At 35.5% G+C, this 59,689-nt stretch overlaps 1 protein-coding gene across 1 annotated transcript; it reads left to right on the top strand.

Moving 5' to 3' along the window:
• The first annotated feature begins 24,414 nt into the window (after window positions 1–24,414).
• LOC110193924 (heparan sulfate glucosamine 3-O-sulfotransferase 3B1-like) lies at window positions 24,415–59,027 on the top strand. The gene is made up of 2 exons (XM_020965953.2): window positions 24,415–24,890; window positions 58,405–59,027. The coding sequence occupies exons 1-2, from the start codon at window positions 24,463–24,465 to the stop codon at window positions 59,021–59,023; spliced, it is 1,047 nt and encodes a 348-aa protein (XP_020821612.2). The 5' UTR covers window positions 24,415–24,462; the 3' UTR covers window positions 59,024–59,027.
• Window positions 59,028–59,689: the final 662 nt, after the last annotated feature.

The raw sequence follows: 59,689 nt of genomic DNA, 5'->3' as shown, positions 1-59,689 counted from the left end.
TAAGGGCAAACTGTTTATATACCCTGCATGGGAAGATGATATTTGTAATTCTTGAGAACTGTATCTTTATTACAACATAGAAGAGGTATACATACACAGAGGGCATGAGTATAAGTTGACTTTGATGTGATGATAAAAAAAAAATCTAATGAAGTGGTGAAAAGGGATTGTACTGGGAAAAGAGGAAAGGAGGAAGCAGAAAAGGGTAAATTATATCACATAAAGAGGTGCAAAGAACTGTTACAGTAAAGGGAAAGAAGGGAGGGAGATGAACATTATTTGAACCTTAGTCTCATTGGATTTGACTCAAAGAGAGAGTAACATACTCAGGTATAGAAATTGAACTTACCCTACAGGAAGAAAGAGAGGAAAGGGGAAATAAAAGGAAGGGAGCTGATAGAGGGGAGGGAAGAAGTAGTAGGGGAAAAGGGAAAGAAAATTGAGGGGGCTGATAGAAGGGAGGGCAGATTGAGGGAGATGGTGGTCAAAAGCAAAACTCTAGTGAGGAGGGAAAGGGAGAAAGGAGGGAGAAAAGCATAAACAAGGAGGAAATAGGATGGAGAGAAAGACACAGATAGTAATCATAACCATGAATGTAAATGGGATGAATTCTCCCATAAAACAGAAGCAGACAGCAGAGTGGATTAAAAACCATACTCCTACAATATGAAGCACATTTGAAGCCAAGGGATACACAGAGAGTAAAGGTAAAAGGCTGGAGTAGAATATATTATGCTTCAGCTGAAGTGAAGAAAGTAGGCATAACAATCCTGATCTTAGACAAAGAAAAAGCAAAAATGGATCTAACTAAAAGAGAGAAGGAAAGAAACTACATCTAGCTAAAAGGTACCATAGACAATGAAGTAATATAATTACTGAACATATATGCACCAAGTGGTATAGCATCCAATTTCTTAGAGAAGTTAAGGAAGTTACAGGAAGTTACAGGATCTCAACCTCCTCGTCTCAGAACTAGATAAATCTAACCACAAAATAGAAACAAGAAAGTTAAGAAGGTGAATAGAATTTTAGAAAAGTTAGATATAGTAGACCTCTGGAGAAAATTGAATGAAGATAGAAAAGCATATACCTTTTTTTCTCAGCAGTACATGGCACCTACACAAAAATTGACCATGTATTAGGGCATAAAAAACTCACAATCCAATGCAGAAAGGCAGAAATATTAAATTTATCCTCTTCTGATTATGATGTAATAAAAATTACATGTAATAAAGGGACCTGGAAAGACAGAGCAAAAATTAATTGGAAACTAAATAATCTAATCCTAAAAAATGAGTGGGTCAAACAACAAATTGTAGAAACAAAAATTTTATCCAAAAGAATGACAATAATGAGACAACATACCAAAACTTATGGGATGCAGCAAAAGCAGTTCTTAGGGGAAATTTATAGCTCTAAATGCTTACATGAATAAAACTGAGCAAGAGGAGATCAATGAATTGAGAATAAAACTAAAAAAGCTAGAAAAAGAACAAATTTTAAATCTCCAATTAAATGCCAAATTAGAAATACAGAAAACCAAAGGAGAGATTAATTAAACGGAAATTAAGAAAGCTATTGAACTAATAAATACAACTAAGAGGTAGTTTTATGGGGGAAAAAATAGATGAACTTTGTTAATAAAAAAATAAAGAAGAAAATCAAATTACCATTATCAAAAATGAAAAGGGTGAAGTCACCACCAGTGAAGAGGAAATAAAACAAAAAAATTAGGAGCTATTTTGCTCAACTACATGACAGTAAATTTGACTATCTAAGTGAAATGGTGCAATAGTTATGAAAATATAAATCTTGCAAATTAACGGAAGAGGAAGTAAAAGACTTAAATAACCCAATTTCAGAAAAAGAAATTGAAAAAGTCATCAATGAAATCCCTAAGAAAAAATCTCCAGAGCCAGATGGATTCATAAGTGAATTTTATCAAACATTTAAAGAACAATTAATTACAATACTATATGAACTATTTGGGGAAATAGGCAAAGAAGGAGGCCTACCAAATTCTTTTTATGATATAATATGATGCTGATACCTAAACTGGGAAGAACCAAAACAGAGAAAGAAAATTGTATACAATTTCCCTAATGAATATACATGCAAAAATTTTTAATAAAATATTAGCAAAGATATTACAGCAACTTATCACAAGGATAATGCATTATAACCAGGTAGGATTTATATCAGGAATGTAGGGCTGGTTCAATATTAGGGAAACTATCAGCATAATTTACCACATCGACAATAAAACTAACAAATCATATGATTATCTCAATAAATGCAGAAAAAGCTTTTGACAGCCTACAACACTTATTCCTATTAAAAGCACTAGAGAGCATAGGAATAAATGAAGTCTTCCTTAAAATGATAAGAAGCATCTACCTAAAACCATCAGCAAGCATTATGTATAATGGGGATAAGCTATAAGCATCTCCAGTAAGATCTAGGGCAAAACAAGGATGTCCATTATCATCACTGTTATTTAATATGGTACTAGAAACATTAGTTTTAGCAATAAGAGAAGAAAAAGAAATTGGAGGAATTAGAATAGGCAAAGAAAAAACAAAGCTATCACTCTTTGCAGATGATATGATGATATACTTAGAGAATCCTAGAGAATCAAGTGAAAAACTACTTGAAATAATAAGCAACTTTAGCAAAGTTGCAGGATATAAAATAAACTGACAAACATCATTGACATTTCCATGTATTACTAACAAAGTCCAACAGCAAGAGATAGAAATAGAAATTCCACTTGAAGTTGTTGTAGACAATACAAAATATTTGGGAGACTACCTACCAAGACAAACCCAGGAACTATATGAACACAATTACAAAATATTTTTCACACAAATAAAGTCAGATCTAAATAATTGAAAAAATATCGGTTGCTTATGGGTAGGCTGAGCTAATAAAATAAAAATGACAATTCTACCTAAATTAATTTACTTATTCAGTGCTATACCAATCAAACTACCAAAAATTATTTCATAGAGCTAGAAAAAATAATAACAAAATTCATCTGGAAGAACAAAAGGTCCAGAATATCAAAGGAACTAATGAAAAGAAATGCAGGTGGCCTAGTCATAACAGATCTTAAATTGTATTATAAAGCAGTAATCATCAAAACTACTTGGTTCTGGCTAAGAAATAGAGTGGTAGATCAGTGGAATAGGTTAGGTACACAAGACACAGTAGTCAATGACTTTGGTAATCTACTATTACATAAACCCACAGACTCCAGTTTCTGGGATAAGAACTTACTATTTTACAAAAACTGCTGGGAAAACTGGAAAACAGTATGGCAGAAACTGAGCATAGACTAATATCTTACACCCTATACCAAGGCAAAGTCAAAATGGGTGCATGATCTAGATATAAAGGTTGCTACTATACGCAAACTAGAAGAACAAGGAATAGTTTACCTGTGGAGAATGGAAGAATTTATGACCAAACAAGAGATAGAGAACATTATGAAATGCATAATGGATCATTTTGATTACATTAAATCGAAAAGTTTTTGCACAAACAAAGCCAATGCAACCAAGATTAGGAGGGAAGCAGAAAACTGGGAAAGAATTTTTACAACCACTGTCTGTGATAAAGGCCTCATTTCTAAAATATATAGAAAATGGAGTCAAATTTATAAGAATACAAGTCATTCCCCAATTGATAAATGGTCAAAGGATATGAACAGGCAATTTTCAGAGGAAGAAATTAAAGCTATTTTCAGTCATATGAAAAAATGTTCTAAAGCACTATTGACTGGAGAAATCCAAATCAAAACAACCACATCACACCTATCAGATTGGCTAACATGACAAAACAGGAAAATGATAAATGTTGGAGAAAATGTTGGAAAATTGGAACAGTAATGCATTGCTGGTAGAGTTGTGAACCGATCCAACCATTCTAGAGAACAATTTGGAACGATGCCCAGTGGGCTATAAAACTGTGCATGTCCTTTCACCCAACAATAGCACTTCTAGGACTGTATCCCAAAGATATTATACAAATGGGAGAAGCACCCACATGTACAAAAATATTTATAGCAGCTCTTTTTGTGGTCACCAAGAATTGGAAATTGAGGGGATGCCTATTAATTGGGGAATGGCTGAACAAATTGTGGTATATGAATGTAATGGAATACTATTGTTCCATAAGAAATAATGAGCTGGCAGACTTTAGAAAAACCTGGAAAGACTCATATGAACTGGTGAAGAATGAAATGAACAGAACCAGAAGAACAGTGTACACAGTAACAGCAACATTGTGCAATGACTAACTTTGATAGTCTCAGCAACGTAATACAAAGGATTATATTCTCAGCAATGCAAGGATCTAGGACAACTCCTATGGAGTCTGAATGCAGATTGAAGCATACTATTTGTGTGCTCTCTCTCTCTCTCTCTTTGTTTCTCCTTTCTAGTGGTTCCTCCCATTGGTTCTAATTCTTCTTTACAACACAACTAATGTGAAAATGTCTAATATGAATATATATGTATTTGTAGAGCCTATTACACACTGTCTTGAGGAGGGGGAGGGGATGGAGGGGGGAGGGGATGGAGGGGGATAAAATGTAGAACTCAAAATCTTATAGTCTCAAACCAGACATTGACACTTACTAGCTGTGTGACTCTGGGCAAGTCACTTAACTCCACTGCCTAGCAAAAACAAAAACAAAAACAAAACTTATAGAAGTGAATGTTTAAAACTGAAAATTATTTATTCATTTAATTAATTAATTAAAGATGTATTTGCAGGAAAAAAATTGTTATTATCTTCTTTTACAGAAACATGTGTCTGATTGCAGCAAATAAAGACAAAAGCCCTTTAATAATATTTCTCCACCATTACTGCTGTGTATATATATAAGTGTAATCATCAGTTTTTAAAATTAAGCACAAACAAATGTAATTTCATGCACTAAAGCTAATATTTATTTGAAAATTATTAGCAGTATTTATTTATATTTTAGGACAGAAATATTTTTTGGTTATTGATAAATGCTAAATTTAGAAAGAAGTGGTAAAAATACTGATGACAACACGGCAGAGTCTTTGCTGCCAGGTTGTAGTACATCTAAATTGACAAGAAAAAGAAAATAAATCGAATCATTTTTGCAAAATGGATTTACTTTTAATAATAATGATGGTGTTGTAAAACCTCTTTGCTTAATTTATAATGAAGTTTTGACTGCAAAGAGCATGAAACCAGCCAAACTAAAATGACATCTCTCACCTCAATTTATTTTATTTCATCCCAACATAAATTGACTTATACCTATGCCCTCTTGTCTGTGTAGATTTTTCCTAACTGTCCTAATAACGATTTAGTCTTGTGTCTGAATGTCAAATTTTCTATTCAGCTCTGGCCTTTTCATTAGGAATGCTTGAAAGTCTTCTAATTCATTAAAATCTATTATTTCTGTGGAAAGATTGAATCAATTTTGCTAAATAGGTTAACTTGGTTGTAATTTTAGCTCGCTTTGTATTCCAGAATATAATATTTCAAGTCCTCCACTCCTTTAATGTGGAAACAGCTAAATTTTGTGTGATTCTGACTGGAGCTCCACAATATATGAATGGTTTCTTTCTGGTTGCTTGCAGCGACCTGGAAGCTCAGGAATTTGGTTATAATAATCCTAGAGTTTTCATTTTTGGTTCTTTTTTAGGAACAATGGATTTTTTAGATTTCTATTTTAATTTCTCCATCTATGTCAAGGTAGTTTTCTTTTAAAATTTCTTGAAATACGGGGCAGCTAGGTGGCACAGTGGATAGAGCTCCAACCTTAGAGTCAGGAGGACCTGAGTTCAGATCCAGCCTCAGACATTTGATACTTACTAGGTGTGTGACCCTAGGCAAGTCATTAACCACAACTGACTCACCAAAAAGAGAAAAAAGAAAGAAAGAAAATTTCTTGAAATATGATACATAAGTTATTTTTTTCATCATAGATTTCAGGTAGTCCAATAATTCTCAAGTTGTCTGTCCTTGATCTGTTTTTCCAGATCAATTGTTTTACTAATTAGATACTTCACATTTTTTCAATTTTTTTCATTCTTTTTACTTTGTTTTGTTGTTATTGGTATCTCATGGAGTAATTAGTTTTCATTTGCTTAATTCTAATTTTTAAAGAAGTATTTTCTTCAGTGAGATTTTGTACCTCCTTTTCTATTTGGCATACTCTGCTTTTGAAGGAGTTCTTGTCTTCAATGAATTTTGGTGCTTCTTTTACCATTAGGCCATTAGGCTTTTACCATTAGCTTTTTAAGATATTTAAAATCTTCAGTATTTTTTGTGGACCTCTTTTACCAAGCTGTTAATTTTCTTCTCTCTTTTTTCTTAACTTCCTTTTTAAATCATTATTATTTATTAAATTAATATATTATTGACATTAATACTATTATAACATTCTTTTCAAATTTTGAGTTCTGAAGTCTCTCCTTTCTTCTCACTCCCACCTCTATCCACTGAGAAGGCAAGCAATATGATATCAATTATACATGTGAAAATCATGTAAAACAAATTCCCATATTAGCCATGGACCCAGATAGCTCTGGAGGAGAAAGTGAGGCTGATGACTTTGCACAGTCCTCCCTCACTCAAATCAAAGTCAATTGTTAAGTCATGTCATCATCTCCATGATGCCATGGTCCTCTTCAAGAACAAAGGACAAAACCCCATGAGTAGTCAGAGCTGCCTGAATGGGAACCCAGCTGGCCAGCTCTAGTTGGGCAACTCAGCTCCTCCTCTTCCCCTCTCCTGCTCCCCTCTTCTCCCCTCCCTTCCCCTCCTCTCCCATTCCCTTACCTGAAGGTGTTCTGCACAAAGGAAGGTAAATTTTGGTGGTGGGAAGCTACTTAGTTAACTTGGCATTTACTGGCAATATTTTTTTCTCAAAGACCAAGCCTTAAATGCAATTCACTCTTGATGTCAAGGTTTGGACAACAATAGGTCTTTGCTCAAGCACCACTTAATGGCAATTTTGTTCAGAGTGAATATAAATAGTAACTGTTTTTCTTTTGGCTAGCAACCCTAAGGGTCTTCCCCTCCCAGTTTGATTTTTTTTTTTATTAAAGGGGCCATCCCTTGACTTACTTCTCAAAGAGGCCTATTCATGGAATGGGCCTTGCCTCACTTCAAAGTGAGAACCTGAAAAGACCTAAGCTTAAAAGGGCCAAGGTCTCCCACTGCATCCTGGATCATCTCCAGTCATCCTGATTGATATCTGGCCACTGGACCCAGAAGGCTCTGGAGGAGAAAGTGAGGCTAGTGACTTTGCACAGCCCTCCCTCCCTCAAATCAAAGTCAATTGCAAGTCCTGTCATCATCTCCCTGATGTCATGATCTTCTTTGAAAATGAAGGACAAAGCACAACCACAATTACAAAAAAAAAAAAGCAAAAGATCACTTCAATTTGCACTCAGAGTTCATCAGTTCTGTTTCTGGAGATGGATTGCAGTTTTTCATCTTTAGTCCTTCAGAATTGTCTGGGATCATTGTATTAATCAGAATAGCCAAGTCTTTCACATTTGATCATTATTACAACATTGCTGTTGTAATGCACAATGATCTTCCAGTTCTTCTCAATTCATTTTGCATCAGTTCATAAAAGTCTTACCATGTTTTTCTGAAACCACCTTGTTCAGTCATTTTCAGTCATGTCCCACTCTTCATGACCCCTTGTGGGGTTTTCTTGGCAAAGATACTACAGTAGTTTTCTATTTCTTTCTCCAGCTCATTTTGCAAATGGGGTTAAGTGACTTGCCCAGAATCACACAGTAAGTGCCTGAGGCCAGATTTGAACTCAAGAGGATGAGTCTTCCTGACTGCAGACCCCAGAACTTAATCCACAATGCTGTATAGTTGCCCATAGCACAACAGTCCATCACAACCATATGCTACAACTTGTTCAGTTGTTCCCCAATCAATGATCATCTCCTCCATTTCCAATTCTTTGCTGCCACAAAAAGAGCTGCTATAAATATCTTTGTATGTAAAGGTCCTTTTCCTTTGATCTCTTTGGGATACAGACCTAATAATGGTATTGCTGGGTCAAGGGGTATGCATGGTTTTATAGCCCTTTGGCTATAGAGGTTTAGGAGTTCTGGGACTCTGAAATCATGACACATCTGTCCTGCCCAAATGAATTTGACGCAAGCCTTCTTTCAGCTTGAGACAAAGTTTATTAAAGATCTGCCATATTGGCCAGAGTCTTAAGGAATCTGAATATTTGTGAGCTATTGGCTAGGTTCTTAAGGAATCTGAGTATCTTGATGGAGATAAGATGGACCTTATAAACAGAAAGACTGTTGGAAGGATCTAGGAAGGATCTTGTTGGGAGTGACTGGGAGGTTGAGAATGGGTTCTAGATAAGGTCAAGGGTGGGAGGTAGCCAGGGGCCATAGAAAGGTAAGACAATGGAAGGCTAGACTAGGTTAAGAGTAACAGAGAATTGGGAGATTGGGGGTAGGTGATAATGAAAGGACAGTTAATAGGATTATAGCCTCAGAGGAATACCAGACACCTCCTTGATGAAGTGGGAGAATTCAAGGAGAGTCCCTTAGACAAATGGGACCCAAATTCTTTTTGGGGTAAGAGGCAAAGGTCTCAGCTTGGGCCCATACCCCATCAGTTCCAAATTGTTTTCCAGAATGATTGGCCCAGTTCACTACTCCATCAACAATTTATTAGTGTACCTATTTTCCCTCAACCCCTCCAGCATTTGTCATTTCTGATAGGTGTGATGTGGCACCTCAGAGTTGTTTCAATTTGCATGTCTCTAATCAATAGTGATTTAGAGCATTTTTTCATAAGATTATAGATAATTTTGACTTCTCAAAACTGCATGTTCATGTACTTTGAGCACTTATCAATTGAGAAATTACTCTTATTTTTATAAATTTGACTCAATTCTCATTTATTTGAGAAATATGGCCATTATCAGAGAGACTCTCTGTAAACCATTTTTATATTACTTCATTGTCTATGGTAATTGTTAGCAAAATGTAGTTTCCCTGATTATCACCTTTATTTAGGTCTATTTCTGCTTTTGCTTTGTTTGAGATAATTATTACTACCCCTGCCTTTTTTACTTCTGCTGAAGCATATTAGATTCTGTTCCAGACCTTTATTTTAACTCAGGAGGTGTGTCTTCTTGTTTCAAGTACATCTCTTGTAAACAACATATTTTTGGATTCTGGTTTCTAATCCATTCTGCTATCTGCTTCTATTTTTTGGGTGACCTCATCCTATTCACATTCACAGTTATGATTACTATGTATTTCCCTCTATCCCATTTTCTTCTGTTTATACTTTTTTTTCCCCTTTTTATCCTGTCCCTCCTGGAAAAGTTTATTTTGCTTCTAACTACTGCCTCCCTTAATTCACTCTTCCTTTTATCATCTCCTTTCTCTTAACTCTTTTCCTTCTTATTTCCCTATTGGGTAAGTTAGATTTCTATACCCAACTGAGTGTGCATATATACATACATATATATATATATATATATATAATATATATATATATATATATATATATATATATATATATATATATATACACATATATATATATATTGTTCCCTCTATAAACCAGTTTGGATGAGAGTGACATTCAAGCTTTAACCACCACCATCACCCTGTTTTACCTTCTACTATAAAAGCTATCACTTGCATACCTCTTTTATTTGAGAAAATTTCCCCTATTTTACTTCTCCTTCCTTCTTCTCCCAGTGCATCCCTTTTTCTCACTCTTTCATTTTTTTTTAAATAATCAACTCATACCCAGCCCTTCTATCTTGGTAAACTCCTTTTAACTGCCCCAATAATGATAAAGTTCTTAGGAGTATCATGAATCATCTTCCCATATAGGAATGTAAACAGTTTAACTTTGTTGTATCTCTTATGATTTCTCTTTCATGTTTGCCGTTTCATGCTTACCGTTTCATGTTTCTCTTGATTCTTGTATTTGAATGTAAGACTTTCTATTCAGCTCTGGTCTTTTCATCAGGAATGCTCAAAAATCCTCTATTAAATATCTGTTTCACTTTTGCTGGGTAGATAATTCTTGGTTGTAATCCTATCTCCTTTGCCATCTGGAAGATCGTATTCCAAGCCCTCTGCTCCTTTAATGTGGAAACTGCTAAATCTTGTGTGATCCTGACTGTAGTTCCTTGATATTTGAGAGGTTTCTTTCTGGCTGCTTGTGATATTTTCTGTTTGACCTAAGAGCTCTGGAGTTTGGCTATAATATTTGTGGGAATTTTCATTTTGGAATCTCTTTCAAGAGGTGATCAGTTGATTCTTTCAATTTCTATTTTACCCTTTGATTCTGGAATATCAGGGCAATTTTTCTTGAAAATTTGAAATTGAAATACAATGTCTCAGCTCTTTCTTTTTTTAAAAAAATATGCCTTTCAGGTAGCCCAGTAAATCTTAAGTTATCTCTCCTCAATCTATTTTCCAGGTCAGTTTTCTTAAATGAGATATTTCACATTTTCTTCCATTTTTCATTCTTTTGACTTTGTTGTATTGTTTCATGATGTCTCAAGGGGTCATTAAGTCATTAGCTTCCAGCTGTCCAATTCTAATTTTTAAGGAGTGAGTTTTCAGACCTCTTTTTCCATTTGGCTAATTCTGCTTTTTAAAGAGTTCTTTTCTACAGCAAATTTTTGTGCCTCTTTTACCATTAGGTCAATTCTATTTTGTAAGGTATTGTTTTCTTAAATGTTTTTGTGCATCTTTTATCAAGCTGTTAATTTTCTTTTCATAATTTTCTTGCATCACTCTCATTTATTTTCCCAATTTTTTCTACTTTTCTTATTGCTTTCTTTTAATTCTTCCAGGAATTTTTGTTGGGCTTGTGTCCAATTTTCATTTTTCTTTGAGGCTTCACTTATAACTGTTTTCACATTGTCTTCTTCTGAGTTTGTGTCTTTGTCTTCCTTGCCAGCATGGTAGTTTTTTGTGGTCATGTTCTTTTCTGTTTGGTTAGTTTTTGCTCACTTCTAGCCTATTTCTTAACTTGAACTTTATGTTAAATCTGGGCTCTGCTTACCTGGTGATGGGGAGGCACTGTCCCAGGCTTTAGACTTTTTCCACACTGCCACAAGCACCTGCGTCCATGGCTATGTTTCTGGTCGAGTATGAGAGAGGTAAAGAAATACTTGGGCCACGTGGGAGATAAGTAAAGGACCAGCTCCATTTATTAATCTGAGGGCTAGGGTTTTTATACCTCATTTGTGGGAACAAAACCCAGATTATCAAAGGCAAAGTATCAACAATTATTTTTCTCATGGGAACAGTAACCAGGGGGATTCCCCCCTTGAATCGTTTCCTTGCCTCCTGTAATCTTCAAGGTCCTTCTGTTCTCAAGAGAGACAGAGCAAGGAGGGGTTGGAGAGCCCACATATGTGACTTAGGCAGCCATGTGCTAAAGGACAGGCTACAGGTGAAACCCAGCATGGCCTGAACCTTCTGACTTGTCAGTGCTGGCCCTCATCAATCTCCCCCTTTCTTTTTTGTGCTAACTTGAGATGAGGAAGGGATGCTTGAATCTCTCCTAAGATGTGGTGAGCATATCTTTAAAAAATAGGGAAGGAGGAAACATAAAACTAATACAAAACAGCCAACGTAGACAATGCAATAGCAAACTTAATACATAATTAAAAGGATTAAGTTGATCTATCCAATTTAACAATTTGTTTGCAATATCTTGAGGGTCAATACCATCAATATAAAAATCAGCGATCTCATGTTGTATTTTGGATAATTGGCTAATTTTCCAGGTAATATTTTTTAGAGTGCCATGCACCTTGGAGCTTCTTTAATATTTGTTCAATGGTTACCTTAACATTAGTGAAATTTGAATACACATATGGAGTTACACAGATAAATGAATAGAGATAATCACATTTCAAATTGAAGTGCACTGCCAATTGTTCTATAATCAAAACTATAGGTCCTGAAGTAGGGTTTATGCATCTAGATAGAGTACAATTAACACAAGATATATTAAAAACTTGGTATAATACCTTTGGACTGACAAATTACCAGGTGAAAACATTTGAGGGTAATATTAGAATCATGGCAGGCCCCCAATAGGTGGGTACGTATCTTGTTTTAGGAGATATTAAGATCTAAAGCATCATAGGGTAGCAGGGTAATGTAAATATATGAATATCTATAATCACATTGTAATAGCAATCTTATTTCCAATGTTTCTAACTCATCTCCTAAATACAATACTGATTGCTCTAATAAATTGACTTTATACAATATATCAATAGCTTCTTGTGCTTTAAGTACTAAACATATATTTTTTGCTAAGTCATTTACAAATTATGCAGTTTAAATTTCAGATTGTAGCACAATAGAAGAAACAGTGATAGGTACAATAAGAGAAGCAACAATGATTGAACCAGTAATAAGGAAACCAATAAATTGTTTTGCTTGACTTAAGGAGGAAGTAATAATTTGAGGAACACATTCACCTAACAGATTTAATAGTGTTATGAACAAAATTTTGGCACATGGTGGGAAACATTCCTTCTTAAAGGAACATAATAGGGAAAACTTCAAATACTGATTTAATGGAGGCAACTATACCCAAATTCAAACTCTAAACAAAATTGATTATAATCCTAAGAATCTTTTACATCAAACAGCAATTTTTACTAATCATGGCTTAAAGCCAGATGCAGTTAATTTTATTCTCATAGAGTTGTAATAAGTAATAAACATTTAGTAGGACTCACATATATGAGATTTCACTTAACATCCTTTCTTTCTCAAATTTAAACTTGTCCTATTCAAAAGCCAATTATTAGAAATCATTTCTCTCTATTGTATAGAAAATTGCAATTTCTCAGTAAGCTAAGTTCATTGTTTAGAAACTGTATAACACAAACAATTCTTTTCTCAGGGCAGATGACCTTGCCCACAACAGATGGTTTCTAGGAGCCTTAGCAAGTTTACAAAGTAAAGGGAATTTCCTTGTGCCCCTCCTTTTCACTCATAAGTAATTAACAATTCTAGGCTTTAACATTAAAACAGTAACTTCAAATAACTTAATTAACAATCTGGTAATTTTCATAAGTGATAGTGAAATTGTTTTAACTATAAGCTGTTCTTTAATTACAGGTAAAGATGGAAATACCTGATTTTCCAATTTACATTTACAAAACATTATAAAACAAGATTAACAGGGCTTGATAAAATAATTTAACTGGCTTTACACAATTTTCTCACTGTTCTTCACTTTCTTTTAGTTCACATTTTAATGACATCCAAATTATTAAAAATTGCTTGACATAACAATACAAAAGTTTACTAATTTGAAACAATACTAGATTTTTAAAATTTGAAACAAACACATTACCAATTTGAATGAACTAAATTATCTTTTGGTTGTGTTCAATACATAAATACATAATCAAAAACTTTTCTTTTTGATCTGAGGAGAAAAAATTCACCCTCCTTTCCTTTTTCTCGTTCTCTCTCCCGCACCCCAACTTGGCCAAGGAAGAGAATATTTTCCAACAACTTATCTTTTGTAATCTCTCAATTTTACATCCAAAACTTTGGCCAGAACTTAGATTGTAAAAAGTAAGAGAATTTCTTCCTATCAATTCTCCGAAAGTTTCCAAATCTTTTATTCTCAAACCCTCTGTTCACACTGTTCATGCAAACAGATTATGCTATTCTTTCTACCCATACTTTTCTCATTCCTGCATGCTTAAACTTTCTTGCCTTTTACCAATCATATAACCTAAATAATGAAATATTTTTTCTTTTCTTCTCTCCCCCACCCACCCACCCGCTCCTGGGAGGTGGCTGGTATTGGTATTAGGGAGGGAGAAGGGAAGAAAGCTAGCTAGCAAAAAGTTTCAGATTACACACGTTAAACACAGCCAGTCACTCATACTGACACAGACACACACAGAACAAATAACATGATGACAGGGAAAATCCAAAAGCTCAGAGGGGTTTGCTAGAAATTCCTTACACAAATCAAATAAGATTTATTTTTATTTTTATTTTTTCTTTTCATGGTTTTCCAGATGTTATGGAAACCAGGCAAAATTTTTTCTTAAGGTCTTGTTTTCTATAACAGGCAAAGCAATCTGTAGTTCTATAGGGACCTCTTGTCCTGCTGCTTGAGCCTGTCTTACAGCTCAGGGCATGGAGAGTGTGGAGAGGGTTTTGAAGCTTCAGCTACTTTATTACTTACTTCATTCTTAATTTCTGTTTTTGTTAACATTTCTGCAACTTCTTCCTCCTTTGTGCTGGAACAAGAGGCTGCTACCTTACTTACTTTTGTGGCTAAAGGCACCTCTTCTGGTTTTTGAAGACATATTTTAAGTATGTTCTAAATTGAGAAAGTGGATACTGGAAAAGCACCAGGTCTGCATTCTTGATAATATTCACTTAATTGTTTACCTACCATTTCCCATTTTTCTATATCTATCATCCCTTCTTTGGGAAACCAAGGACAACATTGTTCCACTGTATCTAAAAATTCAACCAGCTGTCCAAAAGTGATCAACAATCCCTTGTCTTTTACTAATGATTTTGACACTTTTAAATAATATTCTGTCTCTTTTTTCTGCTGATGAGGTTTCCCCCATTTCAACTGCTAAATTTTCTTTTATTCTCAACTGATATATTCTCACTCAGCCCATGTAACTTCACTTTCACTGTAAACTGAATATAACAAGGTACTTCAATTCAAAGTGAAAATAAAACACACACACACTGATCTGTTTTTCCTAATCCCGCTTAACCTGGTGAACTAAAATTACATAAGAAGAAATTATCACCCGTACCTTAGTCGTTGTCTTCAGTGCAACCACCGGAGTACTCCTTTTTAGGGCTGATGGCCAGACAGCCCACCTTGTTCCAGGGCTACTTGCCAGGGGAAACCACTCTTTCAGGCTCCCTGCCCCTGATAGGGTCCTGACTCCAGGTTCCAATTAGAGGGTCCCTGTTCAGCACCACCTGCCGTGAGCACCTGCATCCGCAGCTGTGTTTCTGTTTGAGTATGAGAGAGATGAAGAAATACTCGGGCCAGGTGGGAGATAAGTAAAGGACCAGCTCCATTTATTAATCTGAGGGCTAGGGTTTTTATACCTCATTTGTGGGAACAAAACCCAGAGTATCAAAGGCAAAGTATCAACAATTATTTTTCTCATGGGAAAGTAACCAGGGGGAGCTCCTCCTTGAACCGTTTCCTTGCCTCCTTTTGTTCTCAAGAGAGATAGAACAAGGAGGGGTTGGAAAGCCCACATATGTGACTTAGGCAGCCATTGGCTAAAGGACATACTATAGGTAAAACCTGGCATGGCCTGAACCCTCTGACTTGTCAGTGCTGGCCCTCGACACCACACTACTGTTTTCACACCTAGATCTAGGAGGTCTTTAAGTTTTTGGGGCTTCCAAGGTGGTGTGATCTGGGGAGAGGTGTGGTTATTTCCTCTCCTGGTCTATACTCTGGTCTTTCCCAGGAAGAGTCCCTCTTCCCCTGAAGCCACAAGAGCTAAAACCCCTTTGGACTCTGGGACTGTTACCAGGTTCCCTGCTCTCCTGCATCTACAAGTGTTACCACTCCTCTCTGCCTTGAAACTGTGGCCAAGGCCCCTGCCCCCTTGTGACTGACCACAAGCACTTCTCTCTGCCCTGGAACTATGACCCAGAAATGCACATGGGCAATACAGTTACCAAACAGTTCCAGGCCTTACACCCAGTGCCAACAAAGGGTCCTCTGCAATCTCTTTCTGACTAATTATCTCACCCCCTTACTGTCTCTGGGCTGAGAGGTCCCAAAGCTGCTATTGCTATTGACCCACCTCCAGGGCCCACCACTGGTCACTTAATGACTTTTAAGTGCCTTCTTTTGTGCCAACATTGAACTAAAAGAGGGCTGACATTAGTCATATCTCAGATAGAGGGTAGACTGAATTCTAAACCTGAAAACATAGAAAAGTCTTAAATTATCCAGCTAGAAGGCTCAATCTAACTGGAAGGAATTAAAGACTGTTTATCACAGTTTTCCTTAAGGTACAACTTTCAAGGAAACAGTATATTCAAATCAATCTGAGTGGTTTATTCTCTAATCTTCTGGTAGTATGAGTCATAATGGATTGGGGGAATGGGCAGAATAGGTGCTTCACAATAAACAACCATTATCTCTAGAAAAGTACTACCAAAATCATGAAGGCCAGTCCAGGCTCATCTTTCTCTACACTATCCATTCACAACTTCAACAAGCTCATTACGTCCTGAAAGACAATGCCAAAATTATTCTGGAATAGACCTGATCCACATTCTAATGCTTTGTGTTTGATACTGAAACAAAATGACATATGCTATATGTCCTTTAACAGTTGATAAAAATGTTTACTTAGTGTTATGTAGTGAAATAATATGTAGAGAAAGATAGGCACTGGGATGCATTTACTCATAAAACAGAAACAAATAACAGAACGAATTTTTAAAAAATCAGAATCCAACACTGTCATTTACCAGAAACACAATTAAAATGATAGATACACACAGAGTTAAAATAAAGGGCTGTAATAGAATGTATTATGCTTTAGCTGATATAAAAAAAAAAGCAGGAGTAGCAATCATCATCTCAGAAAAAGTTAAAGCTAAATAGAGTTAATTAAAAGATATGAAAAGGGAAACTACACTATGTATCACCAATACTGTTCAATATTATTTTAGATATGCTATTAATAGCAATAAAAAAATGAAAGGAATGAGAATGGAAAATGAGGCAATAAACTATCTCTTTTTGCAGATGATATGATGTTACATTGGGGAAATCCTAAAGATTCAACTAAAAAAATTTAGTTGTAACTATTGATAATTTTAGCAAAGTAGTAGTATGTAAAATAAACCCACATAATCATCAACATTTGTATGTTACCAACAAAACCCTGCAAGAAGGAATAGCAAAAGATACCCTATTTAAAATAACTATAGCCAGTATAAAATACTTGAGAGTCCCAGGAACTACATGAACATAATTACAAAACATTCTTTATTCAAATAAAGTCAGATTTGAAGAAATATTAATTGTTCACGGATAGTCAAAGCCAATATAATAAAAACAGCAATTTTACCTAACTAATCTATTTATTCAATGACATCCTAATTAAACTACTAAAAAAAAACCCAACTTTTACTGAATTAGAAAATTAGTAATAAAATTCATTTAGACAAACAAAATTTCAAGAATTTCAAAGAAGCTAATGAAAAAAATGGAAAGGAAGGAGGTTCAGTATTACTAGTCCTCAAACTATATTATAAGGCAGTAAATATCAAAACTATCTAGTACTGGCTAAGAAATAGAAAGGTAGATCAATGGAACAGAGTAGACATAAAATATAGTAAAGGATTATAATAACCTTGTGTCTGACAAATGTAAAGATTTAAGCTTTTGGGATAAGAATACAGTATTTGGTAAAAATTGTTGGGAAAACTGGAAAGCAATCTGGAAGAAATTGGGCATAGACCAATATCTTAAAACATGTACCAGGATAAGGTCAAAATGGATACATGACCTATATATAAAGGAAGATACCATAAGAAAATTGGAACAACATGGAATACATTACCTATCAGACTTACGGAGAGAAGAAGAGTTTGTGAGTAAATAAAAGATCAAGTATTGTAAGATATAAAATGGATAATTTTGATTATACTAAATTAAGAAGTTCTTATGCAAATAAAACCAATTTAGCCAAGATTAGAAGGAAAGCAGAAAATTGGGGGAAAATTTTTTTATAGACAGTCTCTTAGATCTCAAATATATAAAGAATTTTGTCATTCCCCAATTGATAAATGGTCAAAGGATATGAACAGGCAGTTTTTGATGAAGAAATCAAAATTATATATAGTCATATGAAAAAGTGCTCTAAGTCATTATTGATGAGAGATGAGAATTAATACAGCATTGAGATATCATTTTACATCTATCAAATTGGTTAAAATGATAGATGTCTTTCAGTTGGGGAATGGCTAAAAAAGTTGCAGTACATGATTGCAAGGGAATCCTACTGTGCTATAAGAAATGATGAGCTGGTTGATTTTAGAAAAAACATAGAAAGACTTGAACCTATGAAGGAAGAAGCTATCTACCTCCAGAGAAAGAATTCACAAATAGAAGTATGTACAGTATGACTTTACATATATGTGTGTATAGATATATATGTATGTACATAGGTACATATGTATATATAGGTTTGTGTGTGTGTATATATGTATATGTATATATTCATGTTTAATTGTAGCTTTTTGTAAGGTGGGATGGGCAGGGAGGGAGAAAAAAGTACATGGAAAAGAACAAAAGAAAACTTAGAAGAAAGCACAGAAAAGTTGAGTAGCTTTGAAAACAACATGTAGTATTTATAACATAGTTTTTCCCAAAAAAGTAAACAGTCTGAAATGAAAAGAAAAAAAAAAGATAGGCACTGAGGACAATAAAGTTGATTAAATTGAGGGAAGGTTTGGCTTAAGTAGGATAGAGTAAGAAATATAGCATGCCAGGGTTAGCCTTAAAATGTAATATTTTCTTTGAAATATTTGATATTCTTTGAAAACCCAACCAGAGAATAGGATTAGAATTTGGGAGGAGAAGGTAAGATGAGGTGTTACACTAAAAAGAAATTGTACAGGCTCTCTTTCACTCTTTTTCCAGCTCTAGTGTGTGCTGAGGGGAAAATGTTTCCCACTCCTTTAAGAATTTTGGTTCTTGGCCTCTTCCCCCTTGCCCCTCTCCTTTACCTCAGAATATTGAATTAGGAAGCATCTAGGCCCTATGGCATATGACCATTAAATTTTATAACAATCATTTAAATAGCATAAACACTGGAAATAAACAATTTGAAAATAATTCACTGAGAGGCAAAAGGACAGAGTAGGCTTTTCCCCTTCTACTCCTTCTCTTTCAAATGAGAAGAGGAAAAACAGGAATGGAAGGACTGACAAGTAAATAGGAAAATGACTCTCTCAGTGGAGGGAGGGATGGGGAAAGATGGGAAAGAAAGCTATCATCAATCATACTAGTTTTCCTCAATGACCTCAGTAATGTTAATCATTGCTTGGACCTGGTCCTCACCTTGCCTTACTTATCTTCCCATTTCATATGATAAACACTTTCCTTATTCTGCTCTCTTCCCTGCCTCAGACTACACAATCTCTGCTTGAGGCCATCAAATGGGGAATGACCAAGACTATCACACATCCTACTTGGAAAATCCAAGATGCAAAGCTCTAATTCTAGAATCATAGATTTCTAAGGAACTTGAGAGGCCATCAAGTTTATCATCCTCTCATTTTACAGATGACAAAACTAAGGTACAAGTTAAATGAGACTATGACTTTCAAGTGTCACACAGTAAGTATTTATCTGAGGCAAGACATGAGGCCAGGTTGTCCTGAGTCCTGAAAGTCCAGTATCCTGTCCATTTACTCCATGTTTCATCTTCTTCCAGAGGCTATCTCCAAAATCCTAATTTCTCTCTCCCCATCCTCTTCTCCAGCAAGACGGATACTGCTCTTTGGCATGGCCACATCTGTGAAATCTTTTTGGAAATCTGTTCAGGTTCACGAGCATTTTGCTCAGAAACCTAAGTGCTCTGGGTAGTCTGTTTGGTTTACAGGTAGACATTTGGCCCACCAAGTTTCTATGGTAATGCCTCAATTTGGGATGGGACAAGTCTGGGCTATACTGTCATTTGTATCTCTACTATAATTATATCCAGGACTATGCTATTAAAGGACACGTTTGGTGACTCCACTTTTACTCATGGTAAAAAAAGTTTGTTACAAAAATCTTTGCAGCCTTTTCCCATTTTTTTGTCCTTCATCTTCATCACAATGGTATTTAACTTGTTTCCTTCCTTCCTTCCTTCTATCACTATTTCATTTTTATCCTTAAAAATGCATTTAAATAGGTCTTTTTGGAGTTGTTTTGACTGTATGGCATATCTTTTTCTCATTTTCATTCTTCCATATTTGTTCTAATTTTTATCTTTACTCTAAAAACTCTAAAAGCTTTTAAGCTGGGAGTCTAATTATGCATAGATGACTAATTCAGGATTCCCATATAAGTGAAGAGTTGTTTCTTCTGTTAAAATAAAATCAGGGGGTTTTTTGTTTGTTTTTAAGTGTCCAACTGTCTTCTATTTCTTTTTTTAATATGAAGTATTCATGGTATACATGAGCCTTCTGTATAACATTCAGGTCTTAAGCTTCTTTCATCATTCCTGATTCATTTTTTCTAACATTTTTCAGCATCCTCATCTTTGCATTGAAACCACTATGTGGATTTAATTTGTAGGGCCTTATCAAATTCTTTCTAAAGTTTCTCTACTTATTCATTCTCTGCAATAGCTATGGAACCATTAAGCTATCATAATTTTCATTTAATACTTTGCAAAAACACAGTTTGAAATGATAATATCCAGTGAGATGATCTTGCCTTTAGATGCACAGTAAAACTGATTCTTCCAACTCCTTTACTTTCTCTTCAGGGATAACCTGTGAGCCATTCTTCCATTTTAACTGCAGCTTGTACTTTTAAAATCAACTTTTTTTTTAAAGGCCCAGTTTAAGACTGAATTCACCAAATTTGTCAATACCTTAGAAGGGTCAAGCTCATGAATGGAACTGCTGTCATGAATGAGAGGGTCTCCATTGTTTCAATAAGCTGTCCTATGGGACTATACCCTAAATTTTCTTATGAGCAGACTATGTCAAATAGAAGGGGGAGAAGAGTCTCATCTCCATCAAAAATAAGATTCAAGATCACCTGGCTCTTTTGTCTTTCAGCTTCTGTAGCTGCCTTTTGTAACTTCACAATGAAGATCCCATGGTGAAGAGGGGGAGGGCAGGAGGAGGGCAGGGAAGGATTCTTTCTGTGGCTGATCTCTCTATTTCTAGGCCCTCTCCGTCCTCTTTCCAAACTCTTAAGAAGCCCCTGTTGCTTTGCTCCTAAGTAGGTGGGGACTTCACAAGGCAATGCAAGCAAAAGATTAGAACTTGTGGGCCTCATATGTTCAGAGAAAGTATTAAGATTCTCTACCTTCCACTCCTCACCTCTACCCCCACCCACCAATCTTTAGATACCTCTCTCCCATCTCTCCATAAAATTATAGAAAAAAAAAACCCCAGGGTTGTTTTTTCTTTTTTCAGGAAGGGAAATCTAAGTCAGTCTGCCAGTTACACACACTGCAAGGGACAAGTTAATAACAGACCCTAAAGCATTCTAGATCAATAACAGATTGGGAGCAATTCAGACTTCCTTATCACTCAGCAAGTTGTGGATAATTGCATGGGAGCCTTTTGTTAACTTTCTTCTCTTAGTGAGACGAATCTAGGAAGGAAGAAGATTGTTTTCAGGTCACCTCAGCTGGAAAAAAACCAAGGTATATTCCTACTCCTGCTGGGTATTTCCTCTAGACAGGGAGGGAGGGAGAGAGAGACAGGCGAGAGAACGAGAGACTGATCCCATCTCATCGAAATTGCAGGACAGAATGATCTGAAATCCTTGTCCTTTTAACTGCCATTTATGAGCCTCGGAAAAGGAAACAATTTTAATTATAAATGGACAACCAACTAACAATGTAATCATTTTTAAGTCTTGTTGGACTGAGGTTCACCATAAAAGATCTGTCTTGTTAAAAATATCTTTTCCTTTTTGGGGACTTAGTTGTTTGGTTTTTTTTCTTTCCTTCATACTTAGCATAGTGCATTTAAGTAAAAAATTTCCTCTGTACTACCTAAAGGCAAATTTAAACCACAGTTCGGAAGCTTCAACTTTTCCCCCTTACGATCTAAAGAGAAATGCCCAGAAACATTTTGCTCCAAAACGTTTTGAAGGTAAAACATTGCCCTCTTCTGAATAATCTATTTCCACCGAAGCTCTCCTGGAGGAAAAAGTGACTAGGAAACAATTCTTCCTGTCAACTTTAAAAAACAAAGTGTGTGTGAAGGAGAAATCCTCTACCTATATTATTCTCCACCCACCTCAATCTCACTTAATTTGTAGTGAAAAGTGCTTGAGCCTGGGAGTGGTTAGGAAAGCACGAGGCAGATCTATTGGTGGGCACATCGATTTTATTAATAGGTTGTTTTTCCTCTCCCCTACTCGAACCTCCTCCTCGCCCCCAGGATCAACAATTTATTGTGGTACTTTTAGGCTGCATAAGGGAAGTTTTAAGGGATAAAGAGTTAAGTAAAGACTGGATTTTCATTACTATTGATTACATAGATGATAATAACTTAGGATAAAAATATAGGGCAATCCATCTCTGAAGGAGGAGGGGGCGCGGAGACTCCTGTTATTAATATATGCCAAAGACTGCATTGATTTTTTTTTGTTTTGATTTATTTGCTGTTACTCGGGTGAGTCTACTTAATGAATCACTGGCCACTCCCATCTATTTCAGAGTCCAGGATAATTCCCCTGATAAGCGGAGGGATGGATAAATACAAAGTTATTGCTCTACTTTTGTTTTTGTTTTAATAGTAACAAAATAAAAAATTAAAAAAAAACCCCACAAATAAATTTTAGATAGAGCTCTTCTCAGTACGACTGAAAAGGTGACTTTTTGCAATATCTGATGTCAAGGAGAACCAGGAAACGGCTTGAAAATTTTAAACTTAAATCCTCCGCTCCCCAAGCAAAGAAAAGAAATGCGCACCCTGAGACATCTCTCCCTCTCTGTCTTTTGAAAAAGCCAGACAGGACATAAAACAACATAACACCAAATTACACCTCAATTGCTGAATGAATAGAATCACAGATTGATTTCCTCAAAACTCACTTTTGCCTTGCAATTTAAAAAAAAATCAGGTAAGGCTCCTCTCCACTACTATGAAAACAAGCACTTTCCACAAGTCTGGTACACTTTTCTCAAAGTGAAAAATATTTTTTTCTGACAAAAAAATAGACTTAAAAAAGTTTTGTTTAACCAAATTTAAAGCTCCCAATTAAATACATCATCGGATAAAAAAAAGTTCCCACATTTAGTGGAAACTTTTAAATCTCTCAAAAACTAGACTTTTTGTTTTCATTCACTTGATTCCTTTCCCAACCCCCAGCCTTCATCCCTCACAATTTCAGGGACTGAAACCATGGTTTTGCAAGGAGATTCACGCCCTCACAAAGAGTGGAAATAAAAAACATATACTTTCTTTTTAAGTTGACGGCGATTCTCCGTCGAATCTGTAGGATTTCCGTTGAATGCTCCCTAACCTAGCTGCTGGTTCCCAGCCTCGAAGCATTGATTTTCTAGTAGTTAGGTTCAGGTATAGGTTTCTTAGGCTTTTTTCATCCTATCCGAGATTCTTCTCTAGTTCGCAGTTTACCCTTTCCTTTTTTCCCTTTACCCCCTTCAGTTGCACCAGGACGTCGGAACTTAGTAAGTGCCTGGGAGAGAAGGCCAGCAGGGAGTAAGATCTATTTAGCCTTTCTTCTCGGATTTGCCTAAGGAACGACGGAGGGAGCTAGAGGGAATGGACTGATTGTGCCAGATTTCTTCCAAAACTCCAACCTCAGTCGCTCCTACTCTACACTCCCCGCCATCTCCGTCCGCCGCCTCCTACCCAACCCCTAAACACACTTCGTTCCTGTCACTGGTGTAGTCTTTCTCCCATAGCAGTCTCCCTGCCCTAGGCCAATGGCATTCTCATTTTTCTTAGTTGACCGCTAGCTCTCACCACACCCCCAATTCCAGAAAGCTGGTTGGTTGTTACTTCCTCTATAAACTATTTGTATTTGCTAGTCACACTGATTTCCTGGTGGGTTGATAGGCCTTTCAATCAGGGAAGGTGTGGCCCCGCCTACCTTTACTTCTACTACCTCCTCTCTTTCTGCGTTGCTCTCCCCTTTTACTTCATCTGCTGGCTACCCAAAGCATCAGACTGAATCAGTAAACTGCGAGGATTTTTCAAGTAAGCTTCTTGCTTGTGCAAGCTTGCCTGGTCAGCGGCGTGGGCAGTAGCTACAGCTTAAGAGTTCTGAAGTATTCTGGGAAGCCAGTTTTTAACAAAAACTACTTTTTGTAAGCAGTCCACTTGGCTCCTTAGCTCCAGCCACAATTTTCTTGGCTTCAACTTCGAAGGCGCCTTTTCTTTCTCACCAAAATGTCAAGAGAGTCTGAATCTGTGCCTTTTGCCACAAAGGGAAGAGCCGCATTAGGAGCTGCTGCAGCTCTGAAGCTTTAAAGTCTGTCAGTTAGTAGGTGTTTGCAAGTGATTAAGAAAGGAGCAGTAAAGGTAGCTAAGGGAGTGCGTCCCGCTGAGCCATGCTCCTCTCAGTGTGCATAAACAGCGTATGTGCCTAAGCTACAGCAGCTTGTGCCTCAATGACACCAGTCCTTTGCTGTCTTTGTTGCCTCAGGTGAGAAGGAAACTCGTACTGTTGTTAACCATGCTGTGCCTCTGGCTTTATATGTTCTACTCTTGTTCAGATTCCTGTGCTTCAGTGCGGGGCCTAGTGCTGCCGGGCACAGTGCCCCGCTTGCCAGCAGAGTCCCAAGCCTCTATCACATCTGTTTTGGCTCCAGACGCTATAAGCTCCAAGATACTCTTTGGGTTGCCACAGGCTTCTTCAACTGTAGCCAAGGTTGAGAGACAGGAGGAAACAGGCAGAGTACTTGCTGATTCCTCCAATCCTACCTCTAGCTTCTTCAGTGGTTCTGCCGACAAGAAACTGCCGCAGGCAATCATCATAGGGGTGAAGAAGGGTGGCACCAGGGCGCTGCTGGAGTTCCTACGGGTGCACCCTGACGTGCGTGCAGTGGGTGCCGAACCCCACTTCTTTGACCGCAGTTACCACAAGGGGCTCACCTGGTACAGGTAACTCAGACTTCCGAACTCAAAGGGGGAGGAGGGCAGTAAGTAGAGTAGTATCGGATTGGGGTGGGGAAAAGGAGATTGACTTCCTAAGGGTATTGCAGACCCTTCTTCGCCCCAAAAGGAATGAATAGACTCGAGAGGTGACCAGGGAGGCGCAGTTCTGGGTCTGAGCAGAACGCTGTTCATACTGCACTAACTGGAGATAGGCTGGTGGTGTGTTCTCCAGGCACACAGTCCTCCCCCTTCCCTTTCCTCCCTCCTTATGCCAGAAAGAAACCTTTCAGTGTAGCTGATAATTCTGCCACTGTATTTCAGTGTGGACAGCCGGTACCCTCTTTCAAGCAGCCAGAGAAAGGTATCTTGCTGGTAAATTGGTAGAATCAGAATTTCAAACTGGGACAACATTTAATAGAGCATTCTCTCCGCCTAGAGACACTTCAGCAGGAAAACTCTACAGAACGCTGCAAAGTTTGCTGCTTTTCACAATATTAATTTTACAGGTAAACACATTAAAAAACAAACCTCTAACTGAAGGACAGAGGGAAGGATACTTCTGCAGTCATAAAGTTGGAATGAACAGCAAGCTCGCGAACTTGGTGCCTCATAACATTTTATAGCTGGAGTAGTGGAGTAATTATTCCAACTATTCCGTTAAAATCGTTATTCATTCCTGACCTGGGAGTTTCGGAAGTCCCTCGAGTATAATGGGATGTACCTGCCCCAGACCAGATTTCGGGATTCTAAAGATCTCAACATCTGGCTCAACAGATGCCGCGGAACCTGCAGAGAGCGTATGCTTAATAATTTGGGTTTGGGTTTGTTTTAAGATAGTTCTTCTGACAGTCTCTGAACGGGTTTCGAAACCGCTTTTCTTCAGCCGGGAATCCCGGGTGTTGTTTGGCTCTGACTCACGGTGGGCTACGGGCAGCTGCCGCCTCTTCTTGCAGGCTAGAGCTGAGACTATTCGAAACAGCTCAGCACGTACCTGTGTGGAGCGGTGCTGGTCTCTGTTGGAGAAATCGGCTCACTGCAGCCGAGGGCTCTTCACACAAGGAGAACGAATTTAATCGTTCTGTGGGCTGCTTTGAATTAGTTCACAAAAGCACAATCTGAAGAACATAAACCCACTGGTAAGCAACGTATGAGCATTCTTTTCTAAACATTTTGTGGGAACTCGATAAACAACTTCTTGGTCGTTGCTGGATTAAGAAATATATTTGTCGGGTGGTGCACAACCATAAGCATAGTCCTCGACTTTCAGGCTCCTGGGGCAGAAGAAAACTGGCTGAACTTTGCATGATTTAGCCGACAGACAGCCTAGTTCACCTGAAGCGACTGCTGCCCTATTTCGTCTCCCCACTCCCGTCCTCCCCTGGCTTCGCTAACCTTTGTTTCAGGGCTCCTCAAGTAGGTTCTAGATTAGTGGAGAAGTCCTAGATAGGTTAAGGACCCCACCAACTGCACTCAGCCTTTTTGTGGAGGCTTGGTTTGCAAAACAGGATATATAGTGGGAGAAATGGAGCTGTCTGACTACACTCAGATTTCTTGGTCACTTGAATTTCACCCCCTTGTCCTACTGCCTCGCCTCCCTCCTTCCATTCATCCTGATTCTAGCAGAAGAGAGGGCCCTATTTCTAGAGACTGTGTTCTCTGCTTTTCTGGTTGTATACTGAACTGCATCCAAGTTCTCCCACTGTTACAACTTGTCCCCAGTTTTCACTGCTACACACTTCCAAAGACAAAAGAGAACGGAACAATTTAAACCCGTCGCCTCTCAGATCCTTTCCCCTACGACTCCTCTGCTCCATTTCCCTGAAGCTTTGGGGAAGGGGGGGGGGGAGGAGAGAAGATGAGAAAGATAGGAGCATAAATGTAAAGATTATGGGGCTGACCCTAAGGATTAAAATCCCATTCTCCCATTCTCCCCCTTTACTTCCCTTTCTTTGTTACTTTCATCTTAAAAAAAAAAAACAGCTATGGTCGAATGTCTCCAAAGTCCCAAGTTTCTTATGGAAATAAAAGAAAGGAGCCCTTCCGGCAAATTTCCCGGTAGCAATTGTCAGCCTCGTGTGGGGGTTAGCATTACAAGCCAGCCAAGGAGATTCTCTGAAATCTAAAGTTAAAATTTTGTGTGCAAGAATTAGCAGAACAGCGACCAAAAGCTTGGTATTTTAGAGGTTTTATAGACCACTGACGTAGGAATGGAATTACTTGGATAAACATTCACAAAATTTCTAAAAGTGTGGTTGCAAAATTTGCCAGTCTGAGTATTTCCTTTAAGTCAGGTCTGAAAAATAATAAATATTTAATGTAATCATAGAAAGAAAAAAAAAACAAACCCTCGAACCATCTGCAGTCCCAAGCAAAATCGAGTTCACAGTTGCAAAAAGATTTTTACCCAGAGCCACGGGTAATCATCTCATCTCTTTATTCATATTCTCTGAATATCAACCTTACTTTAATCTGTTGTCAAGACGCATATACACTGGTATATGCTCGTACAAGTATACACTTGTATGTTTGTAATTATTGGTTTCTTGCACCGGGTGGCTTTACTTTACAATCTATCTGTTGACCTACATCTATTTCTTTTACCTTCCTTCTCCAACCCTAGAATCTCACCTTTTTTCTATTTTCCCAGGCCGAACTTGCAGGTAAACTCTTTGCCTACAAAGGGGAGAAAATCCTTGCCCAAAAGGGGACCATTGGAAATATTTGAAGCCACGAGTGCCCTTTTATGGATTGTTAACTGTAATATACTGAAGTTCGAGTAAATAGTATACACAACCTGTTTGTATTAATGAAGATATGATTCAGGAAGCAAAACTTTAGAGGAAGTCTCCCTCTCAACGTTTAGGGTATAAATACGTACATATGAAATTCTGTGAACTTTGTGCAAAAGGGACGGGGGGGGGGTGATGCCAGTACTGCTTCTTTTCTCCCCATCGCATAACCCCAGCTTGGCAATTTTTATTTCTAGCCGCTCATGAGTTCATAAGTTCAGCAGACTTCATCTAACAATACTACACAAAACTAATGAGCAAAAATGCCAGTGATGAGGAACATGCACTTCGGGGTGATTTCTGCTGAATGAACAGTATTAGAAGGATATTGCCTTTCATGCTATAGAATTGTGCCCAAAATGTAAATGAAAATCAAACCTTTTCAGTTCCTGACCCTTAATACATCTTCACACAATTCTGGCGTTTAGCTGATTTTTAAGTTAAAAGTTACATCTAAGATAGTCTATTTTTGTTTGAGATCAATTGACATTTGAATACAAAAACGTTTTTGCTGACTACATTTCTTCATTTTGTTATCTTTGCCTAGATTGCAGTGGTGCAGTGGGAAGTTAACTGTGTGTGTGTGTGTGTGTGTGTGTGTGTGTGTGTGTGTGGTGTGTGTGTGTATGTGAGGCAGTTGGGGTTAAGTGACTTGCCCAGGGTCACACAGCTAGTAAGTGTCCTGTGTCTGAGGCCTTTTGTGAACTCAGGTCCTTCTGACTCCAAGGCCAGAGCTTATCCACTTAGTTGCCCCTAAGTTAACATCTTTTAAAGAAAAATAAATAGTGCTCAATCAGAATAGGAATTTTGCTTAAAGGCAAGCAATGATGCCCCAATTAGCTCTTACTTTAATAGTTGTAGTCTTAGGTTCTACCTTCTACCCTGATCCTTTCGCTTGAAGTTTTGCCGCAGTTCTGAATCATCTAATTATATTTATCAAAACCCATCAGATTAAAAGAAAGTTTTTTTTAAATTATGTACACGTGTGGGTTATCCAGTTCAGAAAAGTCACTATTTGAAAATTTTGTCATAAAAGGACATCATAGATTTAAAAAAAAAAAAGGAATATTCATGTGGTGAAAATGTGGAATAAACTGTGGAAGGGGCAGTCTTCTCGTGGCCAAAAAAAAAAAAGTTTTAGATTCTAATAAAAAAGCTCAGCCTTGATTTACATAACGTTTGTGACGGGTGTTAAGAGACAGTAAACGCCTGGAATAGATAGTTAAATAGACTTTATAAATAATTACAATGGTAGCATTAGAGTTTAATAATGATTCCACATGTCATAATACAGCACTATTAACTTAAACGTAGCTCATTAAGATGTGTGTTTGGAGGCTTTCCCCCTCCTATTTGGCTTGGATTTGTGACCTTCTCTGTTGGTTCAGGATGGTTTTAAAGGGCAGGTAGGCGGCGCAGTGGACAGAGCACTTGAAGTCAGGAGGATGTCAGTTCAAATTTCGCCTCAGACCAAACACTGGGCGCTTACTCGCTGTGTGACTCCGGGCAAGTCACTTAACCCCAATTGCCTAAAAAATGATGAAACAGGATCGTTTTAAAAAACAAACGATAGAGATAGTCCATCTGTCACAGAAGTAAAATTTCTATTTAGATTTTTTTGTACTTACCTACTAAGTTGATTATCTTCAACTACAAAAAGTAACTAATTATGATGTCTTTTTTGGGAAATGTATTTTAATTTTCAATCACAATAATATTCTGTGAGAAGTTTGGTGTTGTCTTTCAATAGTCTTTATAATGTGCATATGTGGAGAAAGGAAAAATTCTCACATTCACTGAATATTTTAATCATTAATTAGATGAATACATGTTGAATTGTTTTCAATTAACCACATAAAGTCCTCAGTACTTTTTCTTTCATCTTTCATCTAGCCTTGCATCAGTGAAGCATTTTGTTTCTGAATTTGACAATTAGAATTTATATGATGGTATGTTTCAAGATAACAGCTTTTAATGAATGTTAATGATTTTGAGTACTGTTTGAGAATCAAATTGTCCAAATATACTCTGATAATTTTTGATACCACCCAGGACCACGTTAGAATTCATAAGGTCAATCTCCCCTTCTTTCTCAATTTTTAGCAGTTAAAAAACCTATAATGAGACTGAAGTTCTATAACAGTATGGATGAAGTGACTGAAACCTGTTATTGCTTCTATATGAAAAAACCTGGTTTTATTTTTTAAATAGTTCTGAATTTTTGTGTAGTTGAAATAGTGGCTATTTTTAACATATTTATCTTTTCCTTTTATTCACTTTCTCTAATATCAATCTCTAGAATCTGTTTGCAACTAAACTGATAATTAAATCATTCTTTAGTTTCATTTCTCTTCATAAAATAATTAAAATCATCTAGTCATAAAATGACAAAATTTATTTCTCCAGCATAAAGACTATTAAAGTACAAAAAAATTACATATGAGCATATTTATATTTTCAGTTTACCCTTTTTAAGGTCAAGATGTGTATGTCAAGTTAAGATGAAGTGACCACTTTTTAAACTTCTTAGAATTAAATTAATCATCAGTTGATATCAATCCTGTCCTAAATTTAAAATCAGCATTCAATATGCTCAGCAGAAAAAAGACCTCTAATTCTATAAGTAATATTTTAACAAGTCTCCTTAAAATTAAAATTTTAAAAGTAATATGCAAAGAATTTCACCTGAAAAAGTAATAACTGAAAATTGCAAGCTATCTTCTGCATCTTAATTTCATTACACATTGATAAAACTGTATTTCCTTTTCTTCCTTGATGACTTCTAAAATCCTATTTGTGACTATCCTACTTCATGCATTAAGGGAAATGCAAGATTTAATTTGAAGTAATTAGCACTTTGCCAAGTTTGGAATTTCAACTAAGTAAGCAACTCACTTCCCAGCTTCTGAGAGAAGATAAAAAATCTACTTTTATTTATATGTAGCCATTTGAAATAAAAACCAATATGTGACAAAGCAGAAGAGCTGTCACAATTTATTAGAAAGATAGTGTAGTTTGTGTTGAACTTTGTTTTTAATAAAATGGTAGAATCTTTTGTAAGTTCAGGAGGAAATACTGCATAAATTAGCCAAATCATGTATTTTCCTACATATAATTCCTACATTCTTATTTTCTTACTTATTTTCATACATTTCCTACTTTGAATTAATGAAACAGGCAACATTTAATAGCAACTTATTTGTTTTAGGAGAGGAAAATCCTAAAGTGCGTGCCTTAAATGATACATAGTAACTGTGAAATAAGTACTTTAAAAATTGAATTTAAAGTCTTCATTTATTTGAATACATTTTTTAAAGACATCTGTTCATATTTTTTTTCTGGAGTTCTTTCTATATTTGAATGAGAAAACTCTCTTTGAAACTTTTTTTATCCTTAACAGTGGAGGTGGCATTTACTAAAATTTTGTAACTAAAATATCAGTATCTGTAGATAATTTTTCAGTATATTAATTTTTTGTAGACTAGTTGTCTCTGCTTTATGAAGGGGAAGCTTAAATTAACATTCCCATTAGAGGTAATATAATGCATTGTTCTTCCACTCTGAATAGACAGAATATGCTTAAAGCAGATAAAATTATAACAGAGGTAAAATATGGAGGAGGGGAGGTAGGCGAAATATTTGATGATCCTGCTAAAACAAATTTCACATGTACATAATGCATGAATTTTAAAAACTAAATTTATTTTTGGATAAAAATACAGTTCTTGCTGGTACTTAAATTGCTTTTGTTTTAAAAAAGATTATTTAGATTGGAGATAGTATGGGGGAGGCTTTCATATAATGTATATCTGCATATATTTTATTTTGGAGTAGGGTGGAAAAGTAGGGCTAAGCTGTGAGCATCAGCGAATATTGATTTTAAGTATTTTATCACTTTATTACATTTTAGGGAAAATTTCACCTTGTGAGAACCAGTCATAATAATAATACCAAGATGATAAAAATATAATTTATTGCATCCAAAACATGGGTAGTTGGATGTCACTCAATAGATGATCAATAAGTTCTATCATTTACTTTTCTTTACAGACTTTTATTTTGCACTTACCTCCTACTTAGAATAGCTATATTAATTTACTTTTGCTGATATCTTAAATCTCTCTTTTGAGGGTAATAATAAATATGATGAACTAATAAACTATAAAAAAGTTGCTTCAGTGTCTCTGAGTCAATAGTTTCAGCAGTGTCACTATATTATTCAGGCTTATAAAAACAGGTTTATTATCTGGGGATATATTTAGAGTTTGGTATCAATAAGTATTTTAAGAGGTACAATCTTACAAGGAAGAATTCTCCCTTCTCTCATGGTGACTTTAAGCTGATAAAAATCTGTTATTGCCACATTTTATCCTGATAAATTTATCTCATTATTTTAATATAGTTTTGTTAGATCAACAAACTTTTAGAAAGATTAAGCTTTATCCTAAAATTTGATGTATTTTAAAGTGAGAAAAGTCTTTCCTGGTAAGGAGACTTTTTCAGAGTTTTAAAAAAATCAGTTGACTACTATAGTTACAATTTGGTGGGTATGACCCATACTGAAACTATATTGCTTCCAAATGTTTTTTATATTATTATTTAGCATTATTAAACTTGCACAGAAACCTGATAATTATTAGTCTCTCTCTCTCTCTCTCTCTCTCTCTCTCTCTCTCTCTCTCTCTCTCTCTCTCTGTCTCTCTCTCTCTCTCTCTCTCTCTCTCTCTGTCTCTCTGTCTCTCTCTCTCTCCATGCGTGTATTTGTAAAACAACTAAGAAATGCATGATATAGGATAAGGACTTGGGGGAAAAAATCCATAGGAAAGAATGGACAAAAGAATAAATAGAGAGCCAGTTAGAAAATTTCTCACATGCAGAGAATATCACATGATTTCATATGTTGGAGAAAACACCTTTTTTATTTTCTTACTCATGAAGTTCTAGAGGCAAAAGTATCCAGCATGGTTCAAAACAAGGCTTATACTTGGATACATGTTCTTTTTTAGAACTTCTTGATTATATTCAGGTTTCAATAGACCTGAATTGTAATGCTGTGGAGTTATGAAGGAAATGGTTTCCCAAGCTAGACTGGGACCTTGTTATCAGTCAGCAAGGCCCTTATGTTTGAATGCAATCGTTTCATTCAATATGGGGAGAGTTGAGCAGTTCAGACAGATGGCTAAGATTATTTGTCTTTGGGGAACAGGAGACTGTCTTAGTTTTCAACTCTGTTTCAAGAATGTTATCTGATGTGACTGACACATGAACTCCACACTTTGCTTAAAGGAACTACATGATCAGATTTCACAGCCTCACCTGTTAAGCTGAGCTTTCCAAAGTTATCCCTACTTGGGACTGATTTACTTGAGTTCTGGTATTATTTAGAATGATATTTTCTTTTTGATACCAACAATTTGGTTGTCTCCTTATTTTTATTTTTTTAATCAGAGTAGCTGATTTTTCTACTAGTTTAAAAAGAAACTCACCTCCTAGTTGTAATTATCATTTTATTTTGTAAATTTTCATTTAATCAATAATTTATTTGATTTTTCAGAACTTCAAATTTGGTTTTAGTTAGAATTGTTATTTGCTGCTTTTTAAATTGCATGCCAAATTCATTATCTGTTCTTTCTCTCTTTTGTGAGTGAAGGAATGTAGACATATATAATTTCCCTTAAAGATTGCTTTGGCTGCATCTAAAAAAAATTGGTATATTGTCTCGTCATTTTCCTTAAAGAAATTAGATTTGTTTCTATGATTTGTTCTTTCACTCATAAATTGTTTAGAATCAAATTAGTTTCTAATTGATTTTTAATCCTAAAGGCCCCTTATTAAATATAATTTTTATTGCTTTGTTGTCAGTAAAGGATGTGTTTGGTAGTTCTTTTCTGCAGTTGTTGTAACTTTTTAAGCCCTGGTAAATGGTTATTTTTGTAAAGGTGCCATACTCAGCTGAGGAACTTTTATATCCTTTCTCTTTCTATTCAGTAATCATCAGAGATCTATTGGATTTAAGTTATGTAAGACTCCATTCAAATCCTTAACTTCATTCTTGTTTCTCTTTTTGTTAGATTTATCTAGGTCTAGAAGGGGGTATATTTGGGTCTCCTACTATTATACTTTTAATCTCAATTTCTCCTTGTAATTTGTTTAACTTTTTCTTTTCTTTTTCTTTAAGTATTTAGATGTTATATCATTTAGGGCAGCTAGGTGGTATAGGATAGAGTACCAGGCCTGAAGTCAAGAAGACTCATCTTCATGAGTTCAAATCTGGCCTAAGACACTTACTAGCTGTGACCCTGGGCAAGTCACTTAACCTTGTTTGCCTCAGCTCCTCATCTGTAAAATTAGTTGGAGATGGAAATGGCAAACCACTCCAGTATTTCTGCCAGGAAAACCCCAAATAGGATCACGAAGAGTCAGACAAGACTGAAACAACTGAACAACAACATATATTTAATATTAGTATTGACTTATTATTGATGGTGCCTTTAAGCATTATGTGAATTCTCTCTAGCTTATTAATATCCCTTTCATGATTCACCATCATCAGATAGGGTTTGTTTTCCATATGACTTATCTCTCATTGATCCTTGCATTCACTTTAACCCCATCTCTCTCTTCCTGTTCCCACCTAGTTCTCTGTTGGGATGAAAACATTTAAAAATAGGTCCTTTTTTATTTTATATCACCATAAATTTCCTTGATGCCCTTCCTCCTACTCTTGCCAGAGCAATATCCCAAAAACAAATAATAGTTCTAAATATACAAAAAAGAAAATCAGCATAATTGATCAATAAGTGTGGACCTCACATGTTTGCAAAAGGTTGTCAGTCAGCATTTATTAAGCACTTATTTATTAAGCATTTATTATCATGTGTTGTGTACCAGGCATTTACTTTTCATATTTCTTCTGTGGAGACCTACTTATTCTTTATAATTTTGCAACATTTTTTTTTTTGATTTGTGGATGTGGACAGTTGTTTTTCCTATTTACATTGTTGTAATCATGTGTATTGTTTTCTTAGTTGTGCTCACTTACTCTGCATCAATTCATATAGACCTTTGCACCTCATTTCTTAAAGCACAGTAACATTTTATCACATTACTGTACAATAGTTTGTTTAGTTATTTGTTTATAGTCCAATTATTTGCTATCACAAAGAGTGCAACTACAAATATTTTGGTGTGTATATGAGGACTTTTTTTTCTTATCAATGTATAAATTGATGTATAAACCTAATAGTGAAACTACTGAGTCAAAGGGTATGAAAATGATAGTCACCCTATTTACATAAATCCAGATTGCTTTCTAAAATAGTCATATTGATTCACAATGCACTAGTGAGCCTAATTTCCTACAAGCTTTCCATCATTTATTATTTCCATTTTTTCATCTTTGCCAATTTATAGGATGTAAAGTGAAATCTCAGGATTGTTTTTTTTAATCTACATATCACTTTTTATTAATGATTTAGAGAAGAGATGTCAAACTCACTGCCCAGAGGCTGCATGCTGCCCACAAAATTCCCAAATGCAGCGCAAACCAGAATAAAATATACTTGGGAAATATTTGAGAAAATAAATAAAAATACAATACAACATAGATTATGCTAATTGTGGTTTTCTAAATCAATATGCAGCCTATAGGATCTGTTTCTACTTGAGTTTGACAACCCTCATTTAGCACATTTGTTAATATAAATACAAATGGTTTGCAATTCTTCTTTTGAAAACTGTTCAAATCCTTTAATGATTTACCCATTGGTAAATTGGCTTTTGTGGGTGTACACATACATGTATATATACAAATGTATGTATATTTGCACAAATGTGTACATGTATGTGTTGTAAATCTACACATACAGAAAATATATGCATACATGTATGTGTTATGTGCCTGCATTTGTACACATGGTTTATATGTGTGTGCACATATATATTTTAAAATTCTATCTACATAACTATCTATCTCTTGGATTTGAAACACTGATCAGAGAAATTTTATTTTTTTTAAATTTTTTTATTTTTTAGCTAGGCAATGGGATTAAGTGACTTGCCTAGGGTCACATAGCTAGTAAATGTTATGTGTCTGAGGCCGGATTTGAGCTTAGGGCCTTCTGAATCCAGGGCTGGTGCTCTATTCACTGCCCCACCTAGCTGCCCCAGAGACATTTTATATAGAGATTTTAAAAAATAAATCAATCATTTCCTTTCTTTCCTAGGTGCATTAATTTTGTTTGTTCAGGAGCTTTTCAGTTTTATGCAATCAAAATTATCTATTTTGTCTTTTATAATTGTTTTGTTTTGAATACATCTGTTACCCATAACTGTGGAAAGTATATGATCTGCTTTTCTTCCAATTTTTAAAAAGTGTGATCTTTAATATTAAGGTCACATATCGATTTAGAATATATTATAGAATGTGGTATAATGTATTGGACTATGCCTAATTTCTGCCAGACTGCATCACAGTTTTTCCATAGCCCCTTTAATATTTGTAATTTTCCATTTTTGAAAATCACCTTTGCAATCTGATTGGTCTTATGTGGTACCTTAGAGTTGTCTCTTTTTCTTATCTCAAATTACTGATTTAAAACATTTTTCATATGGCCACTGATAGTTTGACTTTCTTTCTCTGAAAACTACCTAGCCATGTATTTAGACAAATTATCAATTGTGGAATAGCTCTTGTTCTTATAAAGTTGAATCAGTTCTCTATTTATCTTACAAATGAGACCTTTATCAGAAAAACTTGCAAAATTTCCCCCTATTTTCCCACTTCTCTTCTAATTTTAGCTTCACTGGTTTTGTTTATGCAAAAACCTTTTTGTGTAATCAAAACTGTCCATTTTACCTCCTGTGCACCTCCTAATCTCTTGTTTGGATATGAACTTTTGCCCTATCTACAGATATGACAGGTAATTTTTTCCCATGCTACTGTACTTTGTTTATGAGGTTATGCTCTATGTGTAAATCATGTATCCATTTAGATCTTGTCTTAGTATACTTCATGAAATGTTGGTTTATACCTAGTTTCTTCCAGACTGCATTTCAGTTTTCTCCGCAGTTTTTAATCTAATAGTAAGTTCTTGCCTAGTAACTGGGATCTTTGGCTTTCTCAGACAATAGGCTACTGTTCTCCTTTGCTTCTGTATATTATGTGTTCAACTGATCAATCTTTCAATTTTTTACCCAGTAACAAATTGTTTTAATGATTATGGGTTTGTAATATAATTTGAGATCTGATACTGCCAGTCCCCCCCTCTTTTTTCATTAATTGCTTTGATTTTTTTTTATATTTTGCCTTTTTTCCATTCAATTTTATTTCATTTTCAATTCCAGATTCTCTCCCTCCCTCACTGCTCCACTATCCATTGAGAAAGCAGTTCACAACTCCACCAACAGTGCATGAGTGTCCCGATTTTTCCACATCCCCTCCAGCATTTATCATTTTCCTTATCTGTCATGTCTTAGCCAATCTGATAAGTGTAAGGTGGTACCTCAGAGTTGTTTTAATTTGCATTTCTCAAATCTATAGGGATTTACAGTATTTATTCATATGACTATAGAGAATTTTGATTTCTTCTTCTGAAAACTAACTGTTCATATGCTTTTTGCAAATTTAATTCAAATATATATATGTAAAATGAGGCTTTTATCAGAAAAACTTGCTGTAAAATTTTTGACCAGTTTCCTGATTTCCTTTTACTGTAAGCTGGATTGGTTTTCTTTATGCAAAAACTTTTTAATTTGACATAATAAAATTTATCCATTATACTTCCCATTATCCTCTCTATTTCTTGTTTGGTCACAAGCTCTTCTTTTTTTCTTTTTGCTTTTTTGGTGAGGAAATTGGGGTTAAGCAACTTGTCCAGGGTCACACAGCTAGTAATTGTCAAGTGTCTGAGGCTGGATTTGTAGTCAGGTCCTCCTGACTCCAAGGCCACAGCTCTATCTACTGTACCACCTAGCTGCCCCCACAAATTTTTCCCTTATCTAAGATCATAAAATTTTCTATGCTCCCCTATATTGCTTATCATATCATCCTTTATGTCAAAATCATGTATCAATTTTGACCTTATCTCAGTACAGGGTGTGAGACATTGGTGTGTGCCTAGGATCTTCCAAACTGCTTTCTAGTTTTTCCAACAATTTTTGTCAAATGGTGAGTTCTGGATTTTTGGGTTTATCTAACACTATATTACTATGGTAATTTACACCTAATCTGTTGTGCTGATTCACCACCCTATTTCTTAAGCAGCACCAGATTGTTTTGATGATGACTGCTTTGTAATATAGTTTTAAAACTGGTACTGCTAGGCCACCTTGCTTTACATTTTTTCTCATTGATTCCTCTTGATATTCTTGACATTTTGTTCTTCCAGATTAATTTTATTATTTTTTCTAGATTTAGAAAATAATTCTTTGGTAGTTTGGTATGGCACTGAATAAGTAAATTAATTTAGGTAGAATTATAATTTTTATTATATTGGCTCAACCTACTCATGAGCAACTAATATTTTTCTAATTGCTTAGGTCTATCTTTATATGGAAGAGTATTTTATAATTGTGTTTATAAATCCTATCAGGTCACATTGTATGGTCTTTGTCTTATAGTGTTATAATATCTTTTGCTAGTATTTTATTTAAAGATTTTCCATCAATATTCATTAGTGAAATTGGCCTATGATTTTCTTTTTCTGTTTTTTTTTCTCTCCTTCAGTGAGGTTTCAAAACCATATTCATGACATAAAAAGAATTCTATAGGGTTTCTTCTTTTTCTATTTTTTCCCCCAATAGTTTATACAGTATTGAGATTTGTTGTTCCTGAAATGTTTCTTACACTTATCTGGTCCTGGAATTATTTTTTTATTTTTTTATTTTTTAGGGAGATCATTTGTGGCTTGTTCAATTTCCTTTTCTAAGGTAAGGTTATTTAAGGATTATTCCATTTGGTCTTCTGTTAATCTGGGCAGTTTGGGTTTTTGTAATTAAATCACTTAGATTTACATGCCAGACACTGTGCTAAGTATTGGTTCTCCAGAGGTCTGTTATAGCTAACTTTTCTAAAATTCTATTCAATTTTTCACTTCCTTTTTGACTAATTTTTGGTTACTTTTATCTACATCTGTCAGGAATTAAATTGAGATCTCTCACTATTATAGTTTTACTGTATGTTTCTTCTCATAACACTTAAATTTTCCTGTAAGAATGCAGACACTTTGTTATCTGTGCATATATGTTTTGTATTGATATTGATTCATTGTCTATGGTATTTTTAAGAAAATTAAATCTCCTTGTTTATTTCTTTTAATTAAATCTATTTTTGCTGTTGCTTGTCTGAGATCAAGATTGCTACCTTAGTCTTTTCTATTTTGACTGAAGCATAATGGATACTCCATTGATTTTTAAAAACTCGCTCTCCTCTCTTCTTCTCTCCTGCCTGTTAAGAACCATGCACAATTCCATGGTGTTTCAGGAAGGTTCTAATGTCATCTTTTCCCCTCAGTTCCTTCTTCCTCATTGTATAGACTTCTACAAATGCACCTCACTTATGTTGGTTAATTTTCTCTCTTCTTCTTCTCCTTCCCTCTTTCAATGTATATATGATACAAGAAGATTTTTGATGATTCTTGTTTTATAATATAGCTCAAGGTCTGGAAGTGCTATTCCCTGTCTGTTTTTCATTATTTATCTTGGTATTAGATTTTTATCCAAATATATTTTGTTGTTTTACTGGGTTCTACAAATGTCTCTTTCATGGTTTTATTAGTAAGGAATTAAAAGTGTAAGTTACCTTTGGTAGTATGGTGATTTTTATTATATTGGCATGACACAACCATGATCAATCAATATTCCTTCAGCTTATTTTTAAATAAATTTTTTTTAAAAAAGCCTTATTCTTTTAAAAAAAATTTCCACTCAATAGTATTTTATTTTTTCCAATTACATGTAAAGATAGTTCTCATCATTCACTTTTATAAGATTTTGAGTTCCAAATTTTTGTCTTCCCTCCTTTCCTCCCCTTCCCAAGATGACAAGCAATCTGATATAGGCTACACATGTAAATAGTATCAAAAATATTTCCACATTAGTCATATTGTGAAAGAAGAATCAGAACAAAAAGCGAAAACCATGAGAAAGAAAAACAACCAAAAAGAGAAAATAACATACTTCAATCTGCATTCAGACTCCATAGTTCTTTTTCTGGATGAGGATAGCATTTTCCCTCAGGAGTCTTTTGGAATTGTCTTAGATCATTGTGTTTCTGAGAAGAACTAAGACTATCAAAGCTGGTCATTTCACAATGTTGCTGTTACTGTGTACAATGTTCTCCTGGTTCTGTTCACTTCACTCAATATCAGTTCATGTAAGATTTTCCAGGTTTTTCTGAAATCCACATGCTCATCATTTCTTATAGCACAATAGTATTCCACTACATTCATATATCACAACTTGTTCAGCCATTCCCCAATTTCCAATTCTTTGCCACCACAAAAAGAGTGCTATAAATATTTTTGCATATGTGGGTCCTTTCCCCTTTTTTTATAATCTCTTTGGGAAACAGACCTCTTAAGAGTATTGTGGACCAAAGTTTTATAGCCCTCTGGGCATAGTTCCAAATTGCTCTGCAGAATGGTTGGATCAGTTCACAATTCCATCAGCAGTGTTTTAGTGTCCCAACTTTTCCATATCCCTTCCAACATTTGTCATTTTTTTCCCTTTCATATTGGCCAATCTGATAGGGGTGAGATGGCACCTCAGCACAGGTTTATTTGCATCTTTTAAAAAATTTAATACATTATTTTTACTCAATTACATGTAAAAAACTTTTAACATATTTAAAAATTTCGAGTTCCAAATTCTTTCCTTCCATCCCTCATATGCCTCCCTGCATTGAGAAGGTAAGCAATTTTACATAGGCTATACATGTGCAGTCATGAAAAACGTATTTCCATGTTAGTTATGTTGTGAAAGAAAATACAGATTTAAAAACAAGAAAAACAAGGAAAATAAGAAAAATTATGCTTCAGTCACATTCAGACTCCACCATTTCTTTTTCTACAGATTGAAAATATTTTTCATCATGAGTCTCTCAGAACTGTTTTGGATCATTGTATTGCTGAGACTAGCCAAGTCGTTCACAGTTGATTTATACATTTACACAGTTGAATACAATATTGCTGTTACTGTGTATAATGTTCTCTCAGATCTGTTCATCTCACTTTGCATCAGTTCACTTAAGTCCATGTTTTTCTGAAAGCATCCTGCTCGTCATTTCTTATAGTACAATATTATTCCATCACAATCATATACAACAATTTGTTCAGCCATTCCCCAATTGATGGACATTCTCTCAATTTTCAATCGTTTACCAACATTAAAAGAGCTGCCATAAATATTTTTGTACATATAGTTCCTTTCCTTTTTTTTTTATTGCTTTGGGATACAGACTTAGTAGTGGTATTGATAATTCAAAGGGTATGCACAGTTTTATAGCCCTTTGGGCATAGTTCCAAATTGTTTACAGAATGGTTGAATTAGTATACAACTTCAACAACAGTGCATTGGTGTTTCAATTTTCCCATGCTCCCTCCAATATTTGTCATTTTCTTTTTCTGTCATATTAGCCGATCTAATAAGTGTGTGGTGGTAGCTCAGAATTATTTTAATTTCACTTCTCTGATCAATAGTTATTTAAAGAATTTTTAACATACCTAGAGATAGCTTTTATTTCTTTTTCTGAAAACTGCTTGTTCATATTCTTTGACCATTATCGATTAAGGAACGGCTCCCATTTTTTATGAATTTGACTCAGTTCTCTACATATTCGAGAATTGAGATCTTTATCAGAGAAACCTAATGTTATATTTTTTCACAGTTATGAGTAGTTACTCTGTGTTTCTCTTCATCTTATTTTCCCCCATTTATCCTGCTCTCTCCTTTCACCCTGTCCATCCTCAAAAGTGTTTTGCTTCTGAGTTTTACCTCCTCCAATCCACCCTTTCTTTTATCAGCCCCATCTCCTTTTTTCTTATCCACTTCCCCTGTTACTTTCCTGTAGGGTAAGATAGATACTCAACTGAATGTATACGTTATTCCCTCTTTGAGCCAATTCCAATGAGAGTAAGGGTCACATGCTCCCCCCACCTCTTTCATCTTCTACTCCACTGTAAAAGCTCTTTCACACCTCTTATATGTCAGATAATTTAGCCCACTCTACCTCTCCCTTTTTCCTTCTCCCAGTGCATTCTTCTTTCTCACCCCTTAATTACTTTTGTTTTGGTTTTGGTTTTTTAGGCAATTGGGGTTAAGTGACTTGCCCAGAGTCACGCAGCTAGTAAGTGTCAAGTGTTTGGTCTGAGACCAGATTTGCACTCAGGTTCTCCTGACTTCAGGGCCAGTGCTCTATCCACTGCACCACCTAGCTACCCTAATTACTTTTTTTTTTAAAAAGATAATCATTCCATCATATTTCAACTCAAACCCATGACCTCTGTCTATGTGTGCTCCTTCTAACTGCTCTCATAATTAGAAAATTTTTAGGAGTTGCAAGTATTATTTCCCATGTAGGAATGTGAACAGTTTAACCTTATTGAATCCCTTAAGATTTCTCTTTCCTGTTTGCTTTTTTATGCTTTTACCTTTTTATGCTTCTCTTGAATCTTGTATTTGAAAATCAGGATTGCTATTCAGCTCTGGTCTTTTCATCAGGAATGCTTGAAAGTCCTCTGTTTCATCAATTTCCATTTTTCTCCTGAAAGATTTCATTCAGTTTTGCTGAGTAGGCAATTCTTGGTTGTAACCCTAGCTCTTTTGCCCTCCAAAATATCCTATTCCGAGCCCTCCAATGATTCAATGTATAAACTGCTAAATCTTGCATTATCCTGACTGTGGTGCCATGATATTTGAATTGTTTCTTTCTGGCTGCTTGCAATATTTTCTCTTTGACATGGGAGCTCTAGAATTTGTCTATAATATCCTTGAAAGTTTTCATTTTTGGATCTCTTTCAGTTGGTGATCAATGGATCCTTTCAATTTCTATTTTACTATCTGATTCCAAGATATCAGGGCAGTTTTCCTTGATAATTTCTTGAAAGATAATGTACAAGCTTTTTGATTCTTTCAATTTCTATTTTACTCTCTCGTTCCAAGGTAGCAGGGCAGTTTTCCTTGATAATTTCTTGAAAGATAATGCATAAGGGTTTTCTTTTATGATTTTCAAGTAGTCCAATAATTCTCAAATTATCTGTCCTCAATCTATTTTCAAGGTCAGTTGTTTTTCCAATGAAATATTTCACATTTTCTTCTATTTTTTTCCTTCTTTTGATTTTGATTTAGTTTGATTGCTTCTTGATGTCTCATGGGGTCATTAGCTTCCACTCACCCAATTCTTATTCTACAAGTTGTTTTTTTTTTACCTCTTCCAATTGGCCAATTCTGCTTTTTAAGGAGTTCTTTTCTTCAGTGGATTTTTGTGCCTCTTTAATCATTTGGCCCATTTTGTTTTTTAAGGTGTTATTTTCTTCAGTATTTTTGCATCTTTTAGTACTCTTTTCCCCCATTATTTTCTTGCATCACTGTCACTTCTTTTCTCCATTTTTCCTCTACCTCTGTCATTTGACTTTTCAAATCCCTTTTGAGCTCTTTCAGGAATTCTTTTTTGGGCCTGAGACCAATTCACATTTTTCTTTGAGGCTTTGGATGTAGTAGCTTTGACTTTGTTGTCTTTGTTGAGTTTGTGTTTTGATCTTCCCTGTCACCATAGTAGCTTTGATGGCCAGGTTCTGTTGTTATTGAAACAACAGTTGTTATTATTTTTTACCTATTTTTCTAGCCTATTTCTTGACTTTTAACTTTATATGTTAGAATTGGGCTCTGCTCCCAGGGTGAAGTGGGAACTGTCCAAAGCTTCAGGTTTTTTGTGCTGTTGTTTTCAGAGCTAATTGTGGGGGTCTGTAAGTTTTTAGTTCTTTCAAGGTGGTATGATCTAAAGGGAGGTGTATTCACTATTCTCTTGGCCTGTACTCTGGTCTATAAGTGACCACAAGCACTCTTCTCTGCCCTGACCAGGGTCCCTTCTCCCTTGAAGCTGCAAGCTTCTCCTTGCCCTGGTATCAAGACCCAAGACTGCAATCCAGATCCACATGTGAGCAACTGAACAGAATCCTGCACTCAGTGGCAGCAAAGGGAGCGCTGTAATCTCCTTCTGACCTGTTTTCTGACCCCCTTACCATCTGTTGGCTGAGAGGTCCAGAAGTCTTTGCTGCCACACATTATTCAATCATCCTCAAGACCTACTGCTGGTTTTCTGGGACATGGTCTGTGCTGGTACAACTTGTACTAGACTGCACTCCACTTTCACCCTGGTGTGACAGACCTTTCCTGCTGTCCTTCTAAGTTGTCTCGGCCTGGAAAATTGTTTTGCCCCATTCTTTTGTGAGTTCTGCTGTAGAATTCATTTTGCAGTGTTATTTAAAGTCGTTTGGAGGGGAATTTGGAAGAGCTCCGGAAAGCCCCTGCCTTTTCTCTTCCAACTTAGCTCTCCTCTCTCAACTGCAGTTTTTTAAAGCAAATAAATCAGAATCAAATAAAGCAAATCCAAAAAAAGAACATATATGGACTAAAATTCTGTAAGTTTTAGGCAACAAAATTCAGGTTATAGAAAACCTAATGTTGATACTACCTTGTTAAAGTTAGTTAGAGCATATAATCTTCCATTAGTAAATGATAACTTATAAAAGAATTCTTTTGTCTTCCTTTACACTTTATGAAGAAATACTCCATAGTTGGAATACTTATGTTTATCAGTTGTGTTGAAGCAAATTTATCAGTTAAAAAAACAGACAAGTCAGTCCTTGCCTTTCTTTACATAAAAAAAAAATTAGGTTTGTCTCCTTTTCGAATAGATTTTCCATAATTTCCCTTTAGAGATGAAGCTAAGGGAATATTTTAAGAGGTGACTTAAAACCCTGACACATGCAAAAATGTACTTTTTTAGTTTGAAAACTAATGGCCTCCTATTCAGCCAGACTCCATAGTTTCCTAAGTTAATGTGTATATACAATCAGTACCAAGTAACATAAATGGGTACATTTTTTCAAATTTATCTGTGACTTTAAACATTATCTTTAAACTGAGTTACTCACTTTGCTTCTAGAAATAAAAGATATAACACAGTCAAAGTTCTATCCTGGGGTAGGCAAAGAATGAAACAAGCAGGACTTCAAGTAAAATATAACTTAATGTACATGCTAGCTAAAAGGTCCATACTCTTTGGGCCAAAGATTGTACTCCTAGGCTCAGACACCAAGTAAGCAAATGATGTAAAGAAAGGCCTGCACATACCCCAAAATCTTTATATTGACATTTTTCACAGTAGCAAAAAACTGGAAGCAGAGCAGATGCCCATCAGTTGGGGGATGTATAAACAAATTGGGATATATGAATATAATGTACTTACCATAAGAAATGATGAACATGAATACAAAGAAAAATATAAATACTTAAATGAATTGATGCAAAGTGAAATAAATAGAACCATAAAAACAATATACACCATGATTAAAATGATACAAATGCAAAGAACAATAACAAAACTATCAAGATTGAATGCTGGAAAATTATAATGTCCTCAAACGTATGATATGATTAGGCATCTCTCCCACCCTTTGTTCATAGGTGGGGGACCATGTGTATGTGACATTGCAAATAATATATTAATTTTTTAAAAATATTTTGGTTAGTCTTGCAGAATTTTTTATTTCTCCTTTTTAAAGTGTTTATTATAAAAGATAGCTCAGGGAAGGGCAGGGGGAGAATACAAAGTAAAATGTAGGTGACATAAAATATATCAATAAGAATAATTTTAGAGATAATAAAACTTGATGCTATAAAAGTATCACTATGAAGCTGCACCTACATTGCAAAAGCAAATACAATCCATAAGTCACCTTAGATATTTACTATTTAGATCTAGACATAGTAACACACCACAGTGTGGCTTGGATTGTAGCATACTCCTAGCAGTAGTAATTTTTTCCTCAAAGGAACTCTTGTGCTGAGCAACTGCCACCTGACCAAAGAAGTCCTTGCCTCTTAAACTTATGACATAGCCATCAAGGCTAGAAAAATTCATCTCAGAATGGCTTTTCAGTCACCCATACTCAGAGAAAGAAACATAAGGCAGAAAAGGCAGCTGAGAGCATGAGGTCCAACCTCAAGCTCACCTAAACAAGAACATATTCTCACTGAGGTAGCCATAAAGTCTAGAAATATCTAGCTCAGGATGGCTCCTCATTCACCTGTGCACAAAGAAAGAATCATAAAGCAGAAAAGGCAGCCTGGGATTTGAGGTCAAATCTCAAGCTCACCTTGGCAAATAAATGTTCTCATTACCATTGTGCTAGGGTTAGAAGAGATGGAAACCCTTTCTTTCCCCTGCTTTTGCTGGAAATTCAAGAGACAATCTATGTTCCAAATCAGGCAAGACTAAATGGAAACATATATAGAATACTTTATCCTTGTTCTTAAAAACTACTGAAGGGGCATCTCTTAATCTATCAAACCTCAATATTTTTGGCATAGCCCCCATTCACAGAAGTAGGGATCTCTAGTTACAAATGTCCTTTAGCTAAGGGCAAGAATTCATAGTCCACTCAAAGGGGTTAGTGTAAATTCTCTGTCCCACTATCCATGTTACACAAGCAATAAGGACACCCTTGATGAAGTTATGAGAAGTGAACAGACAAATGATATTTTATAGCCAAACATAACTTTAAAATCACACAGTTGACTAAAATGAGTATCACAGCATAGTACAGTGAAAAGAGTTGTTCTACACTTAGAGAACCTTAGTTCAAATCCTATCACTGGCATTTAAAACTTACATGGCCTTGGGGAAGTCACTTAACTTCTTTGGCCTCAGTTTCCTCATCTGTGAAATGAGGGATTTAGACTAAAGGACCTTTAAGCTCCCTTTGAACTCTGAATCTGTTATCCTGTGATATTCTTAGCGTCAGTTTTTTCTATATGAATTTTCATGAAATAACCTATCAGTATTTTGCAGCAAATTGCTGAGTTAGTTTAATTAATCAATCAACAACAGAATTTATTATTCACTACTATGCTAGGTGCTCGAGAAACAAATATTTTGAAAATGAACTAATACTTTCAAGGAGCTTGCTTACATTCTATTTGGGAGGCAAATACACAAAACAAGCATGTAGAGAATAAATAGAAATTTTGTAACCTATTAATTAAATGTAAGCTAGTTAGGGAATGAGAAAGCTAGCATTTGGGCAAATCTAGGAAAAGCTTCATGTTTTTGCTACATTTGCTATATTTACCCTACCTAACTGGCAGGTGATAGCCCCTCCATTCATTTGGTATTTCCTTGATTTCAGTCAAAATAATTTTCAAGTTATCTTTAAATAAGTCTTTTGTACATCTAAAAGCCCAAATATCTGTTATGTTTTGTAGTTATTTTTCTGTCAGTCTCTCTTAATTCTCGGTCATCATACATAGAATCCTTTTTCCTAATAACTTTATTAAAGCAATTTATCATATCCCCTCATTTTTATTGCTTACTCTCTGGGATTACTGGTGGAAAATTAATATATAGAGATATTTTAGCATTTTTGTTGCCTGTTCATATTCAGTTTAATGCCAAATTACTAGTGTATAAGTATCTAAAATATATTACATTTGAGGAACAATAATGGTTTAATTCAATTTAGTGCCTTTTCTGGTTTCATAATTTGACAGAAGCTTGATAAGTTTTGATCACTTTTTCATTTTAAATACATTTAGATTTTCCAGAATAAATGTGGTTTTTTGAGCAGTGTTTTTGTTATAGTTTATATTTAATCCATTAGTAACTCTTCATTTTATTGGAAATTTAGGTCATACTTATTAATAATTATTATTAACAGAAATATTAGAAAAGAAATAAGAAATTTAGAAAAATGTCTGATTAGAAATTCCTAATGAGAAAAAGTAGAATAGAAATTTGTTAATAATAGAAATATTATTGACCCAAATTTTATAGAACAATTTCAGAATTTCTCTGTCTTGTATAATGTCAATAGTCAAATAGTTTTTCTTTTTTTTAAACTTGCACTTCTTTGTAAAAGATGGAAATTTTGAATAGGGATTACTTTGGCTCCCTTCTCTTTTCTCTTTTCCCTTTCTGTTTTCTCCCCCACTGTTTCTCTGAAAAACCCTTCTGAAACTTTTAGTGGTTTTCTTTGCACAGGGTTCAGAGAGGTCTTATGTTTTGTTGCTAACATTTTATCTTGATTTGAGAAGTATGACTTGTTTTGAATACTTATATATAAAGATTTGCTTGAATTGCATTTTCAAAGCCTATTTCTCAAATATCTGTCTTCTGCTTTCTTGGAGAGTTCTGAGTTTTGCTGGATAGATAATGCTGGATTTATGTACCTATACCTCCATTATATGTAGGCATGAGGTGGGGTTCTACTACCATCTCAATTAATGAAAGAAGGCACAGACAACTCAAGCAGATCAGTCACCAGAATAAACTAGTTATTAAGGAAATTCCCTGCAACTTCATCACAGTGTGGGGATAATCTCTTAAACAATTTGGAAGAATAATATAGCTTTTGCCAATGAGATGAAAAACAGATGCCACAAGGAAAAGTCTTAGCTTGTGATTGACTAAAAGAATCAGATACAACTTTAGGAGAGAGAGAGAGAGAAAGAGAGAGAGAGAGAGAGAGAGAGAGAAGAGAGAGAGAGAGAGAGAGAGAATGTATGCATGTGTAAGGCAGCTAGGTGGTACAGTGGATAGAGTGCTGGGCCTAGAGTCAGGAAGACTTATCTTCCTGAGTTCAAATCTGGCCTCAGACACTTAGTAACTGTGTGACCCTGGGCAACTCACTCAACCCTGTTTGCCTCAGTTTCCTCATTTGTAAAATGAGTCATAGAAGGAAATGACAAACCACTGTAGTATCTTTGCCAAGAAAATCCCAACTAGGATCACAAAGATTTGGACATGACTAAAAATGACTGAACAACAAACAGCAAACATAAAAAGAGTAGCAAGTTGAGTGGCAGAGGACTCCACTGTGCAGGGCAGGAACACCTTGAGGAGACATTAGCTTCCCCTCCAATTCTCCTTCCTCATTGGAAGGAGAGGTTAGAGATATTAGAAGGAGAGATATTTAAGAAATTGGATCAGTAAGAGAAAATGCATCTAGCTGGGAGCAAAGAAACACTGAAGACAAATCACAAAGATGGATACAAAAAGAGAGTCACTCAAAAGATACAGCTTGAAGGAGACAATATGGAGAAGTGTAAGCTATGACTCTTGGAGTCAGAAGAGGTCCCCAAAAGGGAACCTAATAAAGACTCCACAAAAAGAGAAAAGGATTTCCAGTAATTTGAACCTGTGAAGTACGATTTACCTCTCATGTGCTTCACTAGCATTTTACAATAATTTTGAGATCACTCACCCCAGGGCCCTTATATATACTGGGTTTTGTGAGGGAAAGTGCTTGATACCAAATATTCCTACTACACCTGCATAGTAAATTCTCTTTGCTAAAAACTAATTAAGGTTAGTAGCTTATTATAAATAGGAAACACAGAGAAAGAAATGGAAATCAAAAGAATCCAATATCCTATACCCTGCAAATTGACAAAAGCAACAAAAATATGACAACAGTCAATGTTGGAGGAGTTGTGGAATAATAGGCACACTAATATGTTGTTGGTGGAACTATGAAATGATACAACTATTTTGGAAAACAATTTGAAATTATACCTGTATTATTACTACCCACTCCCCCCCCCAGGAGCCATTAAAAAGAAGTCCCCCTATACTCCAAAATATTTATAGGACCACTTTTTGTGATAACTAAGAATTGGAAACAAAGTAGATGCTCATCAATTGGGAAATGGCTAAACAAGTTGTGGTACATGCATGTAACAGAATATTACTGCACTTCAAGAAATATGTGTAATGATATATGTAAATGATATTCGTAATTCTTCTCAGCAAGATCAGGTGTGAAAAAAGGATGCCCACTCTCACCAATATTAGTCAATACTGTATTGGAAATCGTAGCAATGGCAATAATAGAAGAAAAACAAATTTAAGGAATGCAAATAGGGAATGAGGTGATAAAAGTATCTCTTTTTGCAAACAATATGCTGATATTCTTGGAAAATCACAAAGACTCAACTAAAAAGTTAGTTGAAACAATTAACAATTTTAGCAAGGTAGCAAGATATAAAGTAAATCTACATAAATCATCAGCATTCCTACATATCACAAACACAACTTCAAGAAGAGATAGCAAAAAACTCCCACCCCATTTAAAATAACTACAGACAGTATAAAATATCTGGGAGTACATCTGCCAAAACAAACCCAGGAACCATATAAACAATTATAAAAAACTTTTTTTATGCAAATAAAATGAGATTTAAATAATTGAGGAAATATTAATTGTTCATAGGTAGGCAGGACCAATATAAAAATATGATAATTTTACTCTAATTTGTATATTCAATGCCATCCCAATTAAATTACCAATTATTTTATTGAATTAGAAAAATAAAAACAAAATTCATTTAGAAAAACAAAAAAAGGAAAGAATATCAAAGGAAATAATGTAAAGGATTACATTTTAGCAGTATCAGACCTTAAACTATATTACAAGGCAGTAATTATCAAAATTATCTGGTACTGGCTAAGAAATAGAAAGGTAGATCAATGGAACAGAACCTTGTATTTGACAAGTGTAAAGACTTAAGATTTTGAGATAAGAATTCATTATTTGGTAAAAAATTGTTGGGAAAACTACAAAACAGTATAGCAGAAAATAGTTACAGACCAATATCTTACACCATTTAATAAGATGAAGTTAAAATGGATAGATGATTTTATAAAGAGAGATTTTACAAGAAAATTAGAAGAACATGGAACCTATTACTTGTCAGACTTATGAATAGGTGAACAATTTATTGGCATACAGTTGGACAAACTATCTCCTAATTATTGTTTTAATTTTCCCTTCCTTGGTGGTGACTTCACCCTTTTCATTTTTGATGCTGGTAATTTGGTTTTCTTGTTCTTTTTTTTTTTAAATAAAATTAACCAAAGGTTTATTTACTTTATTATTTTTTTTCATAAAACCAGCTCTTAGTTTTATTTATGAGTTCAATGGTTTTCTTAATTTCAATTTTATTAATCTCTCCTTTGGTTTTCAGTATTTCTAATCTGGTATTTAATTGGAGATTTAAAATTTGTTCTTTTTCTAGCTTTTTTAGTTGCATGCCCAATTCATTGATTTCCTTTTGTTCTTTTATTCATGTAAGCATTTAGAGACATAAAACTTCCCCTAATAACTGCTTTTGCTTCATCCCATAAGTTTTGGTATGTTGTCTCATTATTGTTGTTCTATGGGATGTAATTATTGATTAGTTCTGTAATTTGTTGTTTGACCCACTCATTCTTTAGGATTAGATTATTTAGTTTCCAATTAATTTCTAGCCTATCTTTCTATGGTCCTTTATTATATGTAATTTTTATTGCATCATAATCAGAAAAGGATGCATTTAATTTTTCTGCCTTCCTGCATTGGATTGTAAGGTTTTTATGCCATAATATGTGGTCAAGTTTTGTGTAGGTGCCATGTTCCACTGAGAAAAAAAAAGGTATGTTCTTTTCTATCCCCATTCAATTTTCTCCAGAGGTCTACCATATCTAACTTTTCTAAAATTCTATTCATCTCCTTAATTTCTTTCTTGTTTATTTTGTGGTTAGATTTATCTAGTTCTGAGAGGGGGAAGTTAAGGTCCCCCACTAGTACAGTTTTGCCATCTGTTTCTTCCTGTAACTCACTTAACTTCTCCTCTAAGAATTTGGATGCTATAGCCTATCCACTTGGTACATATGTTTAGTAATTATATTACCTCATTGGCTATGATGCTTTTTTAGCAGGATGTAGTTTCTTTCCTTACCTCTTTTAATTAGGTCCATTTTCACTTTTGCTTTATCTGAAATCAGGATTGCTACCCCTGCTTTCTTTACTTCCCCTGAAGAATATTCTGCTCCAGCCTTTTACCTATACTCTGTGTGTACCCCTCTGTTTTAAATGTGTTTCTTGTAAACAACATACTGTAGGATTATTGTTTTTAATCCACTCTGCTATCCACTTTCATTTTATGGGGAGAGTTCATCCCATTCACATTCACAGTTATTATTACTATCAATCTCTTTCTCTTCATCCTATTTTTTTCCCTGTTTGTGTTTTTCTCTCTCCTTTCTCCCTTTCCTTTCTCACTAGAGTTTTTCTTTTGACCACCTTCTACCTCAATCTGCCCTCCTTTCCATCAGCCTCCCTACCTTTGCTTTCCCTTTTCCCCTACTTCTTTCCTCCCTTCTATCCACCCCCTCCCTTTTCTTTCCTCTTTCCCCTTCTACTTCCTATAGAGTAAGTTAGATTTCTATACCTAACTGAGTATGTTATTCCCTCTTTGAGCCAAATCCAATGACAGTAAAGTTCAAACAATGCTCATCTCCCTCCCTTTCTACCTTTATTGTAATAGGTCTTTGCACCTCCTGTTTCTTTTCTTTTTTGGGGGGAGGCAATTGCGGTTAAGTGGCTTGCCCAGGGTCACACAGCTAGTAAGTGCCAAGTGTTTGGTCTGAGGTCAGATTTGAACTCAGGTCCTTCTGACTTCAAGGCCAGTGCTCTATCTACTGCACCACCTAGCTGCCCCAGCCAATTGAATTTTTTAAGGAATTTTTTTATACAATCAATTTTTGTCTTTTTTCCAAGTTGTTGGCTCTCTTTTGCATACCTCTCATTTCTTTTCCCAATTTTTCTTCTACCTCTCTTATTTGACTTATAAAATCCCTCTTGAGCTCTTCCAAGCTTTTGGGCTTTTGAACAGTTCATATTCTCCTCTGAGGTTTCAGATGTGGGTATAATCACAATGTTTTCCTCTTCTGAATTTGTATTTTGATCTTCTCTGTCCCCATAGAAAGAATCTATGGTCATTGTCCATTTGTGGTTTTTGCTCATGATGTTTGCCTATTTCCTGGCTTTTAAAGTTGAGCACTCTTGCTGGAGCACAGGGAGCTCAGTTCCACACTTTTTATGCTAGCAGCCAGAGGCCTGGTCACTGGCTTTGTGTTCTGGGGCCTCAGGTGCTGCCAGCATGAGGCTGTATAGGTCTGGCAGCTTATCTGGTGCTGGGCTGGGGTCCTAGTGGTGGTGGCTGGCATGTGCTGAGGCCAGGTGGGATTTTCTGCATTTCCCAGGGCTATACTGAAACTCTGAGTGGGTCTGGCCCATGGAGAATGCCTGCTCATCCAGGCTGGGCTGAAGCACAGGGAGGTTTAGCTGCTGGAGGACACCTGCCCACCTGGAGTTGCACTGAAGCACAGGGAGTTCAAGTACTAACATCCTTTCTTATACTTCTTTTTAAATTTTATTTTATTTTTTGTTACATTCTGAATTGTGAGCTGTCTCTCTCCCAATCCTGCATTAAAGAAGGCCAACATTTAATGGATAGATAGATAGATAGATGGATAGATAGAAAGATAGATATAGATTATGGAACCATATTATGCATACTTCTATTAGTCAGTTCTTTATCAATTTATCCGTTATCACAACATTCTCTGGAGGTAGATAGCATCTTCCTTCATAGGTCCTTTGTAGTTGATTTGAGTATTTATAATGCTCATAATACCTTAGTTGTTCACAGCTACTCTTTGAATAATATTGCTATTATAGTTTACAGTGTTCTCTTGGTCTGCTCATTCCACTCTACATTATTTCATACAAGTCTTTGCATGTTTTTCTAAAATGAACCTGCTCATCATTTCTTACAGCACAGTAGTATTCCATCACAATCATATACCACAACTAGTTTGCCTGTTCCCCAATTGATGGGCATTCCCTTGTTTTCCAGTTCTTTGCCACCATAAAGAGAGCTGCTATAAATATTTTAGAACACATAGGTTCTTTTCCTTTTTTGCTGACCACCTTGAGAAACAGACACAATATAGCTATTCTTTCTACATTACAGGAGTTAGGGGGCACAGCATCCCCCTAATCTGGATAATCTGCATAAAATTTTTTGGCCCTCCCTTAGTACCAGAGAATAAGTCTGAATTTTTTTCCTTTTCTCTTATAGGGTGTTTACAGTACTTTATTGTAAAATTTGCATTGGTATGGTACAATGCTACGCATATATTTTATGCATTTCTGAGTTTCCAAATTTTTTTCTGTGTCAACTGCTGGCCTTTGTGTATTGTCTGCAGCTTCTACAAAACTCCCCAAAAATTCCCATGTAATTTCTTATGCTGACTCTAGATATATCAAAACCTGTGATGGGGTAAGTTTCAGTGTGGAAGAGATAACTGCAATGGCATTGCTGGGTCAATTGCTTTATAACTGCAATATGGCTTTATAACTATTTGAGCATAATTCCAAATTGCTTTCCCAAATGGTTGGATCAGTTCATAATTCCACCAATAGTGTCCCAATTAATGTTCCAATTTTTCCACATTTGTAATTCTCCTCTTCTATCACTTTGGCCAATCTGATGGGTGTGAGATGGTACCTCAAAGTTATTTTAATTCACATTTCTCTAATCAATAATGATTTAAACCATTTTTTTCATGTGACTATACACACACACACACACACACACTATATATATATATATATATATATATATATATATATACACCTTTGATTTTTTTCCTTCCAAAAGCTACCAATTGTTTGACCATTTATCAATTAGGGAATGAATCATATCCTTTTAAATTTGACTCATTTCTCTATATATCTGAGATACAAGTACCTTTATTTGAGAAACTGGCTATAAAAATTTCCCCCAGTTTTCTGCTTTCCATCTAATCTTGGCTATATTTTTATTTTTATTTGTACAAAAATTTTTAATAATTTGGTGTTTAATTTTGTTGCTGTTCAGTTGTGTCAGTTGTGTCTGACTCTTCATGACCCCATTTGGAGTTTTCTTGGCAAAGATACTGGAGGAGTCTATCATTTCCTTCTGTAGCTCATTTGACAGATGAGGAAACTGAGGCAAACAGGGTGAAGTAACTGCCCAGGGTCCCTGCACTGCTTCCATTAACACTCACTCTCTACTATCCCAGAAATGCACCACCAACCTGAATCTGGAAGCATCAGTTTGCCCTTCTGCCATGGAACCAAAACCAGGGACTTTGCACTCCTGAAAGTGACCACAACCAGTGCTCTCCATCCAGGAACAGTGAACTGGGCCCCTGTCCCTCTATGACTACATTCATCAGCTTGTGCTTGCCCTTTCTCACCAACAGCCACAGCCTGAGGCCACATCCAGTCAACAGGCCTGGGCCCCTTGTCCAGTGCCAGCAAAGGGCCCCCACAATCTTCTCCTGATCAGCCACTCACCCCCAACTCCTAACCATCCCAAAGCCTTGGCTGCCACCAACACAGCTGCTCCCAAAGCTTGCTCTTTGTTATTCCAATATATCTGCACTTTGTTCCCAGCCAGGCCACCACCCTGGTAGATTAGATCTTTCCTAATGTCCTCCTCTTTGGCTGGATGACTATTTTATCATGACTTTTTATTATTTATGCTGCTCTAAAATTCCATTTGACGTGTTGTTTTAGGTTAATTGGAGAGGAATTTGGGAGAGTCAGATAATTTTCTGCCTTATTCTGTCATCTTCCTATACTCTTCCCCTTATCTTTCTTATAAAATTTATTGCAACTCTGCTTATTTTATCTTTGTAAGTGATTTTTGGACATCTTTCGGCAGCTTGTATTTTTTCTTAATGTTTTAGTGTTGGAATTTATGCTATGTCCATGCATGCTAAATCTTGAGTTCCTTCTTATTTGAGGATTTTGTGGATGATTTTGATTTATTTTTCATAAGTTGTTTTAGCCAATTCTCAGAATTTTTCTTTAATGGATTCATTATTATTTTATATCCCTTGTAGTAAATTGGTTTTTTTCCTGTAAGTAATACAGAGTAGAAGTAATCCTGAGATTGCTGTATTGTGATCTATGTTTCAGGTCTGTCACTTAAGTTTTCTAATAGCTTGAATAATTTCCACTCACTGTGCATTATATTTTTTTTGCAATATTATTTTCAACTGGAGTAAGTCTATTACTTGCATCTGTGAATTTTTCTCAGTTTTTTTTCTATTTTATTATTCATGTTGGTGCTTTTCTTCATTATTGCTTCTACTTTTTAAAATGACTTTGAGTCTCAGTTTCCTCATGGAAATTTTACTTTCTTCAGACTCTTTTTTTATACCATCTAGTAGTTCATTTTCAATTTTACTTTAAAAAAAGTTGATGCAGTTAAGGACATCTTTTAAGATGTCTTGCATATTTTATTTTTCATGCTCCATTGATTCTGAGTACTTCGGACAATTCAGTTGCCCTATAGTATTTGATAATTATGTCATTGCTCTTCTTTGTTCTGCTAATTTTTTATTTTGGATTGTGTGTGTGTGTGTTTTAAGTTATTTCTCCCTCTCTTTTGTGTTTCTTTTTATTTTTTTTCCCATGGGGTAGTGGGATGAAAAGCCAGCATCCTTTTAATCCTTTCACTTCAACATTTTTGCTCAATTTGGCAACATAAGTTTCTCATATGCTTTGCAGCATGAATAGTTAAACCAGTCTCTTTTCATATTTCTGTAGATTTCGTTGACAAGACTTTATAGTGTTCATGTTCAATGCAATATGTATGATATCATCTACCAATAGAAACATTTGGAGACACTCCAAATATCATGTAAGATACTTTGTAATCGTAGAATGCCATGTAATTGCTAGCTATTGTTATTAATGCTATTTCTTTGCATATAGTCATTTTAAATTGCTATTTGTTTTTTAAAATTAAAAACCAATGTCAGAGAGCTCCTAAAGAAACTATGCATTTTCAACCTGGAGAAGATGCAGGGGTACGTGATGCCTTTTGAATGATTAATCATGTAGAGAAGAAATTGAACATGTTTTATTTAATTCTTGAGGACAAAACCAGTCAGTCAATAAACATTTAAGTGCTTACTATGTGTTATCACAGTCCTAAGTACTGGGGGTAGATAGTCCCTGTAGTCAAGGAGCTCACAATCTAATGGAAGAGACGATAAGCAAACAACCATGTACAAACAAGCTACATACAATATAAATTTGAATGGAGAAGAGTCCAAATTTTCAGTGGAAGAGAGTCACTACATTTAAAGGGAATGCAGAAAGGTTTCCCATAGAAAGTCAAATATTAGTTGGGACTTGAAGGAAGTCAGGAAACAGAGGTAGAAGTTGCAAAGAAGTAAATTTAGGCTTGATGTTAGGAAAAACTTCCTAACAATTAGAGTTGTCCAAAAATGGAATGGGCTGCCTCAAGAAGTGGAACTCCTTGGAGGTCTTCAAGCAAAGGCTAGATCTATTATGTCACAGTGAGTATTCAGATATTCAACATTGAATTGGATAATTTGCCCACAGACATTTTAGCATAATACTTTTCTAACATTATTATATTCATACTTATAATGCAGCATAGCAATGTATTGGTACCTATTTGAATAATTGAGGACAGTCAAGTTCTTTCATTCTTCAGTAATATCAGTTGCAACTTTTATTTTGGATAATAATCACTAGCATCTACCTCTTTTTCTCCTCAAATGACATGATACGTTTCATGAATTAGTTGTCTTTATCTGCATGGTTTTTGTTATGCTGATTATGTAACGGGTAACATATACATCTTTTCCTGTTATATCTGAAGCTTTGTGGAATAGTTCATAAAGGTTTCTGATATATTCTTCCGTAGTAAATGTACAGTGATTTTACTTATACCATTGTGACATCTATGCACATGTATTTCTTAACACTCTCTCATCAAGACGAATTCACTTTGTCAGTTCTTTATCATTGCAAAGCCAATTGAATGTAGACTAACATATTTCTAGCTAGAAGAAAGGGTAGATTAGATATATCACTCTATTACTTTTTATTTCTACTTTTCTGCATAGAAAAAATGACTGGAAAGAATTTTAAAGATTATTTAATGCAATCTCCATATTTTACAGATGCAGAAATAGGCTTATAGAAATTAAATGACTTGCCTAACACCAAAGAGCAAATGATTGGCAGAGCAGCAACCTCACTCTTGGGTTCTTTTCCAAACCACTCTTATTATGATGCTTTTTGGATGGTTTATGTTCTCTGGAATGGGGAACACATTGAGAAAGTATGAATAAGAAAATAAATTTCTAGCTTGATTTGGTAGATCTCTATCAGATTATTTCTCTCATTATCTGTAAGGTGCCTATAGATTTATGTCAAGTTCAGACAATTTTTATGTGTTTAAAACCACCTTCTACTGGAAATCCCTGAAAGCTGTATTTAACTGCTTAGAAAAATAGGGAAGAAATGATACACAATGGGTATTTTTTCTAGACTTTTTTTGTATTGGAGATAAATTTCATTCAAAAATGAGAATACAGTAGACCAATCTAATCACAGAAAGAGAGATGTCATACACAAGGCATGAGAGTGGCATGAATCTTTGAAATCCAGCCCTGAGACAATCTCATAGGGTACCTAAAAATCTATCATACTACTTTTCATATTCCTAAACCCTAACTGTGAAAAAGGATTTTGGGCTATTGAAATTTTAGCACATGTTTTTTTCTTACCTGTGTATCATTTGTTTGTCTTCAGAGATCTGATGCCAAGATCCTTGGATGGACAAATCACCATGGAGAAAACTCCCAGTTACTTCATTACAAAAGAGGCTCCTGCTCGCATCTCAGCTATGTCCAAAGATACCAAACTCATTGTTGTGGTCCGAGACCCAGTGACCAGAGCCATCTCAGACTATACTCAGACATTCTCCAAATGCCCTGATATCCCCACTTTTGAAAGTTTAACTTTCAAAAACAGAACTACAGGCCTCATTGACACATCCTGGAATGCCATACAGATTGGTATCTATGCCAAGCACTTAGAGAACTGGCTCCTCTACTTCCCTATTAACCAGATACTGTTTGTGAGTGGGGAGAGGCTGATTGGTGACCCAGCTGGAGAACTTGGAAGGGTCCAGGACTTCCTGGGCCTTAAAAGGGTCATCACAAAAAAGAATTTTTACTTCAATAAGACCAAGGGCTTCCCCTGCCTGAAAAAGTCTGAGGGCAGCAGCAAATCCCACTGCCTTGGTAAAAACAAAGGTAGAACACATCCCAATATCAACCAGGAGGTTGTCCAGAGACTCCGTGAGTTTTACAGGCCTTTTAACATGAAATTCTACCAGATGACTGGACATGATTTTGGCTGGGATTGAAACAAAAAAAATGCTATCTAGTTTACCATATAAAGCGGGGGCAGACATATGTAAAACATACATATATCTACTTTATAATAATTTATTTTCAATTCATCAGTAATTAATTCCCAAACTGTCTAGTTTGAACACAGTTTGAAGAGTTAACATCAAAGCCTATTAACATTCCAACACGTTTAACTCAATTATTTTGTTTTTTTTCTTCTAACAATTGATGATACTTCCATTTTCTAATCATACTATTTAAAAAGAATAGGAGAAAAGCACAAGTTTTGTACTTTTATGTTACTATGGGTAGTAAACCTGCAATATGCTTTTTTGAGGAGACTTCTGTATCTCTTTCTTCCTAAAGGGTTATATAGAATCAGAGTTATGCCTTAGAATCTCTGGGAAGTCAATAATACCTCATGCTGCTAATCTTTCAAATAATGTGATGTCATTTCAAAAAGTACTGAGTAACTTATTCTTCAACTGGCTCTGGAGATTCTGCTCAGCCCAAGATCATTTGGTATTCTGGGAATCAGTACAAGAAGATTATATCCTCTTCAAGGACATCAGCACCCCTTTGAAACTTGAATTCTGATGTTTGATTCATTTTGGTCTTGACTTGGAAGGATAGTCCTGTACTTTGTCACCTCATACTTAACTTTCCTCCTCTACCCTACC

The sequence above is a fragment of the Phascolarctos cinereus genome, unplaced genomic scaffold (assembly GCF_003287225.1).
Source record: "Phascolarctos cinereus isolate Bilbo 61053 unplaced genomic scaffold, phaCin_HiC Scaffold_5;HRSCAF=322, whole genome shotgun sequence".
In the NCBI taxonomy this organism is placed as follows: domain Eukaryota; kingdom Metazoa; phylum Chordata; class Mammalia; order Diprotodontia; family Phascolarctidae; genus Phascolarctos; species Phascolarctos cinereus.
Note: the sequence above shows the minus strand (reverse complement) of the source record. Positions and strands in the feature narration are given on the sequence as shown.

Bases quoted from the DNA above. Each gene is read 5' to 3' on its own strand.
- LOC110193924 (XM_020965953.2), top strand. From the start codon at position 24,463: ATGCTGTGCCTCTGGCTTTATATGTTCTACTCTTGTTCAGATTCCTGT. The intron at 24,891-58,404 runs GTAACTCAGACT...GTTTGTCTTCAG, and splicing joins AAGGGGCTCACCTGGTACAG to AGATCTGATGCCAAGATCCT.